The 72,089-nt window shown below is 38.7% G+C and overlaps 3 protein-coding genes across 3 annotated transcripts; 2 read left to right on the top strand and 1 right to left on the bottom strand.

The window, feature by feature from the left end:
* Positions 1-27,392: 27,392 nt before the first annotated feature.
* Positions 27,393-39,310, top strand: pou1f1 (POU class 1 homeobox 1). The gene is made up of 7 exons (XM_085136104.1): positions 27,393-28,506; positions 30,270-30,431; positions 31,290-31,388; positions 35,779-36,039; positions 36,185-36,349; positions 36,984-37,044; positions 37,161-39,310. Exons 1-7 carry the CDS (start codon positions 28,371-28,373, stop codon positions 37,399-37,401), a joined length of 1,125 nt encoding a protein of 374 aa, XP_084992230.1. The 5' UTR covers positions 27,393-28,370; the 3' UTR covers positions 37,402-39,310.
* A 291-nt stretch (positions 39,311-39,601) lies between these two features.
* Positions 39,602-48,822, bottom strand: chmp2ba (charged multivesicular body protein 2Ba). Its single transcript, XM_085136102.1, has 6 exons — positions 48,650-48,822; positions 46,027-46,118; positions 43,727-43,921; positions 42,708-42,810; positions 42,355-42,461; positions 39,602-41,329 (listed from the first exon to the last, which is right to left on the bottom strand). Exons 1-6 carry the CDS (start codon positions 48,681-48,683, stop codon positions 41,216-41,218), a joined length of 645 nt encoding a protein of 214 aa, XP_084992228.1. The 5' UTR covers positions 48,684-48,822; the 3' UTR covers positions 39,602-41,215.
* An 11,934-nt stretch (positions 48,823-60,756) lies between these two features.
* Positions 60,757-64,416, top strand: vgll3 (vestigial-like family member 3). The gene is made up of 4 exons (XM_085134918.1): positions 60,757-61,220; positions 62,100-62,454; positions 62,602-63,141; positions 63,245-64,416. Exons 1-4 carry the CDS (start codon positions 61,116-61,118, stop codon positions 63,283-63,285), a joined length of 1,041 nt encoding a protein of 346 aa, XP_084991044.1. The 5' UTR covers positions 60,757-61,115; the 3' UTR covers positions 63,286-64,416.
* The last annotated feature ends 7,673 nt before the right edge of the window (positions 64,417-72,089 follow it).

The following is a 72,089-nucleotide window of genomic DNA, read 5'->3' as shown; positions in this document are numbered from 1 at the left end:
CTGCAGTTCAGAAAATTACAGGAATATTGTAACTCATTTTGTTCGAGCACAAGTAAGTCTGATTGAGGCTTCAGTATACATGTAGGTGTATGCGTTTGGGCTGTTAATCCCTTAAACTAGTGCTATTGTATAACATGTCCTGGTGTCAAAAACCCCCACAAAACCCTAACTTTAATTACGAACAGATGCAAACATGTCAGACTGAAATGTAATACTTGTTTTACGGTCAATTGAGAATGAAAAATTTAAAATAAGTCCCCATTATTCTTCTCAGCGACATAAAAAAGTATTCACAGCAAGTATTCACAGTTTTAGTTTCTTACTTTGCTGCCTAGAGCTGTGAATATGAAAGCAAATACTACCTTTGTAACAGTGAGCCATTAAACAATGATGTTCTTGAACCTGTCCCAATTTGATGTGACAGACCTGAAAGCAACCCATCCACTCATCCATCCATCAATTCATCCATGAGGAACATATAGATATATATATGTGAGGGAGCTCCTATGAGATGCCCAGAAGGCATCCTAGTCACATGCCTTGTCAGTGAAAAATTTCCATGGTGCCAGATTCAGCCACCATGTACCACCATCTAACACTAGCATTAGAGAAAGCCGAACCCTAAATCCTTAAACTTTGACCAAGCAAAGTACTGAGAACCTTATTACTTCTAAAAGACTCCGTTCTTATAGCCAATCACTGTCAGCTCTGTGAACGACTTACATGGTATCCCAACTTTTCAGAAATAGACAGTCATGCTAGCTTAACCAGTATTATAATCTCCTTGCGAGCATGTGTTTGTTGCTAAGACAGAAAAAGAGTAATTCTGCAAGTCAGATTGAATAGTTTTGAATAAAATTTAATTTAGACCTATCAAACAGATAAATCACTTTACTGGTTTTCAGAGGTGGGAAGTAACAAAGTACAAATACTTCAGAAAAACTGTGTTATTTAAAGGTTGCATGAGCATAGTTTGCTGTACTGTGACAGATATAAAGTAAATAACAGTGTGTGGCTGTGGTTTCATGGTCAGAGTTTGGTTACAGAGCCTCATAGCAGAGATTCATGGGCATTTTAACCGATGCTGCTTAGCTCCATTGACTGAACTCGGCTTTATGCCATCTAGAAAAAAGACAGCTAAACAGGGTACTGTCAGTGTGGAGGATGGAAATCAGCCAGGACAACTCATGAAACATCTGCTGACATCTGCTTGAATTCGGTTGTGTAAATCCACAGAGAGTAGCACGTCAGCTGATCACAGCCTGTACACGAAGAAAATCTACTGAAGCACTCAGTGGAAATGACTGCGAGTTGTGATTTTTTTTCCCCCACACGTAGCCATTACAGCTGATTTTAGGGTTCCCCTACCTGCTGAATTGAAGACCCGACTGTATACATTTTTCCATTTAGAGGCACGATATAGGCAACAGAAAATAGAGACAAATCTTTTATTTTCTTTCTTTTTCCTCAGATTCAACACAGAGTTGCTGGCGAGTATAACTAGAATTTAAAAAAGTCAGACTAAAATTTGTGTTAATATAGCACAAGGTTCACTTTTACTTTTTCACCTTGAGTACATTTCAGAGCCTGTACTTTTTTACTTTTACTTGAGTAAAGAAGTTGATTTAGAACTTCAACTTTTCCTCGAGTATTTTTTAACAATAGTATTTGTACTTCTACTTACGTATAGAATGCCTGTACTTTTGCCAACTCTGCTGGTGTTGAAATGCTTAAATAAAAATCAAAGCAAGTACTGTCACAATAAGATGTTGCTTCCAGTGTGTACTAATGATTAAAAAAAAAAACTCACAAAAATCCATCCAAGTTGAAATATTTCAATTTGAACACCAAATGTCAAAAATGCGGTTGCACATGATAAAAAGTCAACGGATCTCCAAATACTCTAGAGCATTAGTGTACGGGCATTTGTAGTTTGAAGGTTTCCATTTTTCATCATCTTTAAAGGGAAAGTGTCTACTGGAGTTCTGAGTGAGCAGCTGCACATGAAAGAGGTGTCTTGCCAGAAAAATGAGTCTGTAGATCCTGTTAAATCAGCCAAGGGTGTGAAAGAGTACCTGAAGATGTGATAATAAAAAAAAAAAGTCCCACATTCTCCCACAAAACATGTCACCAAGTGACAGCATGAACAAGTGAAATTATCCATTGTGGATAAATTAGTCATTAAGATGATAATGATGGCATAAAGACGAGAAAAACATATATTTTCTACTGTAATTCACTTAACTGATCTCTCACTCTGTGTGAATTGTGGCAATTTGTCCTTGTACTTGATTTATTCTTTTCTCATCCATGATTAATTCATCAAGCACTCGGGTTGTTGTGTATGCAGGGTTGTGTGGAGTCAGAATTTATGGCCATGTTGGACAGTGTCTGTCCTTCCTCAGTGGACTATGACTGTGAGCCAAAAACATACTGCCAGATTAACCTCCTCGAAAGAAACAGAAAAGACAGCCTCTTTATGGAAGAGCAGACAAATGCTTTTGTAGAGGATTTTACAGTGGAAAAGCAGCAAATGCACACAGGTGAAACACTAGGATAAAAGACAACTTGCTGCCTTGGATATCGACATAACACTCTTTTATTGTTGGAGGGTTAGGTAACCAGAAGGGGCAGGTGATGAAAACAATGATCATCCTATACTATGAGATGTCTGGGGATATAGCGAGCCCTGATTATCTGCACACAGAGTGTGTATTTTGTCATTTCCACCAGTGCAGGATTATGTCTGCCTGAGTGACTTTCTGCTCCAGTCTCATTCCAAAAGAACCTGTATTAATTTCCACATTGCCTATTACCCAGAGAAAGGGAATGACACAACCTAGCAATTACAGAAAAAAATCTTCAAAGCCCAGAGGAGTAACTTTCTGAAACTGAACATTTCTTTTAAATTTAATTTATCCATGGCAATCCAGCCCTGCATCATTACTGTTTTTCATCACAAGTGGTTACAGCCTTTCCCTGTGCATTTTTAGTTTTTACAGTGCAACGTTCTGCCCAAAACATTGCCCTATTACCTCAGTACTGATAGTAGTAGTTGTTACAAGGCACTGCTTCTCGCAGAAAGCTAGATGTTGAGAAGAGCTGAGAAAAAGGATGTGTGCTTTTGTTTGCTTGTTTGTATGTGAGCCTGTGGGCCAGAGGGAGTTATTAGAGTCAGGCCATCCTTTTTACAATCAGATGCTATCAGCTCTCCAACAACAAAAGCAGACTCACATGTACACTTTCCCCACCTTCAGTTGGTCTAAATGTCAACTAAGGGCGCAGACGTAGAATGGTATTTCATGATGTCAGGAAGAGGCTGGAAGGAAATGAGGTGCACATACAAATGCCTTTGCTGGATTAGTGGAACTACTTTTCCATGCACAGTACAAAAAAACCCCAAAAAACCACCAAACAGTTTATTGCATTATGGCTTTAAAAATTGCATTATCTTTAAGTATCTTTAATGTTCAATAATAGGGCAAACTGAAAATATTTGTCTCTCGCTCCCTGTTTTTTCTCAGAGCAGCAACAAGAAACAAAAAGCAGAAAGCATTTCATTTCTACACAGAAAACACTCTAATTGGCCAAACATGCTGTGTGTTGTAACATAACAGGGAGCATGAGCTAGAGCTGTGGTAACTCGTTGTTAGCTGCACTGGTCTGGTGTGCTCATTAGAAAGCCCACAGTGAAGAATATGCCAGACAACCTAAACCATATACCAAGAGTTTCCTCACGGCTGAACATGTCTAGATTCAGTCACCCAAAACTGGCTTCTTTAATCTAAACCTGGCAACGAAAGCAACAACATGAACTGCAACTAAAAGTATTTGATTTTTAATTGGTAAAATTTAAATAAAGCAGACTTCAATGCATGAACTGACAAACTGCCTGTAGCAGATTCCTGCTTGTAGTTAAAAAGTCTAAATTCCTGCTGTGCACTGCCTGCTCAGCACCAGGCGGTCTTCAGGGGACAATCTTGTGAACATAGCGGAACATTTAACAGCTTAATAGCTAGAGTGAACACAGACAGGTGCTTTAAGGAGCAGAATAAATTCATCGCATCTCCTTCTGTTTGAATTTACTTGAAAAGAAGTTTGTGATGGACACAAAGTCTTTGTAAGTGAGTCCTGACTTCCAGTGGATGACAACATCTCTTGGAAATCACTGTCCCCTTCACAGAATCAAACGAGGCTTAGCAATCTTATTTAACTTTAAAAGTAGCCCCTTCCTCACTGATGCTTACTCTCTCTTTGAGAAAGAAAAACATTTTAAAGAGTAATGTCACAAACCCTGTCCAATGTGCATCGGGGTATAGACCTCCAAAACCAAACTATAAAATTATTCTCGACCGCCTCTCAGTCCAAAAAACTGTCCAGCGGGTGTTAATTGATCTCAATATTAAACCTTGTGTCTTTATCATTTAATAAATATGTTCATCCACAGAAATATTTGAAACATTTCAGTGTGGTTTACAATCATTGAAGATATACAACAATCTCCTCCGTGTTGATTCATGGTCTGGTGGCGTTTTAGTCATGCCCCATGTTAGCACAAAGTTTGATAGTGTTGACAATATTTTGTGACTCTGCTTTGTTGGTTGGCAGAGACCAATTTCACACTGGTTTCCTTCCTGTCAGAGATAGAAGCATCTTTGTCAGAATACAAAACTGTTCTTCATCCCCTGCTTTCATTAAAGGTGGTATCCCTCACGCTTTAATTTTAGCCCCTCTTATTTCCTATATAAATTTTTCCTCTTTGATTCGTTCAGAAACAATGTTCACTGTTGCAGAAGATGCTTAACTTAATCAACTCAATTCACCTAAAGTCTGGACTTACAGTACTTAACAAATTCATTAGACAACCCATCATACAAACAAGAAAACAGAAATGTTTAGAAATCTGACAAATATAGTTTTAATGCAAATATAAGATTTTCTGTTGGAAATGCCAGTTTCTAAATATAAAATGTGCTTTATTTTGTCTGTTTTCTGTAAAACTTACTACTTGAATAACCACAATAATTAGTTTTTAGCATTAAAAATATTTGATTAAAGGGTTTGCACATGCTGGTGTAATAACCTTTACAGAAATATAAAAATGGATTTTGGTAATATCCAGTACTGTTAATTTAGTGCAGCTGTGGCATAAACCTGAGATTAGGTGCTAGTCAGATGCAGATGTTAAGTACTGTATTTCGACAAAATGAAAACAAAAGCTAACCAAATTACTCCGCCTCCATTCTATCATTAAGCTAAAAAAAAATGGTCCTCGGTCCCCTGTCCACATATTCACAAATACAGTCATTAAAAATCTTGGAGTTTGCCTGACATTCAGTGAGCTATGTTTTTAAAGAGCAGCTTTTCACCAAGCTGTAAAAAGGAGACAAATTATAGATATTTTCATCTAATAAGTACTCAGAGACAGTTACCCATATGTTTATCACCTCTCAGCTGGACTCCCACAGTTTCCTCACTGAAAGGTTACTCGATTCCACACTTTCTAGAGCCTGGTTCACAATGAAGCCATCAGATTTTTAATCACTCCATGCTTTAGAGCCTGCTGATCTGAGTCAAGGTGTTATTTGCTATAGAAACAGCATGTTCCCAGCAAGCTTTATAATCATGGCACATTGACTAAAGAATCATTACACTATTATGACAAAAACAGATGTGGCATTATTAAGCATCATTTCTGCTGCATCAAATCTGGTGCAGTTTAGAACTTAGCCAACACCAAATTGATTAAAAATTTTTTAGACCTTTTAAAAGGTCTTAAAGTGTACAAAATAGAGCACCACTCAGTCTTAGTCATAATTCAAAGGCAGAAATGACTTAAAAATGTTTCCATGCCCTAGCTGCCAGGTCACTTAGGTCATCCTGTTACCTGGGTTAATAAGTCTCTGTTTACTATTGTAACACTTACATGATTTCCTTTTAAAGGGTGTGGTCTAATAATCGCCTCTGAACTCTGAAGCAAACAAGCCTAATGAAACTGCTGAAATTTGTCAAAATAAACAAACAAATATAAAATGACAAAATTAAAACTTAAGAATGGATGCTAAAAAAGAAATATAAAGCATGGGAAAAAATACTTACCCCTTGCAGTAGAACAACAGACAACTCTTGTGCATCCTTTTTACATCCCACTCAGTCTATACTCTGAATTACCTTCACCCAGGTCACCACTAAGATTCCCCTCTGCATACAAGAAAAACAACTGACTGAAACAAACCGTACTAGCAGGTGTAAAAATGTAAATGCAGTATATCTCAAATGGCTGCTTCATTCACAGCCCAGTACACTGGAATAATTAAGGAATAACAGCTAGAGGGAATGTCAGCGTCAATCAGTTTCAGCTGCCTCCTTCCTCCACCCATTAGCCTCAAGGTAAAATAGCCTTTAAGGTGAGACACCTCACCAAACTCATCTCAGTCTTCCACTCTTGCCTTCAAGCCAGAGACTCCAGACTCCAGATTATCTGAGTCTCCCCTTGTCCTTGGTCATGTCATCCTTCATCCCTCATAGTTGTGTGTCCCCTTGCCAGACTTCTGTTAGTAAAATAATCAATTCTCTGCAGTGAGAAGTCCCACCATAAATACAACCTGGTGTAAACACTAAATCCAATTAAACACTGAATGTGGTTAAAATCCAACAACGAAACAAAAATCTGCCATAACTTTTGCTTTAGTTTCTTATTTTTTCACAACTGTTGGAGAAGTGTTCGGCAGAGAGCGTCACCGGCACTCTCGCTAGCACTCTGACCTGATGTGGCGTTCTGATCCAATACTCAGTGAACTGATTACTATTTCTAACTGCACCAAGGGAAGATGCAGTAGATGACATCTGGACAAAAGAAGCACTAAGCAAGCAGTTGTGAACCCTGTGGAAGCTTGTTGCCATGGATTTGTAGCCTCACGCACCATCAGTTTACTCTGTGAGTTTTAGGATTGCAACTTCTAAAGCACCCAGTAAAACTTATTAGTTTAGGATTTAAAGAAAGGACACACAGGTTGGAAAACTTGCAAATATACCTAATATTAAAAAAGTCCTAAAGTCAGACATTGTGAAACACAAGGGGGAAGTTATCCTATTTACTGTGTATACACAACTGTGCTTTTCACAACTCGAGTTACCACCTGCCATCTGTTGCAGACTCTGTGAAAGTGTCAAATAAACAGAGTCTCCCAGTAGATGAGTGAAGACTCTATTTTAAATCTTGGGTAGTTTCCCAACCTTTCCAGGCTCATGACCTATTTTGTGTTCCCCAAATTCTCTTTGCCCCAGCAATGAGAGTTTCCAAGCTGTCATGTGAACTAAAAGTATGACCAAAATAGATCAAGAGCAGATTGCATGGATACATTTCATCTGATTTATTCATTTTATAATAAACATAAATCAATTCTATATCAAATGCCTGTGATAGAACAGATTTGCAGCTAACCACAATTATAAATAGATACCATGTGGGCCCTGACTCTGAGTAAGAGTATATAAATATATGCATCGCATATGACAAACACAATTCCTAATGCAATAAATACATTTGATGGTCCATATGTTATAAGAGCATGTGTTAAAGACAGCCCAGATGCCAGTTATTGCATTTTATATATAAATAATATTTGACTCAAGTGAAAAATTGGCTGTATAATATTTACAATACAACTCCAATAGGAACAAAATATCAGACATTATCCCACTTAAATCACTAATCACACTTTATTAGAAACATTAACTTGATATGGCAAAAGCAGGCAATCACTTTAAAAACATGATTCATTTTTTTCCATAGCTGTTGTGGGAGGTTTCTGTTTAGGTGGACCAAAAAAACCCCAAAAAAACCCTTGTTCTAAGACTGGTTAAATAAGGCACCAATAGGACAGTCACCAGGCAGATGGTTATGTAATTAGCTTTACAAGTGTGTGATGTTCATTTTCTAAAAAAAACGAAAGCCCTCACTGTCACATTAAAGGGGTCATTTTAAAAGGTTCATAAAGCAAGTATTAAAAAGAAATACTGTTAGTGTTACAACAAGAAGATTAAGCTTATGTCTGAGATGCTGTCACGTAGTTTGAAAAGATTAGGTTTTTTTCCAAGTTAAAATAAAGTTGAGACATATTAGATTGAACTCTGTGGGGCGGAATATGTGCTTTGTTACCCCTGTGTGATTGAGATATATGGCCTTTCTTACATAGACTGATTCATGCTGATGGTGGAAGCTTTCAGTCGTGTGAAATAATGAGAAACGGTTACATGAAACGATCCCACAAGGAGCTGCATTTGAAATTTGTCAGTCATGGTGGAGGAGAGCATAGACGTACTGGAGCGTTCTCGTGCTCATTTTCACATTGTGTTTTCTGACAAAGCAGCAAACACAGTAACTGTGTGTTTGTGCATGTGTGAGTGACTGTGCATCATCCAGCTGAGCTGGGAATGGAGGCGATTTGCCTAACACTGTACCTGCACTGTTGGAGCTCAGCCCCAATTGACTTTATTTCTAACACTGACTGTGATCATTTTCTGTGTGTGACACTTGCAGGAGGTTGAACAACCAGGAAAAGAGATTTTGCTTCTTTTTTTTTTCAGTTTCATCCCAATTACCTAATTTGTGGAATTAAAAGTTCCCTGCTGAGTTTTTTTGACCACTAGTAGCACAAATGAGCAATACTTTTCTAATTTTGTTTGAATTAAGGATATAAACGGGAACTCCTGCTGCTATTTCACTGCTTTTTTCAAATTGACAGCTGTCTGATGTGACAACAGTGTTAAAGAAGAAAACTTCAAGCTAAAAAGCACAGGAAAAGAAGAACAAACTTTATAAATACTTGTGGGTAAATTATCAAGAACCAGTAATTGGCCCTAAGTATGCTCTTCTGTTGCTATAGCACATCTGCTTCAGTGTTTGATGTCTTGTGCATTCAGATATGTTCTTCTGCACACCTTGGTTGTAATAAGGGGTTATTTGAATAACTGTTGCATTCCTATTGGCTAAAAGAAGTCAACAATCATCAACACAGCATTTTCACTCAGAGAACTACCACTGGCTGAATGTTATCTCTTTTTCAGACCATTTTCTGTCTGAGAGTTTGTTTTAATGTCACTATTAGGCTGTAGACAAGGGTTTCTTTGAGCTTACTGCTAAAGTCTGACATCATCATACTAATCTTTACCAGGTACCAGCTATGGCCAACATATATTTAATGAGTAAGCACCCTATTTCTTAACAGTGAACTATTTGAAGTAAATGTTTATCTGCCAGTGGTGTCAGTTAAACAGGGGGAAATAACTTGTTTCAACAAAATACACAAGATCAGTTTATCAGTTAAATGGATTCATCAGTTTGTGATTTTCTCTCAAGTCCCACAAACCCAGTGAGAACTCTGGAAATTTGAACGGAAAAGGACAAAGGACAAGCATTGTGCATCGGTCTGAGTCTGTTCACAAAGCGCAAGGTGTGAAATCAAGCCGGATGAAATAATGAGTAAGAAATTCTCAGGGAGGAGTGTTTGGTATTGCCAGAGGAAAAGGAAAGAAGAACATCTTTCAGTATATTTCTGTTTTTAACTAAAGGCATTTTGCTCCACCACCAGATAAAGGAAAGTGCTGATTCATCTCAATCCCTGTCAGTCCACCCCCATGCATCCTTTTTACTTCTTTTTCACCATTGTACCAGGAACACCCCAGGAAATATAACAGTTGTCATGCACATTACTGCAGAGGCTGCTGTGGTGTGAGTCCTAAAGTACTTGATGATTCTCAAGCTTGGCTGTGTTTAAATGTTTTCTTCGAGCTGTTAAATATACTTTCTTGAGGCAGTTATAATGGCTTTGCTTTTTTCCCCGTTTGTTTTACAAAGCTACTTCCAGCATGTTACCTACAGTACCATGCATTACAATATTTCAGTAAGTATATTAAAGTTACAGGTAATACATTAAATGATTCCCATTACCTCAACCAGCCCGTTCTCACTCCCGAGGCGTAACATGCCGATGTTTTGTCACGTCCCGCTGCGTTCCTGTGGAACGCAAAAGGAGACCTTCGGCGTTCTTATGGTACGCGGCGGGTTATGGCTGAAATCCAGTGCAATGATGCTCCCGCGGTAATAGACGTTCCAGCCCTGTATTCCAGCCCTAACCCTAACCTTATTCGTGACCTTAACCAGGACTTTAATGACGTTAAATAGCGTGTTTCTAAGCGATTTGAAGAAAAAGAGCGCACGTGTAGATTGAGTCCAGACGGTTCTCATATTTCCTCATTTTTCCGAGGTCGTCATTTAGGAACGTGGTGGGTAGCCGAAAACGTAATATGTTGACGATTTGTCATCTAGCCTAAAATGTTACGCTTTGGGAGTGAGAACGTGTTGCCTCAACACGGATGCAAGTTGTCCTTTCACACATGTATGCTTCTAATCCAAAAACATCCAGTTTCTGATATTTTCTCACTACTAGGATTCTCTTTTGGTTTAGTTGATGGTGTCTCCTGGGTAGAGCATACTCTCTGACTACAGATCACCTTGACAATTACCTCCTCTATTCTTACATGCCTGCAACTGGGCATCATACAGACTTGGTACAAGAAACTTGGGAGCAGCTGGTGGAGACCAAGGACACTGATAATAAGGTGAAAATTAGACTTACATTCACCACACCACCACTATATTGCCAAAAGTATTCAGTCCACTCCAAATCACTGCATTCAGGTGTTCCAATCACTTCCATGGCCACAGGTGTATATAATCAAGCACCCTAGGCATGAAGACTGCTTCAAACATTCGCGAAAGAATGGGTTGCTCTCAGGAGCTCTGTGAATTCCAGCGCGGTACCTGTGCAACAACTCCAGCTGTGAAATGTCCTCTCCGCTAAATATCCATCAGTCCATCGATTCTTTCATGGGGGCAGCAGCCTAACCATAGGAGCCCAGACCTCCCTCTCCCCAGCCAACTCCTCTACCTTTTCTGGGATACTAACAAAGGCATTATTTCACAGTTATTGGGATTATAACAAAATGGAAGTGATTGGCTCCCATTTTTGTGGAACACTGATGATGGCCCCTTCCAGGGCGCACCAGTTCCCAAAGCAAGGTCCATAGTGACAAGGATGAGTAAATTTGGGGTAGAAGCACTAGACTGGCCTGCACAGAGTCCTAATCTCAACCTGATAAAACACTTTTGGGATGAATTAGAGTGAAGACTGCAAGCCAGGTTTTCTTGCCCAAGATCAGTCTTATCTCAGAAATGTGCTTTTGGAAGCATGATCAAAAATTCCCATAAGCACACTCCTAAACTGTGTGGAAAGCCTTCCCCCATATCAAACCCTGTGGATTAAGAATGTGATGTCACTCAAGTTTTAATGTTCAAAAGTTCAAAAGTCTCAATGGGACTAGCTGTATAAATAAAGGTTAAATAAAAATAAAATATGAGTTTGAAGACAGACGAGCAAATACTTTTGGCAATAGCGTGTCTAGAAACCAAATTACAATTAGCATTAAGGAGATAACATTATATGTCTGTAGCCATGGTAATATGCAGGCATTTCCTTTATTTCTTTATTTATTTGAAAATTAATTCATTACAATTAAATATCTTGGGTGAATTGTTTATATAGGAATTGATTTAACAAGGCCTGAATTTATATGCACCGAGGCACTTAGAGGGTGTGACATGCAAAATATTGATGAAAATGTTGTGCATTCATCTTTGTCAGAAGCTATCTTATCTCTTTGGTGCATTTTTGATCAGCTCTCTGACGAGGGATGTCCATCTGTTCAACACAGTGTTTGCTGTTATTTTCGTTCTCTAGTTTCTTCAAGTTTTTATTAAAAATACAATCATCACAAAAGAACAGTTCAGCTTGGAAGTTGCCACGTAAAGAATAATTAGAAGCATACATGCTTATATGTTCATGCAATGATGCAGGCCATTTGCTGGAAGGACACAGGCAGAAAGTAATCTTGTTAAATACTTGACATTGCTATATTTTCCTTCCGATTGGTTTATAAAAGGTTTTAGTATCGATCAGTTCAGGTCTGTTTCAATCATGATGTTTACACTGTGTGGAGCATTTTTATCTTTTGGTGCTTTTTAACTGATTACACTGCAAATGCAAACATTTGTTCTGCTCACTCCTCTGTGGGAAAAATATCTGTTATCGATTGTGTAAGTAAAAGAAAGTAAATGCATGCTATAAAAAACATTAATTGCCAGACATTTCGGTCTATTTGACCTTGACTTGTAATAGAGAAACTCTCCGATGTACAGCAACTTAGAGAGAGAAACACAGAGAAGGAGAGAGAGAGAGATTATTTAGGGGGAAAATGCCTCTGTGGTTTATCCCCTTTTTTATAATTGCATATTACAGTGAAAGACAGAAATGCAGCTGAATGAAAGGGAAGCTTTGCAGCTGGCACAGAAACACGATTAAGTTATATTATTGGAAACATGGAGAAGGAAAAATCCAGATTTATTAAATACAGCTGGTATGTAACTACAGAAAATGGTGATCAATGAGTTCCTTGAACTGTTTGGTCTGCACTGAGTCTGAATGTGCCATGTTCACCACCTCCATTAGGCTGTAACTGCAGTGGCAACTGCTTAGTCGCATTAGTCGCAGTCACCAGACATTCAGAGTTCTCTCAGGCTTGTTAGATTGTGGGTCTCTGACAGGCAGCTGACAAATAATGATGAACCAAGTGAAGCTGGTGGAAACTGCAACCAAGCAGTTGCTGAAGCACATACGCGCACGCACAAAAAACGTTGAACCTCTGAAGCAGGTGGTCTTGAAAAGATTCTTGAATGCTGTCAAATGATCGAGGGAAACTTCGCTCTGCCCAGACTCTATACATTGAGGAAAATAAGAGACTTACTGACCTCAAATGCAGAAAAAAAGTTGTACACCAAAACGAATACTTTGAGGATGTCCTGAAATCCAGTGACAGTCTGTTTGTAGATGAAGCAGTGTATGGGTAGGAAAGGGGCGACTGGATTAAAAACTCCAGAGTTCTTTTATTTGTCATTCTGTGTTTCGCTGGGTGCTTCATTACAGTTCTTTTTCCTGCCACTAAAATATTCTGAAATATAAGAAAGTTCGTCTGTGAAGGTTCTCAGTCATCCAGGTCATTATAGTCAAAGGAGCTTGCAAAGAAAAGCGTCTGGACTTCTTTAAGTTGAAAGAAAGTTCCTTTTTCTTTCATCCAAAATATATCAACATCAGTTGCAGTCTTCTTGTGACATTTCTTCTTCCACTTTCATCAGTGCATTGTTCTCATTATTTGCTCCTAGATTTGTTTTTTGGCGCATTTCCTCTCGGCGTTACATTTCCAATTTTCCTTCCCACTTCAAAATATGTCTTCCACTCCTCTCCTATTCCTCTCACAGTCCTCTTTTAGACTTCAAAGTCTCCTGCGCTCTTAACTATTCTCATTTTGTAAATCAAGTGCTCTAACAATTTCCTTCGTTGTCAAAGCTGCAGATATGCGAGAAACAATGATGCCTCGACAGGGACCTGTGTCACTTCACATGAAAGGACAGGCTAGTCAAAGAGACATTTTTTTATTTAGAGAGTTTTATTTTAATGCAAATTGTTTTCCTTGTTGCACTTCCTTAGATGTTTGGTGATCTTACTCCCTCTCTGTTCTTTTTCTCTCAGATTCCCTTCTAATTTATTCCATTTTCTTCCTGAGCTGAATTACCCATATAATTTAAGTACTCAGTAGAAGCAGATACTTTTACACAAAACTGTTTTTTAAATCTTTTTATATTTTTTCTAACATGTAAAAATTATGTTTGTGAGTGGAAAACAATCAAAATTACATTTATAGAGTGGACAGCCCTATTTTGACAACTTGTAGGCTCTTTCACCACAAAGATGCAGCTTGCTAAGAGAGCAAAGTTGCATGTGGGGGATCATTGTTGGTGATTCGAGCTGTGTCTCTGGCTACAACTGAACAGTTCTCAGCAGTTTCCAGTGGAAAAGCCCATATTTTGCAAGCCTGAAGGAAGCGGATGGGGTTGTGCGCTGTGAAATGGTCCCCCAGGGTGAGACTGTCAATGTGGAGCTCTGCTGTAACATTGTGAGGTGTCTGAGGGAGAACATTGAAAGGATACAATCAGAACTGTGGCACGCGCCAGCTCAGAGAGCATTGAAAATGCAGGAGGTTTTGTGGCCAGACAAACAATATTCCCTTACTTCCTCATTCACAAAATATGTCTCCCTGCAATTTCATCCACAGCCTGAAAGTTAAAGAAAAGTAGAGCGATTGCTGCTGAGAGATTTATAGTTGGAAGAAATATTGCTAAAGCACAACTGACATAAAAGGACTTTCACTGAGATCTAAACACAGCAGCCATTCTGAACACAGTCCAGGGACCAAAGAGACGGTCAACATTTAAATCAGGCCAGTTGTTTTCAGAGCTTTTTGATCATATATATCATTCCATCCACCCATCCATATATCATCTTGATCACTTATCAAACCAGATTCTCACTGGAATGGAGGCAACTCACAGCTGACATTGGATGAGGAGAAGGATAAGCCATGCAAGAGTCTCCAATCAATTACAGGGTTAACAGAGAGAGATACACAACCATTTACATTCATAATCACACCTACACTCAATTTAGGACTTATAATTATCACTACAACCACTAAGGCAAAGGCACTCTAGAAAAGCCAGCCACATAAAGTATGCAAACAACACAGAGAGAGGTCAACACTCAAAGGTAGATTTGACCTAAAACCTTCTTATGAGGGATTTATGGTACCACATTTGTGTCTGTTTGCTCAGGTATTTGCCTACGCAGAGCAAAGGATTGTGGGTATGCAACCTACACAGATGGGCTGCACACAGTCCTTTAAAAGACCAACTGAACTGTGAACTGTCTAATGCTGGCTGGTTGAAAACTGTTGACGAAAAAGCATTTAAAAAAATAGATCAAAGAGCAAAAAAAGTGCATAAGAAGTACAGACAGTGGCCGCAGTGCACAGCTTTAACGGGTTTAACATTCGATTTCACTTCAGCTCTTTGTAATTAATTAGAGCACTAGCTGGTTGCTTGTGACACTGCCCCCTAGTGACAGTAAACAGCTACATGTACATGTGAGTCTGCAAAGGTGTGGCAGTCCCTGTGTGGGACCAACACACAGCCATTTTTAAGCCTTTACTGTGAAGTGGCAGAACTAACAACTGCAGTACTGCCCACAGTAATGTAATGAGCACAATGCTACACATATATTGTATACAAGTATGAATTAGTTTATGTTCATACTTTTGTTCTCTGGAAAAAAAGAAAAATGAAGAAAAAGAAAAATTTCCCCACAAAAATGGCTCAAATAGTGGATTAGTGGTTCCCATTTTGGGGCGGATTTAGCCCATATGCAGTAACTTACACTCTCACATGAAAAACAAGAAAATATGACTTCTGCATATGTAAAGTGAAACAGTAATTCAGTCGGCAGTCTTATCAAGCTACCAGGACCATTAGGATTTCTGCATTTCTTAAAGAGAAGAATTACTTTTGGCAACATTTTGCAATGTCAACAATTCCATCTATTTATTTAATTTATTTCCCACAATGTTTTCCAGCTCTTTGATGGAATAGTTTAATACAATTTACCTACTTATTGATTACATCAATAGATAGCTAAATAATGGGTTATCTGTGGAATATTAACTCATAACCCATCCAAATACTAAGAAGCAATATTAATCTAATTTGAAAACAAATGTTTTATTATGTTTGTTTTTTTGTTTTTAAAAATTGCCTGTTGCTTACAGTTCTTGTTTTCAGAGGACCTGCTGTATTATGCTAGACTGTTCTCTGTCCCCACGCCAGCAGAGTGCAGCTCACACCACACACTGATCTTTGCAGTCCTGGGTCAGGTCTTGACTGCACTGTAACATAATACAGTTCCTAAGCCCATTGCTTCAATATTCAACAGGCCATGGCCATAGGTTTGGGAGTATTAAAAGCACTGTGAACTGATAGTAAAGGGTCATAACCATGTTTGAGTTTCTCATTCATCTTGCCCCTTTTCGCAGTTTTTATCATACACACTCTTACAGCTTTCTCCTAGATCGATAAGCTCTTTCTTCATGAGATGGTTTGATTGACAAGCATTCTGCTACTGCGCTATCTGCTGTTGCCATGGTGACGCCAGCATAGTCCATCGAATCCGTGGTTTTGGTTGCTTCCTTATTTCTCAAGGCCAGCAAGTCGTATTTCACCCTCTTAAAGCATTTCATTTGTAAATCAGGAGATGTTATGAAACTTCATGGGCGTGTGCACAAAGGTGATAGCACAACAGCAGCTGCAACCCCATAGCAACTGGTCAAACTCACATTTTAAACATGGTTTAGCCACGAAAACCACGCAATGTTTCACACACAGTGCAGGTGACTGCTATTCATAAGCAAAGCTAAAGATTGCCCTGACCAGAAAATCTATAAAAGTGTTATTGCTCAAAGGCTTAAAACAGCTTATGGTTATGTTTCCCTGATTACTGACCTTTCACTGGAAAACCTTTTAAAGAAGGGGTCTAGATGTGTTGAGAGTGTGACCATGGCATGTGGCACTGCTTGCCTCTCTCCTCCTACACACATTTTCTCATTGGTTTCTTTTAAACATGATCACAACCTCTAAATCGGTGGTTTCAGTTTTCTAACATCGCACATTTGAACACTTATTGCAGGTCAGAACATAACTGTATTCACAATAGTGGCATAATGTCAACTTAAAAAATGATACTATGTATTCGAAAACGGATTTCCACTTCCAGCCTCCAAAGAGCAAACAACTGCAAAACAAGCATTTAACATAGTCAAACTGCATTTAATTAATAGTATTTTTTTTAATTCCAAAGATTCCAGAATAAATAATAATATGAAGAAGAAGAATAAAATAAATAATGTTTATTTTATATAAAAAAACATTTTTTATATGGTCCTGTGCAAAAAATATTTAGCCTCATCTCATGTATTTATATTTTGTCTCCAAGAACATTATTATATTTTTTAAGTGATCTTTAGAAATAGTTCTTCAGGCTTTGGATGATTTTCTTTTCTTTTTCTTTGGCTACTTTTTGTTTACCAAGAACATAAATTGTACTTTTTAAGGGCTTTAATGCTAGCAGCCTTGTCACAGAAACACATAATTCGTTCCAGTTGATTTAGTTGAATCAATGAAAAAAAGGCCAAAGATAACACAGGTTAAAAGCTTAAAATATTATTTTTGCACTGTAAGAAGTTTCCCAAGAACCATTAACCAAAAACCTAACATATCTCAGAAACAGGACCTAAAAGATGCATCTCCCCCCACAGTTGATCAATTTAAGCATCAGAAATGGTCTCAGTGGAAGGGAAACAGGGAGAAGAGCAAGAGGTATGATAATTACATAGAAAATGGACTGAAAATCATTGGCCACAGGTCTCATGGAGTGATAAATACAAATTTAAACTTTATGGTTCAGATCAACTGAACCATAAAGTCTGAACCATGTACAGAAATATCAGGAGAAAGGTACTAAAGTGAGTGTTTGAAACCATCTGCATAACACGGCGAAGGCTCTGTCATGGTTTTGGGCTGCTTTCCAACCAGTGGTGTGGAGATCTTGTCAAAACTGATGGAAGTATGAATGCAGAAAATCTACAATGCAGTACCATCTGGAATGTGTCTGACAGGCTTTTCAGCATGACAGTGATCCTAGACACACTGTCAGTACAGTGAATGCATACCTGAATAGAAAAACACACAATGTGGCCACTCCACAGCCTGGACCACATTATAAAGCATTATTATTGAAGCAAGGTGGGATCATCTCAAAAGAGAAAGCAATGAAAGGCAGCCAACATCCAAAGAAGAGCTCTGAAATTCTTCCAGGAAACTACTACATGAAAACTACTGAAAGAAGAAAGCTTGCCCTAGAGAGTTCAGGTTGTGTTGGTCTTACTAACAATTGACTTTCAAGCTCATTGGAATTGTACAAACCTCTTTCTTCTTTATATACTGTTCCATGTATGTTTGTAAATGTTTCAATAAATTGCTGCATTTATTTCCTATTTTGTATTAACAAAAAAAGACAAAACCATCAATAACATTCTTATGAAAACAAATTCGTTGAAAACAGTTTTTTAAAACAATAAACAAACTGCCCCTTTCACCGTCAGTACAAAGCAATTCAACTGTGAAAACAACCAAAAAACTTCTTGTCATGTTTGTAAAATACCATAACTGGAAAATACAATGGGATTTGTTTGAAAATAAATATGCAAATTATTCCCATATTTCTTTTGTGCCTGGAAAAACAAAGAAAAAGAAAGAAAATCCTGAACAGTTCTGTATTTACTGGTATGCAGTGCACAAATGTGCGTAGGAGGAGCCGTGTTTGCTGTTAGCTGCTGTGATAAAAAGAGAAAAAAAAGCAGTTAATAGGTTCTAAATTCGTCGTTTTATATATTTCTTTCACATGCTGGTTAAAACATACTACAGCAGATGGGTGTAGTCTGTGCTGCATTGATTCTCTGAGCTCACACTGATGCAAGAGCTCAGATAGATTCGCTGTGTGTGTTCTTTACAAATCACAACCAAATACTGGATGTCTGGAAATATTCTCCAAGCAGAGGATGCTTGACCAAATCTATCAGTGCCTGTGCAGTAACATTGCAGTCGTATTCTAAAGTTCTCGGGTTATCCAACACTTTGCAGTCAACAGCTTTAGTGCATTCCAGCCATTCAAATCAGTTACGTTGAAACACAGTTTTGCAGAGGCGGCCTTCAAGCTGACAGCAGCAATGAAAAGTAACTGACCTGGAATATGTAAGTCTGTGACTAATATGAAAATATCTTCAAAGGCAAAGATGCAGTTTATTGTCCAGGCCCTTCTGTGGAGCACCCAGATTATCTGTGTACAATCACACAATCTGACCAATGATCTCAAGTTCACGTTGCCACTCTTTGAAGCTTTTTAGGTACGGTCTAGATCATCAGTGCAAATTAGCCTTTATTTGTTCCTTCTCTCTGATCTTGGTGGCTCGTCCTTTCCTCTCCGTGTCAGCCCTCAGAGACCTGCTCTTTTCATCACTACGACCGTTTGATCTGCGCTGCTGAGATCTGGTCTTTACAATACAGAAAGAGAGTGGAGGGAGGGGGGAGGAAAGGGAGGATGAGAAAGAGCATAGTTTTTTTGTTGTTTTTTTTATGCTGCCCATTTATCTACAGATATTTGTGTTGTCATGGGCGCAATTATCACACCTTTCAATTTACTTGTTGTGCTGCTTTAATCATATCAGCTCTTTGAATTGTGGTGAGAGAAAAAACAAAGCATAATACTTTGTTATTCATTCCTGTCCCCTTTGTCACTACAGACAAGAGCAGGCCTGGATAGCAAACGCAGAAAAGTCCTACTACTCTGTCTTGTCTGGTGCTTATCAGCGTACCAGTGACAGACCCAGTGCTTATCAGTGTCGTCCTTTCGTCTTTGATCTGCTCCCTTGGCACCATCAAAGACAGCCAGGAGCATAAATGGCCTATAGGCCCACTGGCTTAATTAATGCTGGTTTCCCTTAAATCCTCTGCTGGTTCTTTTATTGATGCTGTCAGTTAAAAGAAAAAAAAAACCTTTATTTTTAGAAAGGTCAGCTTTTCAGGTTTTAACAAATTTTCTTGGGTTGTTCCGCTTAGTGAGGATTAACTTCTGAATTGGAGAATCTGAAGGGATTTAAAAAGATTAAAAAGGTTTCTGTAAGGGCCTAGACATTATTAAGGTGTTTTAAAGACCTTAATAATATCATTTAATTTATAAATGAACTGGAAAAGAATTAGGTTCAAAATGCCAGCTCCCCTTGATGGTACTAAAATCATCCCTACTTGGTAGGAAGATGATTGAATAAAGATTTATAAATGTTTTTGACCACTCCTGAGTCGGGGTTTCTCTGTGCTATCATGGGGATCAAAGAATCGGGTTTATTACCATCTTGGTAATGCCTCTGGGTACTTATTTAAGGAGTCCCTATCCTAATGAATAAGGGCTCTTGTTAAATTCCAGAGGGAGACACAAACCCAGCATCAGGGGTCACAAGCTAGTGTACTCTCAGTGTTGATCCCAAGATAAATGTGTAAAAATCTGTGCCAAATCAAATATGCAGATCCAGTCACTGGGGGAGAAATATACGTGCAAATAAATGCATCTGCCTATTTAAAAGCATAAGGAGAGAGCCATAGCTTTCATTTTAGCAGTCACTGGGACAAAAATAACACCCACCTTATCACCAGTGAAATACTCATAAAATGCAACTTAAAAACATTTGTATTTTTACCACAAAATATGGTTCAAAATACTTTTTACCTACAAGCTATACTTCTTAGCATGTGTAAAGGTACAGCTTCATTAACAATCTATCTAATCTCAATCTAAAGTACTGACCCAGTCATTTCTAGCATATCCCACTAGAGGACACGCCCATGCTAATTTACACTATGGACACAGTAACCAATACTCTTTTATGAAATTATTATGGTTAGCATTTGACATGCAGTCGCCATGATCTGCTTTTTCCCATTGCCTTCCCTCACAAATTGCTTGTGGTACATTTATTTTGAAGTACTTTATACAAGTGCATTAATAGTTTTCCACTAATACAAAGTTTGTAGTGGGATAATTTAGTGTTTAGTTTTTTAAAAAATTTTGAAAATAAGTTTACGGCTCAGCTGGTGTATAAAGAAAAGGAGCCTTCCCATTTTCTGCCTGCGGTCTATTCACTCCAAAGCCAAAAATGTTCAAACAGCTCATAACAATTGAGATGTTGGGGGAGGGGGGGGGTGTTTTTTTAAAGGTGCTGAAAATGCAGGGTAGCACTTTTAGCACTGCTGAACTGTCTTTTTCACACATGCACTTGTTTCTTTGTAGCTCAGCAGAATGACAGCAGGTAATTCAGGTAATCAGCTCTTACAGCTGTGTCAGACTCTGTTGTGGGAGTCTAACAGGGATGGATAGGCATGGCTGGGAAGCTGTTAAGCCTTGTTATGCTTAACTTTAATGCTCCTACCTGTACCTATTGCATTGTCTTTTATTGCATGTGAACAGCTGCCAGGTAAGTTACAAGCCTGAGTGAATCCACATAAATAAATAACCCAATATGACGCTAACCAGCTCATCTGCCAGACTGTCAGGAGCCTGTCATCAGCTGAAATTAATTCAGCTTCAGCCTGGCAACAATGAATGCCTTGATCCCATGTAACGATTCCCCCCCCCAACACCAGCTTTAATTTATCTGTGTAATGCAGATGAGGCTGCACTCAAGAGGGGAAGAGTGTCTCTGCTAAATTTGCAGCTGGGGCTGTGAACATATTGAACAGAATATGGCGTAAAGGACTCTGGGGCTAGACCTGCATGTGGGGTGGGGTCAGAGCATCTCTCTCAGTGTTGTGATTGCCCCTGTGCTTGTTGTGGCCTCCTGGTGGTCAGGTAAAGCAAAATCACAAGGAAGCAGACGGTGATATGCAATTTTAAGTCTTGCTGCAGATGCTTCATCTGATGGGTTGTGAGTAGACCTTAGGTTTAAGTAGACGATATGTCTCAAAAAAAAAAGATATACATAAAGTCAAATAAACTTCAATGTCTGCAAGGTTTAATTTGGCCTACAAGCAGTGATCCAAACATTAAGAAGACAGACAGGTAACAGTACAGCAGATGTGGCAACCCTTAGAGTCCATAGATCGTCATATTGAAGTTATCCTCTCAGTTTGTCAATCTATTGAAATTAGTGTCAAAGTGGTACAACTTATGGCAGTGGAGACATTTATTCCACCTCATAGGTTTACTAATAACAGTAACTGAGCATGACATGCAGAAAAAATGGGTTTCTCTCCCTAGCAGCTTTCATTTGTGGACACCTACGGGGCACAGCCTTTTCCAGCAAATGAAGAAATAAATGGAAACTCATAAAGCCTGTAGAATTGCGGGACAGAAGAGTAAACTGCCCTGCCTCGATGCCTGTTGCCTAGCTACTGCCTATCCATCCTGTGTAAAAAAAAAAAAAATTCTAGTTTGTTTCTTTTTCTCATTTTTCCTTCCACGTGCAGAGCCTTGGCTTGAATAAGGCTGATTGCGCTGCAAGCAAGTGTACACATACGCCTCAGGTACTGCACATCTCCTTATGTTATTTTTCCTCCCTCCTCTTTTGTTCCCCTCTTAATGCTCCCATTTACTACAGATCTATAAGAAAGTTTTTAGATCACGGCCTCAAAACAAGATAACATGAGGCATCAGAGACAGGCTAAGTTTCAAAGTACTGCTGATGCAGAGCACATAAAGGCAAATGTTGACCTTTATGTGATGAGACAGTTTTTATTTTTCACGCTGTAAAACAAGGCGAGCACACTGCAGCCTGAACAGATTTCATAGGCATTAAAATGACACCTCACCACTAGATAAGTGTTACTTTCACATATTTCTTGAATGTAAAGCAGTGTCAACCCCACATACAGCTGTCAGTTTTATTATTATTCTATAATCTGCTCTGTCAAACTCTGCTTCTGTTCTCTCTTCTTTATTCCTGTCTGAGTTATCTCTGTTAGTTTTACTTATCCCTCTGCGGCATTCAGTTGATTTGTCCTTCAAACTGTGAGCATTGCAAAGAGCAGAGGAGAAGAATGACAAGAACAGAGCCACAAAGAGCAGTGTGTAGCAGCAGCAGCACTGTTAGTCGTGTTTACTATGTAAAGACTGAGGGCGAAACTCGTCCGGTGCCACAATTGTATATGGATTGTAAAATAAAAGTCTCTTTAAACATTCAGCATGCTGTGCAATAAATATATTTAGCAAGTCCAATAATGTTTGTGTATTTTTCAGAAGGAATACAGGGACAGTGTGTGCTCACAGCAGAGGCTCAGCAGCTGAAATGTGGCTTTTGGGTTCAAGGGATGTAGACAGCTGGAGTTTCACAGGAGGTTTGTGCCATAATCTTGCTTCTTTCTTTACAGTATTGCAGTGCCTACCGAGTCTTTGCAGAGCATTATTGTTACCAGATGCCAGTACGCACTCGTTTGGTGCTGTTTTCAAGGACAATTTTTAAACTTTTGATTAATTCTGTTACAGCATATGGAGCCTTTCATTTACTGAGGAGATAAGACTTGAAGAACTTAATGTGACTTAAAGGTTAACTGCCAATTTAAAATGCTTGCCATTTTGCTTATTTTAATCAGGCTAAAGTTTAGGTTAATGAGGATGCGGTACGGCTGAAAGCTCATACTTCTTCTTGGATTGCATTAACAAATAAACTCGTTTGCAGAAGGCTTTAAAAACGTCCTCTGCTCTACTCAATTTTCTTTTTAATAGACCTGTCATTTCACTTTGTATTCATCCACCTGGTTTTAAATAAGAAACAAAATCAGACACATGCAGAGAAAAACAGTCTGAAGATGATGAGAGAAACCACAGTGAAGTGATCCTTTTTTTTTTTTTACTAAAGCAGAGAGCTGTAAAAAGAAGTTGGGAGTACTGTCGTTGAACTAGCACATTTTTGAAGCTGACATTTACTTAATGAAGAGAGATAGTAATCTGGGAGAGACTAGGAGAGCAGATTCATGACCCGCTCTAGTTTCCTCAAATACACAGTTAACCTTTGCTGTTTGAATAGAGGGTTTTTTGAATATGTTGATGAAATTAGCCTTCCTGAATGCGTTTGACCGGTGTTTGTGCAGCGGTTTGTGAGTCAGGCCCAGCTCTGGGCAGATGGTGGTCGGAGTGGTGCATAAGGTTTGCTTGATATTCATCAGCGGACCTGACCTCCGCCATAATGTATTCAAGCAACCGACAAACCTCACTCAGTGTTCATCCCTGCATAATTAATGAAAACAGAAATTAAAAAACAAGAAGAAAGTTGGGGTTTTTTCTATCCAAGCTCCTCACCTCACCCTCCTCACCTCTCTCATGGTTGACTGGACAACGGTGGGCATGTTCTGACAAAATGCAGTTTTATATTTATGTGGTTCTGGAAAATGAGAACACTGGTGCTGATGATTGTTTGAACAATGAGGGGCAGGGTCGGTGTGCAAAGTTCAGAATGTATTATTAAAAGAAAATTTATGCACCGACACTCAACCGTCACATTTTTTGTGAACTATAAACCTTAGAAAGTTAGACCATAGCACAGAATTGCAGTAATAATTAAAAATGAATAATTGAATTGTTAAATTGCAGTTAATTACATTTTGAGATTATTGAAATGGGGGTGTCACAATGATAATGTGGTTAGAATTGTCAACTTACACCAAGAAGGGTTCCATAGGTTATTTCCATAGTGCAGAGACATGGATGTTAGGTTAAGTGGCAATTCTAAATTAGCCACAGTAAATGTCTTTCTGTGTTGACGAAAAACGCTGTCAACCTGTTCCAGTTGGAGCCCTGGCATCGGCGTATGTTGTGCTGAACATTGGGGGAGTCAAGATCTCTGTCTAAATAAATAAATAAATCTGGGTAAATTCCCAGATAATTAAACATGCAACTATTTTGCTGGTAATACCTGAAATGAGTAAAGAAAATTAACAGCCTATTTATGGGGGACTTATATTGGTTGGGTCTGATTACTGGGGGGGGAGTCATAACCCCCCTAACCTCCCCTGGAAATTACGCCCCTGGGCCCTGGCCTGATTAGGTTCAAACAATCAAACGACCCTCTTTGAGCAAGCACTTGGTGACAGTGGGAAGGAAAAACTCCCTGTTAACAGGAAAAAACCTCCAGCAGAATCAGGCTCAAGGAGGAGCAGCCATCCACCACAGTTGGGGGTGAGGGAAGGAAAGAAAGTGGAAGTGTAAGAAAATGGATGGAGAATTAAAATATTATACATTTGAAAACCAAATGTATTTTTTTATATTAGTGTTGCTGAGTGACTTTCTCAGCAATGTCCTCTGTATTCACCTTTCAGAGGAAGGACATTATAAATAGTACTGTATGTACTGTACTTCATTTTCTATTCTTCTGCACATGATGTATTTGTGGTCACCACGAGTACTTGCCTCGTAGCATATTATTCTCATGCTAACATTATTTAATGTAATTTACTACACGGAGATGCACAGACTCAAACACAAAAAGCTGCTAATGAGCAGGCAATTAAGTTTTATACAAAATGCCATGCTGTACTTTGTTTATGTGGTGAGAAGGGTCGTGTCATTTTGCCGAAGCTTGCACATGCACATCCGCACACGCACAAAGGCAAGTATATTACACGTCAGAATAAACCACCCGAAATGTGCCAGCTCATTTGCAGCACGCTCTGTTGTTCCCGCGCACACAGACACTGGCGAACACACCTGGTACACGGCGTGTATATGGATGTGATACCTGTGAGAATGTGTCACCTTGCACTGTTCCCACTGCATCCACGGGTGGATCAGTGGTCTTTGCTGTGTGCGTGTGTGTGTCTGTGTGTATGTGTGCATGTCTGTGTGTGTTTGCATGTGTGTGGTGGAAGAATAATTGTATTTAAACTTGTTATTGCTTACATTTTTTGCCATCTGTTAAGAGGTTAGGGTGATAGTCTGCCTGTGAACATTTAAAATTTAATTTCTGTGGTGTGTGTGTGTGTGTGTGTGTGTGTGCATGAAGGGGGATGAGGAGGGGGATCCAGAACAGGTGCTTTAAGAGTACCCATTTGACTCAGGGTCTTTTCACTAATTAAGTTTAGGTTCTTTATGTGCATATGTATGTGTGCTTGCGTGTGTCTGTCGGTGTGTGTATGTGTGGGAAAGCTTTCCTTTTTTCGCTCCCTCATCCTTTGATTTTTTTTGTATTTGTCTAAAACCACATTCAGACTGCCCAGGTTTGATCAAAGCCCTTTGAAGCTGGCATTTACCTTTATTTTAAAACATGCAAATCCATTCAATTATGGCATTTACGATATTTCCAATATGCTGAGAGTTGGGGTATATTAGTAATTTTCAACAATGCGTTCTTATACGTGCTTATCAAATGTCAATTGCCATTTACAGTCACAATGTACCATATGCATATCAAAGGCAAACACCTTGTCTACACCATGTCTGATCAATAACTTAAATCTAGAAATCAAAGGTATTATTTTAAACATATAAACCTTCACTGATTATGATTGTATGACTGCATTTACCGTCTACCCACACAGATGCTGAGCAGGTTAGGCACAGCTCACAAGTCAAACATAAAATTACTTCTATTTCTACATTGCCATTCATTATTATTGAGCATTATTTACTATTTAGCAGTTACTAAGACTTATTGGACTGATTTTTATCAGGGCAGTCTGAATTGTTGGAGACTTGTTTTTCACACTAACACAGAGATTGCTTTAAAACAGAGGTGGTTGAGTGTCTCTGTGTGAAAATAGGCCTGCTTTCACCAGCTGGGAAGATGGTCTTCTGCCTGAGTGGGAGTTGTTGGCAGGAATGAAAGACTATGAAAAGTATTTTGAGAATAATATTGTTGCTGGTGAGACTTTTTTTTTTCTGTTGTCACACACCATTACATTCAGTTGTCTTAGTAATTTTGTAGACTTGTTTTCTGTTTCAAATCTGAAACTTGTAGAATGAGATTTGCCAAAGTCCATTTTCATTTGCATAGCTATTTGTCACAAAGACTTTCATTTTTCCAGTGCTCAGTCTTGTTGCGTTTTGCTTAATCAGTCTTTGAAAGATTGCATATTGAAGGGAGGATGGCTAAAGTAACTTCATGCTATCAGAGTTTGGGCTTAGACTATGATTTTATTGCCTTTGAGATAATTACTTTTAAGACCTATTTAGTACTCTTACGAGAAAATGGAGCCACCAAACCATCAGAAGGCAAAAACAATTTTCATTCCTTTTTTCTCTATTGTAATGACACTGAATAAACAAGCTCACAAACTTAGGTTTAAAATCCACGTCAAGCTAAGACATTGTCTGATGTGCTCAGTGCATCCAGTCCAAATTTACACTGTGCTTAGGCAAGCTGAATCCTGCCTGCCACCCACAAGCTATTTTCCACCTGCTGCCCACCTCTATCAACAATAGTGAAGCAGAGCTGAGGATAAACACAAGTACAGACACAACAAAGTGCACATGGTGGCCACACTCTTCAGATTAACTTCTGTCCATCCTGTTGAGTCCTATTGTCTTTACCTGGAGCTCTCTGCATCCAACACAATATAGACACCATCCTGACACAATAGCAGCCCTTTCTTTCACTAATGCTGAGATGATGGTACATGAGAGTTTTTGTTTCTGAGAGATCAGCAGTAAATAGAGTGGAAGCAGCATTGCTGACCTCCGTGATAACCTGGGTGAACCTTAAAAAAAACAAAAAACAATTTACAGCTGAAAGATGCTGCAGCACAGTTCATAGTTCTAGGGTTTATTTCTTGGTGCTCCATGTGAATCTTTTGTATTTATTATTTTTTTTCTCTTTTTTATTTTAATGAGCATTTTATGTTTTCACTTTATTTTCTCTTTGCTTCGTCACAATCCCGTAATCAGAAAGAGACACAGGGAGTAGGCAAGCGAGGAAGAGGAGAGGAGAGGAGAGGATCGGGTTTCTCCGCTGCTCTGTACCCTAATCCTGGATTTGAAAACAGGATGAGAAGAACACAGGTAAGTACAAACACAAGCAATTACAGCACTGACATGGAATTGGAAGGTGGGGGTGAGGAGCTCGATGGGAAATAGGGAATCTCATAGGTTGAGAGTGGGCGGTTAGTTGTAGGTTGGATATAAATACCTGCAGTAGACAAGGACAGAAAAATGCCGAGGGTATGACATACGCCGGCTTACCTGCAACTATAACAGCAAGAAAAGACAAGGAGAAGCCTTAATGAGGGAAATCTGTGTAGCTGAGAAACACATTTCAGAAAATGTACCAGTAATTTATCTTGAGCTTGAAGCTCCTGAATATTCATCTTCAAGAGTCTTGGCTGAGGATAGAGTTGTGACTAAAACTGTGAAGTGTTCTGGATGAAGTGCTGACATCCACTTCTCTAAGAAAAAAAGGAAACCTATCACAGTTTTCTACCTGAATATTCCCAAGGGACTCAGGGAAGAAATATGCTTGAATGAGCCCGAGTGAAAGAGGAAAAAACAAGGAGGCGATACATGAGGTGAAAGAAGACTAGAACGCAGCTAGAAAAAGACAAAGCAGAACTACAGAAGGCCAAACAAGACAAGACGAAAGGCAGAAGGCAAGACAAAGTATCCATAACAAGTCACGCGAGAGGAAGGTAAGGAAACAAATAGAGAAGGCAAAGGGCAAGCAAAGCAACATGGGCAATAAGGCAAAATAGGCAAGAGACAGAGAAGCGAAGACAGGGAACCAATCGATGAGCTGTGTTGAACTTCAGCAAATCGCCATTAAAGAGAGGGCAGGAAAAAATGGCCTGTCAGGCATTTGGTAGTGACTCCTTCGCCTCACTGACGGGAGATTCACCCCTGCCTATCATTATGCACCATGGCTCTACCACCGACTGCCTGCCAACCACGTCCCATGCTCAAAGCATGGTTGCTGCAGGTAAAGCAAACGTATTCAGTTATCTTGTAAAACTTGTTAAAATTGTTTTCTTTGTTTGTTTTGCAAAGTGGAAAATTGTTTTGTTTTTTTGTGTGTCTCATTGATTTAAACTATCGTCATCATGTCATAAAACTTAATCTGTGCTTTAGGAAGATGGGCCACCAGAGAGGCCTGTTAGAGACTTTTAAGGGAAGATTCAGTATTGTGGCATTCTCCACTGCGATGGAACTGTACATAAACGCATCCTGGAAGGGTTCATTTGTGACAGATTATGTATGCATAGAAATGTAGAGATGACCTAACTGTGTGCAGTCGCAGCATAGATCACCCATATCAAGGCGCAGAACACAACTGTGCCGCGATAAGGCTGCGTCTAGGCGACAGGCAAAATGGATTGAATTAAAAAATACATTTATTCAAATCTAATCCAAATTATGTAAATATATCTAATCAGCTACATAGTTTGCCCCAGCTATCTCTACTCAGTGGATAATTGCTTTGAGGATATGTTATCAGTATGATAAACTCCCCAAGGTCTTCTTTTTTTTTCCACAATGAAGTGTTGTGGAGAAAACTTCCAGGGGTCTTAAAGCCTCCTGATGGTTATAGCTAAGAATAGACAAGATTAGATCATGCAAGACATGATTCAACCATTTATACAACAGCAGAGTAAACATTTTTGAAAAAATATTTATTTATTTTTTCTGCCAAGTACTTGTGAGATTTTGAGGCCATTGCTCCAAAACACATTGACCTGCCTTGTCTTCTAGTGTGTCTATGAATGACTTGAAATATGGTCACAGAATGCTAATAAAACCCAGTCATAACAGGAGGAGGAAAACTCATAAACAAGGCTTTGATTCTTCTCAGTTGTACAGTGTTATTGTTTATGTGCGAGACCGACTTCAAGAGCGCATCCTAATAATACCACTAAGCATTCATTAAAGCTTGGAGTGAACTCCAAACTGCATAAGAAGCAGAACACATGAATAATTATTTAATTAGAAGGCAATACTATTTTTGATTCTTTTAAATACACTTCATTTAATTCGGTTTTATTTATGGAGTGCAGGTTCACAATAAAAGTCATTTCAGGGTGCTCCGTATTGTAAAATAATCACTTCACAACAATACAGAGAGAAACCCAACAAATCCCTTTGAGTGAATACTTGGCTACAGTGGGAAGGAAAAAGAAAAGAAAAAGTCCGCAACAGGAACAACAAGAAGCCCCGGGCAGCACCAGACTCGAGGAGGGGAGCCATCTGCTACAACAAGTGGCAAGGACAGACAAGAAAAGCAGCTAGAGAAGACAAACAACAAGCTCCCTCACACTTAGATTCACAGCGGCACGTAAAGCAGTAGTTTTAAAGAAAAGTTATCACTGATGTGTGTTCTTTGTTCTGCCACTCTTCCTAACAGACTAATTTAAGTTTGTGCTTTAGAAAGTTATGCAAGGTTATTTTGTCAGCATCTAATAGTAACTGATTTCCTTTTAGTGTCTAATTAAAGTAAAGAAAGGAAAGAAAAGAACTCACTGAAAACTAACCAAAGCTACTGACTCCATATGTGATGTGATGAGAAAAGGGTTGTCAGTGCACATCTACATCCTGCAGTAGGCAAGTCATTAAAATGCTTCCACTTGATATGAAATCAAACTTAAAGATGTTAAAGAAAAATGCTTTACGTGTCTGGGAATGCTTTAAAATTGAACTGCACACGGATCAGTTCCTGACTTAAAAAATGTCTTTGTTTGTCTCTGTCAGTGTCATCTGGGCTGTCCCTGGGTCCGCCCTCCAAGCGTTCCCACATGCACCTCCCGACTTCCTCCCTGGGCAATGCTCTCAGCAACACCCCCGCAAGCTTACATTATCCAGTCACCCCCTGTCACTACACAAACCAGCAGGCCACCTATGGCATGATGGCAGGTAAGCAGAGATGATGCTAGGGAAGAAGAATTTGTGAAAACTAAAAAGGCAAACCACAAGTTGAGTTGGTCAATAAAATCTATCAATGTGTTTTGTATGTATTAAGCATCAGCTTGATCAAATAGTGGATGGCCTGTGTTTAATATATGATATTTAATATAACCTTGACTTTTACTCTTCATCTCTCCGTTTTATACTGTGTGGGTTTGAGGTTGAAGATAAATTGTAGCATTCTCTTTAATGATATCTCATAATTTTTACAGCACAAGATTCACATTTGTTTCTGGTGGAAATGTTATTTTGCAGCATTTCCAAAGCCAACATTAGAAACAAAAAAACTGAAGCTGATGAAGACTCATGGGGGAGGGAGCAGTATTGATCTGTGCTGTTGGTTATGATGATGAGGACAATGACAATCGATTCTAACTATGCCAGGTTTTGGAAGCACTGAATTCGAGCCTCAAATTTGCAAAATGACTCCGTTTCAGTCATGTGTGGGCATTATGTAGTCTGTAGTCAATCTGCAAACTGAAAGTGCTGCCATGCATTTAGCATTTAGGAACGACAGGTGTGGCTAACTGAAGTTCACAAAGTGTCAGGTGCGGATAAATCGGCAGAGTCGAGACTTTTAGGCAAGTTTCTGAAGGAAAAAGTCAGCTGTCGTACTGAAGGGTGACACTGAAAAGCAGGACTCGTGCTGATTATAGCAAGGCTGAAATTACAATGTCACACTAACAGCGATGGCTATCATAGAGGTTTAGATGATGATGAGTATAGTGCAGGCAGTGACAATTACACTATACAGTAATGGCAATGGTGGTGTCGATAATAAAGGCCTCTGTCTCTCTCTCTCTGCAGCACAGGAGATGCTCTCTGCCAGTATTTCTCAGACTCGTATCTTGCAGACCTGTGGTGTCCCTCACCCTAACATGGTGAGCGGTGCAAATGCATTGCAAGGTAAAGATCAGACACACACACACACACACACACACACACACTTGCTCCTTCCCTCTACTTGCCTGTAGTTAAACACAATAAATTGAGCAGAAAATGTGTTTATGTTCCATTTAATTTTAAATCTGCTGCCAGTTAAAATCAATTTCAACCTTGATTACCTCGCGTGGACCCTTTAGCGCACTTACTTGAGCTTTTTAGAGCACTTGTTAAGTGCAACTGTCAAAGATGACTCGCCAATTCCCTGTCCTGCTGTCAGGAGTGGGAGTTACACACTGTCACGATTGTTGCTACAATTGTGGTGGATGGGAATCTAATTAGTCGTGATTAAATCTCAGAAAAACTGCCATTTTCCATTAATAACTGTAGTTAATAGCAGTTATCTTTAACAAAAAAAAAAACACTATTTCCCTTAATGCATACTGTTCTTATAGCCTTTATTAGTTTGTAGCATTTTATCATATAAAACATGCCAAACTGATATTGTAAACCAACCAAATTTTAAAGAGTTCTGCCGTTTCTGTATTCCAGACATGAGCACAGACCTCAAGAAACATGACACCTTATCAAAGTTTCACACTTTCAGACTTTAGGTCCTGCATGCTGATTCTTTTGAATAATATGAAATAATGAAAAAGGACACAGAAAGAAAAAGAACATAAACAACCCTTCAAAGTCTTAAGCCGATAAAAAGAGAAAAGCATATCAGCTTTGATGCATTTTTTTAGTTAGACAAAGTATAACTGAATTATTCTATATCACATAACCATATGAGAGTACAAAAAAAAGAACTCGACCCTAAATGAACCCAAAAGTTTTGCTGAAGAAATAAAGAAGTTTCTTTTTACAGACTTCTCTGCTTGGATTTTAACCACCTGGGCAGAGACCCGGTGACATCGGCCCACTTCTGCAAGCGGCCTCACAAAAATTATATGAACTATGGTGTCAAAGACTGCACTGATGTACATTAGGATTAATTAAACAGCAGGTGCCCACACTTATTACCACCAGGAGGTAATTTGTCACCTTAATGATGTCGATTCCGCGACTGCTAAATGATCAAATGTCTGACTGACAGCTTAAAAAGTACAGCTGTAAGCTTGTCTGAGACTGGTGTCAAGCTTCTGACAGCAATGTTTGACAAGACTGACATGAGGTGACATAAATTATGTGGGATGATAAAAAAGGGAGGCTGTATCACTTGAAAAGAGCAATGCAATGCCAGGCAGAAACAGGAAAAAAAAATCTCATGTGTGCGGTAAAATTGATGGTAAAAAATTCGTCTGAATCATAAAATGAGACTAGCTGAAAGCGTTCGACAGCAGAAGGACACGTTTAAGTTAAGAAGAGAGAGATAAAAGTTAATGTCATTAAACAGGAGTCCCGAATTATGATAGCTGAGGTCAGAGGAAAGGAAAAAAAAACCTCTTTCATTTTTTAAAGCTGCATTCATCCATTTTTATATTAACAGTGGATCAAATAAGTATGATGTGAAAGGTGCTGCCCTACAAACCCACAGTGATTTATCAACTCTGCAGTTCCCCTCAGTTGGTCTCTTTCGTCTCATCAACCTCGTGTTCAGCTGCAAATGGTGACATTTTTCAGCAACAGCACTCTGGTACACCCACAGTACACCCCCTGCCCAGCAGCAAATAGCACATTTAAAAACTAAAGTCCCAGAATTCCCTCACTGCGGCTGGTTTTAAATCAAAAGAGAGATGAAATAAAAGCGAATAGAGCACTAAAATAGAGCTTCAGAAGGTAAGGTTGATCACTATACGCTAGATGTGTAAACAGTTAACTGTTTTCCAAGACATAACTTTATTAAATTGCGTTTGACTAAAAGGCAACTCTGGGATTCCAGCTTGTTCAGACTACAAAACATTGTCGAAGCAGCTTTTAATACAGCATCAAATCAGTGTTTGTTTGCTTTCTGTCCTCATTTAGCGTAAATCTGTTGAAGCTTTTTGGATGGTGCACATGTATAGCTGCTGGAAGGTCCAAGGCCATGTACACAAAGGCTTGTGAGGTGCTTTCACAAAGTCAGTAAGCCCACATGTGCTAGGACCAGGACTTGCTGCCCAGTCTGCCTCCCTGCCACACAAACAACGGCTGTGTTCACTGCAGCATAGCTGCACATAAGCTCCCCAGAGAACATCAGTGCATACATCAGGGCGAGACAACGAAGATTCCTCTCCCTTTTGCCAGCTCAGTGGGGAAAACAGGATGCCTCCAGCTGAATAATCCAAAAACTGTTGTTGTTCTCAGGGATATCGTATTAGCCCCAAACGCCCTCTTACCAATGCTAAACAACGTACACGGAGCACTCACTTTTGGGATGCTGATTTTAAGAGGCGTCTGCAGTTAGAAAAAGCTCTGAAATCTAAAGGCTACAGCTACAAATGCAGATGCATACTGTACATGCAGCCTAAAGAAGCAATTTCAACAGAGAGAGGAACTCCAACCTCTGCCTGACACCTTCGGTACAAGAGAAGATCACTGATGCATACAGTTTTGGGGAAGAATCTGCCATACTGCTTTCCAGCTGATATATAAATCCAGCTGAACAATGCAACGGGTCGATGGTGCTGTTATTTTCGCCACCACTTCATGCACAGGGCTCGGACAGCTGAAACTGTTGTCAGCATTTCGGTTAGTGAATTCTATCTAGTCCAAAATGGCTCAACCACTGCTGTTGTCAGGCAACATTTTAGCTGAGCTAAAATCTGTAGAAGCTTTTGTTTCAGTGTGTCATATCAGGCTGAAAAGAAAAGATGTTGCTATTTGCTGCTTTGGAAAGTAGTGGCAGCTCATCCTTACTGGATGAGCAGAAAAAGAGAAAAAGGGTTGCTCAAAGTTGACAAAAAGTTTAGCCAAAGGATCACAAATATGTTTATTGACTGGGATTCAATTTCACATTAATATCACATTAATAAATCATTTTAGCCTACCTTGGGTAATATTAATGGAGTAGGTAAAAATACTGAAAATACCATGCTTACCTAGCTTCCGCAACAAAATATATTTGGCATGCAATAACACCAAAAAGACCAAAAATTTAAATCAGCACCTCTGAAACAGTTTAAACCAAAGTGAAACGGTACTCTTCACAAAGCCGAGGATTTGACTCACAATAAGTGTACCCAAAAAATCGTCAGCCGAGTGAATGTTCACTGTCAATAAATATTTTACCATTTAGTTTATGTGAAAAGAAAAAGGATACTAAGATATTATAAACTAACTAACTGAGACTTACCAACTGACCTTTATTATATTAGATCCTATTATTGTCTAAAAAATAGTTACATATAGTTTGCACTACAACTGCAGTAACACAAGAGGGGAGTGTTGCATTACTCACTTACATTACCAGCAATATGAATAGCAGTTAAGGAAAACAGTGTCCCTCATGAGCGAAGACTGTCCTGTTTTGCGCATGCCTAACTCGCTTAACGTCTCCTCTTGTATGATAAATGCGACACGCAGACTGACATATTTTTAGTGCTGTTAATTAGTGGTTGTTTTCTTTTCTCTGCAGCTGTGCAGATTTGTGACGCAAAGGACAGAATCACATTAGAAATTACAATTAGTCATCCACCCATGTGGTACCGTGGCAGTCAACTGTCATTAATCTGTCATTAGTGATTAGCAGCAAGAGCTCCACTCCAGCTTACCACTTAACACTAACAGCCACCTGTAGCAATAATGAATCATCTTGAAAATTGTAACACAAGTAAATACAAACCTCTTGTCAGATGGTTGTGAGATGTTTGCTCACAGCTGAGCAGTGAGCCTTTAAAATAGGTATATGAAGGAAAGCCGGCTTCGTGCTGCAACACCAAAGCCAAGGACGAGGGGACTGCGGAAAGACGAGTTCATTAAATTATGGCTACACTGCAATTTATTGTTTTAAGTGGCAGTTAAAAGAATATCTATTCACCACGCCCCTGAAAACTCATTCACTTATTTAAGCACTCGTGTCACATAGGAGGGTTTTTTCCTTCTTTTTTTTTTAAATCTTACAGCTTTTATCAGTAAATGGAACTGGCTCAGGTGTCATCATGCCAACCAAGTGTGGGACTTCAAAAAGAAACCTTTACTTTTATTCCATACACCACAAATATGCACTGACATAAAACTGTTTGTGCCTGAAAGTCTGCAGATGTACTAATAAGGGCAACTTCAATGATGTTTCACTGGAGAGGTAAAGTTATACATGATCTACACGGTGCTTCACACTATGAAGACTGTTACTGTTATCCAATATTGTCTATCGTAGCAAAAAGAAAAAACTCACATTAAAATATTAATTTCCACATCCCAGCTGCTCAGTTGTTCCCTACCAACAAATTTCCCCTCTCTTCCTGCTCTCTGCCACTCTCTGTTTTGCTAGGATCTCTTACTTCTTGCTTGTACAAGTTTCCGGATCATGGCCTAAGCGGCGGCTCTTGTGCATTAAGCCACGGTTTCTCTTCACTGCCCTCGGCCCTTCTTTCAACTGATGAGGCCCCAGGGGGCCCAAGCGGAGAGATAAAAAGTGACGGCCAAAGGAAGAGTATGCGGGACCCAGAGGATGCACCTGCCATGGATTCACCGCAGATACGAGAGTTGGAGATGTTTGCAAATGACTTCAAAATACGGAGGATCAAACTCGGTATGATTAATACAAATTTATCTCACTGTTCAGCTGCAGCGATGAGACGCTTCACCACAGATGGTTTTGTCTTTTTTTCCCACTCCTCTACTCCTCTGTGCTGCGTGTATTTTATAAAGTATTTCTGTTTCATTTTGACCCACAGGGTACACTCAGACTAATGTAGGGGAGGCGCTCGCTGCCGTGCATGGTTCAGAGTTCAGCCAGACCACGATCTGCCGTTTTGAAAATTTGCAGCTGAGCTTTAAGAACGCCTGCAAACTCAAGGCCATTCTGGCTAAATGGCTTGATGAAGCTGAGCTGGCGGGTGGTGAGTCACACGTATCCACTCAACTCACAACCCTTTGAGAGTATTTATTTGAGGGTAACGTTTATCTATTCAGCAAGGTAAAATTTATCCTTCTGATTCAGTCTCTTTTAATGTCTCTTGAAAAAATATATTTGAAAGTAATGCTTTCTTGGGTGATTACTAAGATCTAATTAGTTGTGCCTCATCTTGGACAGTGTTTGCCAACACTTTTAGTCTTACATCCTTTTCAATGCTCATCACATGATGCATACATCAGATTGATTTTTTAGTCTCACATTTTTTCTGATTACTTAGGTGTAAAGAGCTACGACTTTCCAGATGACAACAAAGAAAAAGAATTTCAAATAAACAGATGCACCGTGTGTGTCAAAGAAGTGTTTTTCTGTCATATCAGTGGCCTCCTCAACATCAGATTTATTTTATGATCACCCAAACCCCAGGCTGGGGGTGAGAACGGTCTGAGAAATTGTTGATTAGTCTTAAACATACAGCCATGACATGATTCCCAAGGTCGTATAATAATATTTGATGTGGTGACACACTAAATCAGTCTAGGGAAAGTTATGGGTTACACTAGCAATCAGCCAGAAACATGTATCCTTATGTCCTTACAGAACCTATTCATTTCTTGCAGCTTTGTACAATGACAAAATAGGAATGAATGAGCGGAAGAGAAAAAGGAGAACAACTATCAGGTGTGTACTGTAAAGATCAAAATACAAATACAAAAAATACAAAATATGCCATTTACCAAGTGAACTCATAATCTTTTTTTTTTTTTATTCCCCCTCTCCCTTGTTTCACTCTGTAGCCTTGGAGCTAAAGAGGCCCTTGAGCGCAGCTTTGTGGAGAAAAGTAAGCCATCCTCTCAGGAAATAGCCCGGATAGCCAAAGGCCTCCATCTGGAGAAGGAAGTGGTCAGAGTTTGGTTCTGCAACCGACGCCAAAGGGAAAAACGTGTTAAAACCAGCCTTAACCTCAGCTCGTGTTTGACCAAAATCAGTCCGAACTGCATAGCACAGATGAGTAAAACGCAAAGAGCAATGACATAATTCGAGGTTCGATGAGCGTGTCTGTGAGGGAGGCTCGTTTGTGACCGTGGTTAAAAATGTGCTCTTTTCAAATCTGACATGTCCAATAGCAATTATTCCAAATGCCACAGGAGAATTTTAACCTGCTGAAAACAGATAAAGCTTCTTTTGCCCAGCTGCTTCACTGACTTAATACTGACAAGAGAATTTATATAAGACCAAGTTTGCCATTAAAATTTTTGTCTGTTGTCTTTGCACAGATATGTCTCTCTGTTAGATTTTCCGAATGTAATATATAAATGTCTGTTTTTATTTAAAATTGCAATTTTAAAGAAGAGACATAAATGTCAAAGAGCAGCCCGGCCATTATTTCCTTGTTGTTTGAAGTTAAAACTGTGAAGATAAAAGGTTTTCAATAACTGCATATGAACTGCTGGCTTGATGCTGCACCTGCCAGTCTTGACATTTAAATGTACTGAATATTGGCTGTGCCTTGTTTGCTATACAACTGCTGAAAATATATTAACCACACAAACCAAATCTCATTTAATACATCAGCATCAGAGTACAGACAAGTGCTCATAAAGATCAGCTCTGTACCTTTCTGAAAGAAAGCAATACCATTATTGATTTTGTCCTTTTTTTCCTACAAAAAGAAGTTTTATTGTTGATGAAATGAAGTGTTCTACATTTACATCTATATTTAACCACAGAACTCCCTGTTGTAGTTGTGTTTGTGTATTTTTTGTAAAAGCTGGTGCCTTTATGTCCCTGTTTTTTATTAGCTGTCAGTCTTAAGAAAAATGCTTTAGCCAAATGAATGTAGTTGCAGTCAAAACAGTAATATATTTTAAAACTTTACAACAACCTATTTATTTGAGAGCTAATTTATTATGTCAGGCTACTTTACTGTGCACAAGCTCTGTGATTTATGGGATGAAGGACATGGGAAACTTTTTGACAGCAAATGGATATGCGGTCTTCTGTTTCCCTGATGTAAGATAGATGTTGATGTTTTTGCTTTTGTCGTTGCTGCCTTGATAAAGTGTCATACAAAGAAGAACACCAGCCAGTCACAACTCTGACCTGGTTGAGGTGACTGATGGGAAAGAAACGGAAACGCCACGCCTTTCTTAAGAAGAAGAAAGCACCTAAAAGTATCAGGATGTTTTTATTATTTTAAATTTACATCAGAAGCCAGTAATTATTGTCAAAAAAAAACCCTAGAAAATGTGATATAGGACTGGCAACAGACTGATTTAAAGGGTGTTTATTATACTAAAAATATAAAAATATGGCAAATATCTGCCCTTTTCTTTATCAAATTGCTCCTTTCAGTTCCCAGGCGCTCATTGATCAGTCAGTTCACTGCATACGTAGCAAGCAGTAACCCGCACTTCATAACTACAGTACGAGTGCCGTCTCTCATTTTTACTGTAGTACTACATATATTACGTTGTGAATGTCTCACTGGAGATTCATAAATAAACATACAAGACACTTAAATTCAGAAATGAGTGGTTTTCACTATGACTAATGTAAGGCTGTATAACGGGAGCGCTGCCAGGGGAAATAAATGCTGCAGGGTCACACCGACTGCTGTCACTCCTCTGAGTGTCTACACAGCAAAGTTACAGGCACGGCATGCTTACTATAAAACTACTAAGAAGCTTCTAAAGGCAGTCGTCCAGATGCATTTAGCCTTAAAGTTTTTCTCATATCTACTCCTTTTCCCCCCACAGTTCATGTATTCAGAGAGCTGAATGGGTACCACGTAATTTTTGTATAAGTAAATCTATAAACGTGGCTAAAATATATGCACGTGTTATGTGTCGGTGTGTTTGCTCTTCTGTTTGATATTCTATTCAACTCTTCATCAGATGGATCATTTAACAGACTCAAAATTTATTTGGCTCCAAAATAAGTTACTTTTCACGCACTTATATTGCATTACCATGTACTTTTTTCTTTTCTTTTTTTTTTTTTAACTGTTCTGCAGTTTGGGGGGGAGGGGGGGTTAAAAAAAAGAATTTCTGCAAACTATTGTCTGAGTCTGTCATTTATATGGAAATGAATGGAAACTGATGTCTGTCTTTAAAGACAGTATAAAAGATATATACCTCTTTGTGTCGCTTGTGTGAAGCCTTAAAAAACCTTGAATACAACTTTAATGAAAAAGAAGGGGGGGGGGGATAAAGTGGAGACTGAAAATGAAAAAAGATCCGATCATACCTGAGGAAACTTTATTCCTTATAAAAGCCACACACCCTTTACACTTTACAATAAGAAGGAAACAAAAATGAGTATACATACACCTTTAAAAATGCATGGTAATATCCTATTGTAGAACTGCACTCAAAAAATGTCTGTTAACTGATTCTGTTCTCAATCACAACAGATTGGTGTAAGGTTGAGGAACAAATTTTTTTGCAAAAATTCAAAGAATTATGACTTGTAGATTTCAGACATAGGCAAGGATGAATCTTATTCGGTTTATTTTGGCAAAGGGAGTCTAAACGAGGGGGCACAAACAAAGAAAACGTTGAGCAGATATGGCTGTTACTGTCACGAAGCCTGGAACGGCTGACGCTGACAAATCACTGTAAAGAAAAACCTGCTTCAGCTGGAGAAGAGAAGAAATCTCCTCAATCACAGTGTTATATTAGCAAACGTTTCCATCATTTCGTTCCTTTAGTGTGTGTGTTTCTGTGAGTGAGGCAGCTTAAAAAAAAAAAAAAACACATGACAGCAACTGCACAGCAGCTGAAAGAGTAGAGGGACTGCAGGATCAGTACCACCTTACAATCTCTGTGTAAATCAAACGTCAACCCAGTAGCCTCTGGCTTTAACTATGGATTTAAATCTCTTTGACATGCCAGTCTTTCATTAGCCCTAAATTGTGTTTTTAATCTCAACTTTATTTAATTTTATAATCTGTACAGTATCACAAAAATGCAAGCCAGTTTGCTCTCGGATCAATTTGTCTTTTCATTTCATGCACGTAAATTGAAAGCCTGACCCCAGCCCGAAGATATTAGTTACATGTTTCACATGCATATGTCTGTCTGCAGTACCTATGGTGGCAAACCTAAAAAAATCATGGTAATGATTTAGCTAGTTAGCATGATTAAGTGGCTGTCTTATCTCTAATATCTCAGGATGAGAAAGAAATCAAACAGAGGCATTTTATCCATAAAACATTGCAAATTTGACAAAAGAATGCCTTAAAATGGAAAGTTTGCCTCAGAGAAAGGGGATTAAATTGGTTTTAATTTTACCAATGGCAACAAAGATAGCACATAAATAGTCTGAGTTGGAAAAAATACAAGTACCATCTGCTTATTGACATCCCCAAAGCTGCTTTTTAATTACCATGTTTTATTCATTAATACTTCCTGAAGAAAGACCATCCTTCTTCAATCGTATAAAAGCAGACAGAGATTATAGGACTAATTCAAGATTGACCAAAACACCAATTCAGAGATCTTGGAAGCCAATTCCAAGATCTCACACACTTGTAGCCCTTATAAAGACAGATGGGTGGTAAACAACAGTGTAATTAGTTATTCAGGTGAAACATCAACTGCTGGTCCACCTTTGAGATGTGGCGTCTCCGATGTTGTAATAAATATTATTTTCACATAAATAGATCACATGTTCTGCCATAATGATTTCTAAGGCAAATGTGACAATATGTATGTGTTAATAAACGCGTGTGTGTGTGTGTGTGTGTGTGTGTGTGTGTGTGTGTGTAAGTAAGTGTGTGAGTGTGTGCGCTTGAACCATGACAAAACCAGTGTTTCTAACAATTGGAACATTAATACGAAGACGAAACCTAGTCGACTCCCAGAGCTCGGAGCTGTCTTTCAATCTCATCGTCAGAGATGGTGGCTTTGGAGGAGGCAGCAGCACCGGGGACACTTTTTCCTGCAGCTGGAGCTTTCACCATCTGGAATCACACATGGGTAGAAAACCCCATTAGCAGCCACATCAACTTCAAAATACACACGTTCAATCGCAGAGCTGCTACTTGTTCCGAGACTGTCTACAATGTACAGCTGCTTGCTGACACTCAAAAACAAAAAAAAAAAAACAACCCAAACTGTTCAAACTGAGTCACAATTTTGTCAATCAACTAAAAAGTGCAGTTGTTTGGGTTTGTTAATGATCAATTACTGCATCCTATAAAAGGTGCTGAAACAATCTGGTACTCGACACCAAAAGGCATGATTCATTTTATGCCGGTTACTTTTTATTTGCAGAAAAAAACTGAAACTATTTACAGCCTTTGTTAGCTTCCCAGCTGACTACTTACTGTCAGTAGACACAGAATTATCCCAGTAACAATAGAAGTAACATATGGATGATTATTTTATTATGCTACATTTTCCAAACTACCGTAGTTTGTGAATCTTGTTATTTTGTTGGATTACCTTTACTTTTTAAAGGAGTATCCTGTGTGTCTCTTCCCCTCCCAAAAAAACCCACAAAAAGAAAACAAAACAAAAACCCGACCCAAAAAACCCTGAGACAGTCTGATGAGCTTTTTTTTAAAGAAACTGCCTCTCCTGCTGGGGGCTTTTTTGGGAGATTTGTCAGTTTGTGCATTGTTTTGTGTGAGGTAATAACTCATGCAGCACCCCAGGGGGAGCCAGACACACGGCAGACGGACAGCCTGGCAGTTACATAGAAGGGAAAAAAAGGAACAGAGCTAGAAGAGCTGAGGGCTAGCCCCACCATGTGGCAGCTGGAATACATTTTAAAAGCAGAGTAAAAGCCATGTGGACCATTTATTGTTCATCTTGCTAGGGGCTGTGTGCTCCATTAAGTGCATCTACATCTGAAAATGTGCAGTTAAATCTGAGACTAAACGGTAAAATGTTAAGATTGTTTTTTCTACTTGGGCATTATACACTATTGTGATGTCTATAAAGTTGAGGTATGTAGGAGAGATGTGGTTTCTGAATTTCTTACCTTCCCTGAGATCTCAATGCCAATCTCATCCAGAACCTGGTTGACAATGTCCTGAGATTCCTCTTCATCTCCAGATTCTTCAAAGATCTCATCCAAAGTGTCGTTGACTGAACAGATAGTGAGACAGGAAGGAAGAAGATAAGGACAGAAAAGTCAGTCAAATTGATTTCCAGTCACAAGTTTGGACTTTAGAGCAAGACGGCTGCTGCATACAAAAAAAACAAAAACAAACGTCAGTGTTTCTTCTGAAAAACATCCCACAAACATATTTTGCCTTTGCAGCACACATCACTTCTCACACTATTCCCATATATCTTCCCAAACTTGTTTTGCCAAGTGCATTGTGTTCTTACTCATATCCTCTGTCATGCCCATCTTCATGTTCTCCTTCTGGAAGTCCTGCATGGTTTTCAGTGTTTTCTGTGGATCCATCTTTTTATTCACTGCTTGCATTGTCTGCAAACATTTAAGAAACGTATGAGAATCTATCTTTTTAGGTGCTACTGCCAAGAAATAACACTCTTCACGATGTAGAAACCTCTAATTATGCTCAACATGATAGGATGAACTTTAGTTGCACAAACTATTCGAGATAATTTACCTTTTAAACTTTGGACATTACACAAAATATTCGATCCTCAACCTCAAGTAAATTTGCTTTGAATTCATTTATCATCGCAGAATTATGCAAGTCCTAAAGACAGACCAACTTCCTGTGAAAGATCAGCACAAACATGGCCTACTTTCAGACCTGAGTCTGACACAATACCTGATACATCAACGTCTCGACTGACAAGCTTCTCAAAATCATGCAAATCTAAAACTCAGGAGAAAGGTGATGGAGAATGCTTCACTTTCTACTGAAGACACATCAAAGCTGCAACTTTCCTGTGTGCGTCTGTGTCTAAACAAAATGTGTATCTGACAAAATATAATTAACACATTCTTTGTGACATAGCCACAGCCTCACGTAAACTTGAACACACGCCATTAATTTAAAGCCTAATTATATTTGACCTGTCTATGTTTGCTCAGTGTGACTCTGTACAGTACATCGCTCCTGGCCAATTAGTACCTCTCATACTTCATTAACAACAGTGCTACAAGGCTCGGGTTTTAAACATGAACAGACCCCACATTAATACTTTAATTGCCACACTAGAATATTAATGTGTGTACACACTGAACTGTGTGTGGAAAACAAATTTAACTTTTCCATTAGATAGCAACACCTTGTTCATACAGACTGTCTAACAGCAATGGCACATAAAGTATGTTGAAGTAGGGACTTGTTCACTTTGTATATGCTGCATGGTATCCATATTTCTAATTCAAAATGAGCTGTACTGATTGACAGGGTCTAGCATTTTACCTTGGCTGAGGTAGACATGGCACTGGCCATCTTCATTTGGGAGTTCATGAGCTTTGTCTGCGTAGACATGGAGGTGACCTTGGAGCTGACAGCGTACGTCCGGGTCTTCTGCTTCCTCAGCTGAACTAATTGCTTGGCAAGAATCTTACAAGCCTCCCTGTTACCGCTCTTTGCCATTTTCTTGATCTCTGCTTCCTGGAGAAGGAAAGAAGAATACGATATGACTCCTCACCTCTGTCTTTTTTTTGGCATTATGAGTGTGTGTATGCATGGTCGATGTGCAAATTTACCAATTCTCATTAAGATATACTGTCCACATCTGGAACCAATTGATTGAGGCTGCTGAAATGTACCATTGTCTCCTGGTTATCTGCCTAATATTGTAAATAAGCATTATATTTAGAGTTGATGTGCTTGTGTTTGCCCATATAAATTGAGTAAAATTGAGCGTTCGGGGATGGCCTTTCTAAAACAACATGCTGCAGATTAGCTGAAGCCAGGAAACTACTTTGTTTTGAGAAATGTCAATTAATGCCACTGATTTCCCGACACCTTCAACACCACAGCCAGCCCGAGGTTCAGGAAAATGAAAATACGGGGAAGATGGCGCTTTTAGGCACCTGTAATTTCTCACAGAAGCTTTTATTTTTAATATAGAACACATTGATAATACACTAAATAAAACATTTTATTGGACTTTAGGGATACTCTTTATATTAAAAATATATATTTATGCATAAAACAAATACATCCACCGAGTCCCAGAGAAACCATTGTGTTTGTAAACACAAATTTGTAAACACAATCATCCAGATCAGTTGTTACTCATATACACTTTTAGCTTCAGTACACAGCCAAAAATACTCCGAGCCCCACAGGGATCCTGTGTGTGGGCACGATTCCCGAGAGACAACGGAGAAGCTCCAGGTTACGATGAGCCAGCCAATATGTCTTTTATTTATCGTACATGTGCTGAAAGCCTTCTCTTCAGGAAATTACAATCAATTATTAATGTTTGATAAAGCTAAAGGCTTTCCTCGCTCAGCTCTATGCATCTGTGCCTTTCTCTAATGCAGACACACATTCAGCAGGTCATTTGAGTTCAACCTGTATCTCCCTGCTTGTAAACAATTCAAATAACGCCATGGGGGAAAAGAGCAGACCTAGTTCAAAAAAAGGCAATAATATTGTCAGCTGCAGTGTTATCTGAAAGAAAAAAGAAAGACTAAGAATGCATTAACGGGGGAAAGAGAGACGAGTACGACGAACTGATGCTGACGGGAAGCTTATAATGTCTTATTTACTGGCCTGTCAGGGTAGGGTGGAGGAGGTGGGGCTGTGATGGATAGATAGTGCAGGAACAACTGTGAGGCTGTTGGGCTTTGCATGCTAGCAAATGGGAACCTTAATGCATTAACAAGGCCAGTGCTGAAGATTTTTCTGAACAACAGATGCACAGTGTGCTGCTAAAGGAGCCTCAATCCAGCTGTTAGTAACATTTCAGGCAGCCAAATGCTGTGCAGCACAAATATTTTAAAAATTAAAAAGATTCTATATTATTTAGACTTTTGAATTCTTTTACAAACTCCCAAATAATTTATTGAGAAAATGAAACACTTAACTTTTATAAGTATTTTGATCTTTGAGGGATAATCTCTGCCCTGTGCCATCTGCATCCAGTGAGCACATACATGGATGTGTGTGCATGCACTGGTACTGAGAGCCAGCACACTGGGAGGCAGCCATGATCATGCTAAAAAAAATTTTTTTTTTTTAAAAATGCAGATATAGGTCATTTCCATTTTTGTGTCTTAATCTTTTATTCAGAATCTGCAACAAAGCTTTTAAAACGAGACTAATTAACGGAAGACATTAATGTAGAATAAGAATGTTCGTTCCCCAGGGAGGTAATTATGTCCTGTATGATATTTACTTAACACAAGTGAGGAGCGGACACAGTCAGCTTCTTTCATCTTCTAGATTATGTGCGACGATGAATGTAGCCTAATTGTTTAACTCTGTGAGAGTGTATGAGAGATAGGCTCACATGCCTGAGGCAGAGCCACCTCACCAAATCGCTTGTCTATTCATTTAGCCCCATTAGCCAATCAGGCACAATCATAGATTGTAGAAAGACAATCTAATATGCATCTGGGGCTGGGATTGTGTCTGTTGGGGAATCAGAGGGTCCTAAAAGGGCTTTGATGCAATATGTAGAAATCTAAAAAAAAAAAATGCTATGAATGCACATACTTTTGTTCCTCATAGCTTTTATATTTAATTGTCTGCATGCTTCCTACCAGTTGTTTTTCTTGTTTCTCCAGCGCTGTTCTGTCTCTGGTGATCTGCCTCTGTGTGCCGCGCAGCTCCTTGTTCTGCTCCTTGATTATATCTTCAGAAAAGAATTAGAAAGGTTTGAGAGAGCGAGAATTTTGGTGATGGTACAACACCCCACAAGCCTTTGACTTACCAAAATGAAAAGAAAAAAAATGTCTGATAAATTGAATGAAACATATACAGTATATAGTGTTTTTCTACTCTTATTAGGCACTCATTTTATGCCTTTTCTATGCAATTGGGTGCTTTTTACTCATAACCTACACACTTTTGATGCACTCGTAGCAATTTGGGGTTCAGTATCTTGCCCTAAGGATGCAAGATATGCAAACTAGAGCAGCTGTGGCTCAAACCACTGAACTTCCAATGTAAACGTACCCTCTCTGACTGACTATCATTAGAAAGGATGGTTCCCGAGCAGCTGTCAAATATTGGAAGAAATCTCAAACATCCAGCCACTGCCTCAATAGTAATCATGTTTGACTCTGCACCCAGATTCACGTGAAATATCTCAGAGCAGTCAGTAACACACTGAGAGCATGCTGACACTGCCAACTGTGGAAATGCTTGGACAGCTCATGCCAATGCAGTGTCAGCTCTATACCACCCACACAAACACAAAGTGGCATCATTTATGACTATGAAGTCAGGCAGTAATCTGTGTGACTGAGGGATGACCCAGTTAATCAGTGTAACAATAACCTTACTTCAAGACTTAAATATAGTTTTGAGATTTATTCCAAAATCTGGCATTTTTTCTATTATTAAAACGCAGGAACTTTTTATTAATTCTAAAACTAAATAAATCCTTAAGAACAGAAAAATGAGAATCAAGAATAAATAGAGGAATGAATAAATGAATCAAAGAATTCTCATTCAGTCATATTCATATAGCTCAAAATTACAAACTTGCCTCAAAGGGCTTTGAACTGGTTTCTATTTTTAGAGTTCAAGCCTCAATGAGGCTTCAATGAGGAAAAACTAAAAGAAAACAAAAACACAAAAAACTCTGAAAAAACAGCAAAGGGTGGATCCCTCATCCAGGAAAGACAGATGTGCACCGGATTCATTTATTCATTAAATAAATGAATGAATGAATTATAAAAAACTCGACAAAAAAAAGAAGAAAACTTCTAAATAGCTAACTCCGGTCTATATTCATGAGCTACTATATAATAGGAAATGTCCTACTTTGGAAAGAAAAAAAATTGACCACTTTCAGAAAAACAAAAAAACAAAAACCTTATTCTTGCTGAAAAGTTCAACACCCACAAACTTGATCGAGATACGTCAATATGCTGGACCACTTAAGAGAACGATGCTTGTATACGTATAAGGTGACGTGCCGCCAACGTCTCAAAGAGGGAGGGATATCGTCCTACAAATATGGGTGATCAACCCACCCCCCCTTTACTAAATTTTCCAAATAACCAGAAACTACGACCCACACCCAAACCCAAGGCATCAACGAGAAACCTGTGTCCAGAGCGCAAGAGATGTCAAACAAAAAGAAAAGGAAGAAATGTACTGGATGGGGGACGGCTGAGAAGACCTGACAGCGCCTTGAAATGGAGTGGAGGCAGGAGAGCACTGTGAGTACAGTATGCAGATGATCGGTATGGGTGAAACTAGAATGACAACGATGGGAGGAGTAAACAGGGAGTGCTCTGAAAAGATTTGCCTTAACTGGTAGAGTCTATTTTTAAACCCAAAGATACAAAGTTGATAATTTTTTTCTTTGTAATTCACCACAAGAATAAGTTTCAGGTCCAAAGAGCTGAGGCACGGTCCGCCTTTTCTCTTGAAATCCAGCCCTAGGAGTTAATATAATTAGTATCTGAGAGTGAATAATTGATTCATTAATTTTGATGTAAGTTTGACTGATTTTCCATTCTGACCTTCTGAGGTGGTTACCTAGCCTGGGGGGGAAATACTCACTTTTCTAGACTGAAAGGCTATTCAGAATTTTTTTTTGTAACTGAATATAGCCCACTTTAAATGACTTAACTTCATATGGTAACAGCCTCACTTTCCATTGTACAATTTTATTGCACTCTGTCACAAAACTGACGTCATTTAGTCACAGCACAATGAGGCATTAGTTTCAGTCTGTGTGTAGGATACAAACTGACAGTAAGTTAACCAAATTAAAGTTTATAGGCGTAAATACGACACACGCAAAGTAATCATACAGGGAAAAATATCATGTACACTTAATGACAACTAAGGCTTATGTTTGCCGTTTCTAAGTCATTGGAAACCATGGTGTAACGGAGTGTATACGCAGACCTTTCCACAGCCTGTAACTCTAGCGATTACAGGTGAAGTTCAAAGGAAAGAAGCCAAGAGGATACTTGTAACAATTAACACCGCATTTTTTTCTTTAAAGGTTACATTGTAAAACAGCTACATATATACATTAAGTTTAGCAGCGCGTCTAGGGCAGCAGTGTGACTCAGCTCGACTCAGAACAGGTAAAACAAGTTAAATTGGGACGTATCATCTAACACGGGAACAACAGAACAAGCTGTACGGCCAACCGGGCTAAAAACAAGTTAGCTAGCTTTTCACCCTGAGCAAACTTACCGTCGACAGTCTTCTTCTTGAACAGGGAAGCCATGTTGCTGCTGTGTATCAAACCTAATTACAAAATATAAATCCTGTACTAATGTGTTGTGTGATGCCTGTTGTTAACGCCGCCGTTTATCCGTCAGACCGAGACGGTGGATCAGTTTGGCAGCCTCTGTTTCCTGGTTGATTTTCTGCTGTCGAAGTTCCTCCCTCAGCTGACATGACTCAAAGGCTCCGCGTGACGTCACGGCGGGACTCTCGCGTTGCATTCACTTGTGCTCCGTAAAATAGCCTTTCGTAACCTTGAATAAAAACTAGTAAATTAAAATTGAGTCTGGAACTCAAATATTAGAAATATGGGCGCCTCGGTGTAATAGGAATAGTATCGCGGATGTGCACAGCAGGTCCATTACTGTCGGACTCTCACTGCACTCTGCACTGTCAGCTTAAAAAAAATCCACACTGTTTTTGTTGCATAACGTCTCTGGTTGTAGGATTTTAAACACAGTGAATGCTGTGTTTTATCCTAGCCCTCAATCTGTCCTATTAAAACTAAAAAATGGTGAGTAAAGTTTAAATAAAATGACATTTATTTCTGTGCAATTATAAGCCTAATCTAGCAAATCAGGGGACTGCATCCTCAAATGCAGCGCCCTGAAATTTTATCTGATTTTATTTTTTGCACTTCCTTTCATGCTTTTCAGTTATACATATACACTAAATATAAACTACTCAAAAAACAAAAACATACAAATGTGTAAACTACTACAGGGAAACAATCCTCAGAGTTGATTTCTGTATATAACATCAACCCCACTGCTTAAAACACTGCATCATAAATTCTGTTCTCAATTTCATTCCTCTCCTCTTTATCCCCAGAAGACTCGTATCACATACTCTCCTGTTTGTATTCATATATTCGTATTGTCTTATATCATATTAATGTTGAGACCAACTTTATGTAGGGTGGCGGGACTCTTGAACCATAACCAACTCAATTTTGTTCATAGTGTCAGTACATAGGAGGGCAGCGATACGGAGTGGAGGAGAAGACATAAGGTGGGAGGGGGTCTCATCCCAGAAATAGCAAGGGATGCCAAATGATGGCTGGAGCAGAGGAGAGACCGGTGACTTTGAGGAAAAGAAGAGGAGGATGGGTAACCCTTAGCTCTTTTTTTTTTTTAATCTCAGTGGAGGTGTGGATGTGTATCTGTGCATGTGCACAGTTGCCTGTGTGCATCGGCATGTGGTCCTGAGGCGTTGTTCTTGTTAGGTTATTAGGGAAGATGTTTGGCGCTAATCAGCAGAGGACTACAGGGACCCCACTAAACGGCCTCATCATCAGAGGGCCCCAGTGGTGATAAATCTAGCTCCAAGCACCCAGAGGGCCAACTTTTACTAAGTCTGCATCTGTCTCCAGCTTTGTAGCTACAAACGAGTTGAATGCACCATAACTCAATATTTAGGGATCAAATTTGCAATTTTTTTCTACTTCTGATGTTGCTGTTTTGGCAATTAATTTCAAGGTAATTGTAACTAATTACCATCACTAGTCTAATTACCATCATTAGTTACAATAAACTTGAAATCGAGCTTATTGTGATGAGACTGGATTGCATAGAAATATGGCTTAATATAGCTGCAAAGCAAAGATTTTCAGTACTAATAATTAAAAATCACACTAAATTAACAAAAAAAGTCAAAAGATTTCTGTCCACAAGTAGTTCATGCTTGTGCAACATATTCTACATACAGAAGTGCATTTAATTATGATTTAAAATAGAATTAAGCATGAAAAAAGTGTGGGGAAAAAGGCCTCTCTCTTCTTTTTCATTTTCAGTGGTTTCCTGTACCACTTTCTTCCCTACATTTTCATTTATCTGTCTATCCCATTCCCTTCCTTCACTGTGTGATGTAGCCCAGGGCGAGCAGAAGTGTAATGTTAAGGCACTAACTACGGAGTGTATGGACACACACACAGCAGAGAGAGACGTTCATGTGTGAAATGAGATCTCAGCACAATCAGTGGGAGTCGCAGCCATAAAGCACATCAAGCCTTACAGCTTTAAGGTAGCAACATGGAAAAAATCGCACAAATCCCTTCATGGGGTGATTGTGAAGCTGTTGCAGTCTAGTAACAACTGTGTGTGGTTTTTTATGTCTTCTCTTCACAGATAAACCCAAGAAGTCATGAAGCCGAGCATGCCTCAACAAACCCCAAATGTTGCCGCGATTCAATTGACCTTTTTAGTCTTGCAGCCTGTGATTTAGCCACACGTTACAAAATCTTTAAACAGTTATTAATTACAACTTTATTTTAGCTTAGAAAAATTACACAGTGACTTATTAGTAATCATAGTCACCAGCTGTATATCCTGCACAACAAGGCAGATAGTTCTGGCTCAGAAATATCTCATTTTTACAATAGAGCACTATAATCTATCAAATACACCAGCAGAACAATGATTTTTTTTTTAATGCTGTGTCATTTGCAATAGATTGTCACCAAATCTCCCAAAGGACTCCAGAATCTATGCATCTCATTCTCCTATTTGCCAAGCATAAATCTTGAATCACTGTAGGATATAAGACGTGATTATACTCTGTATTCTTCTATAAACCCCTGACATCTAACTAGAAGCTGAGATATGTTTGTATGCAAATAAAGAAAGTCAAGGGGCTATGATGGGTGAGGTGGGATTTCCACAGCTCTTCTTCACTCTGGTGGATGGATCAGTGATACCCAGATGGATGGAGAGAACGACCGACAGAGAAAGAGAGAAAAGGGCACAGACACAGGAGGAGAATGTGTGGAAAAATCAAGGGATTAGCACAGCAGGTGATCAGTGATGATGTTTGAACTGCCATTCTGAAACATTTTATCTTAAACCCCTAAAACAAAAGTGTACAAATCTGGGTCAAATCTCAATACATACAACAAATACACACATATATGTATAAATATGTGTCTTTAAGCTACACACGAACAATTTCTCTCTAAAAAACTAATAAATAACTAATGACATAATTCATGCAGCCCAAGCTTCAGATACACTAGCTATGCACAGAGGATTTTATTTTTTAAAGAACCTTCTTAGGGAAATAGCAATGCAATTGAAGCTGTATCCTTTGGTCATAGAAACACTGATTAGCATCACCACTTGAGTAGAGTGTGTAACCACCACTGGTACAATAAAAATCTGATTTTATGAATCAGCAACTTGAAAAATGAAGATAACAATGAGTTGTTGTTTTTTTAAAAAAAAACTGTTCCTCTAATGTCCACTTGAGGCTATATGGTCCCATTTTAAAATACCAGACTTTATAAATAAACATGTTTATTCTGTGATAGATAAATGGTTTTGGCTGTCTTTTTCTCACAACTTTACAGGCAGAGACTTTTCAATAACTCACCCTGTTATAATAAGGGTTAAAGTTGCATTGGGCAAGGTGACTTTCTGTAATGTGTGTATCGACAAGGCCACAAGTTGATGACATACCCTAAGCTAATTTCATTCACTGAACTAGATATTGTGTCTTTAGCGTTGGTTCCTTGTGGAGCATTTTTATCAATTATCTTACAAAAAAATCTGTCTTACTTTGTAAATTGTACCAGAAGGCTGCCCAGATATGGGGAGTGAGTTTCTGTATGCATTTGTATGCTAACACTGATTTGCAGGTAGCATCAGAATGCACACTGATAGTCACGCTTACTAAAACTGCCTCATAACTTTCTAATTGAAATATTATAGTTCTAGCTCAATAAAAACAAAGGTACCAACGTTAATGCTAAATTCAGGGTTTTAAGATGGGAGTTAACAAATGAACGGAGGATATCATAAATGTGTAGACCCTTTCTTGGGTTTGAGTTTGGATGTGAGTGTGCAGACAAAAGATCTTCCATAACCCTTCATAAAATAAAGTGTTGTTCATTTTCTGTAGTTTTTTAAAATTAAAAGAAAATTTATAAACCTATTAGTAAGTTTAAAGGTGCTTCTATAGGCTTATTCCATCACCGTGAGAGCCACACTAGATGTCTAGAAGTTTCATGTTTCCAGCTTTTATGCTGTACTCAGCAAGACTGCCTGTTCGAGTTGAGCACATGTAAGAGAGGCATTGATTTTCTTATCTAACTCTGCAAGAACACAAATGAATGCTAAAGTTAAAACTGTCAAACTCTTCAAAGTAAGAGTTCCAGATGACACACTTTAAAGACAAACTTTTAAGATAAGTATTTAATAAGATGTTTCCATCCAGTTCCCAAAAAAAGTGCAAAGCCGGCGAGGGACTAAGAACATATGGAAGACAGTAGGTGACTGAGAGAGTGCGAGACAGAGTGATGATAGGAAGGAGTGGAACAGGGTGGTAACAGCAGGGGAGGCAGAGGGCAGGGGAGTTTGGAATGGTCTAATAAATCGAGTGAGTGACTCCACTCGTTTTTGCCTGTGGGACAAATCTAGTCGCGCTCACCAGCGCATCGTAGCATCAGGGAATTCTGGGTAATGAGAGATTATTTTCCCCTGTAGTGTGTGCTCATCATCATTGCCTGCTCCGACCTCCCCAGCCTCCCAGGAAGCACACCTACACATACGCACACATACACCACATCATACAAGCTGGAAGAAACAACACTAAGATGCAGGTGTGGAGCTGCATGATGTACATGATTTATGATGTATAAAAATCAATGAAAGGGATACATGCATATACACACAAACAGACACACACACACACACGAAGACATCTCACAGGCTGCTGGTTTTGTGAGTAAGGTCAAACAGTGAGGTGTTATTGTTTAAATCTGCTGCTGGCACCAATTTTAGATGTCACACTTAGTGAGACACACACATACACACAATTCAGTCAAACCCTCTTTTATCCACAGGTCCTTTTTGCCTGGGGATGCCAATCTGTCTGAGGGTACGCTCTACATGCATCAAACCAGAACCATCTTTTGCCCTTCCTCTCTTTTTCTCTCTGTCTCTCTCGTCTGTCTCTCCAGTCCACGGGCCTTCTTGCCTTAGGGCCAAGCTGTGACCACAAGAAGTGGGCTGGTGGTCCCAGCAGGAGCTGAGGCTCAGACACACCATTAGCATGAGGGAATTAGAGTCATTACAGCTGGAAGGGCAATGGAGGACAAGTCCTTCGCTCTGCAAAAGGAGGGAGGAAATTTGTAAAGTTATGCAAAGGCGGTATCAGACAAAATGAGAGAGTTTATGGAACATGGAGAAAGGTGTTGTATGTATTGATGCAGTTTACATGTATTTGCATCTTGGGGATGGGTTTGATTTTTGTCCCCGTATCCTACAACCCTTTTGTGTGTTTCATTAAAGATTAAAAAGGAGACATATTTTGCTGATATGTGCAAAACAGGCAACGAACCGGGCATATTCTTCTGTTTTTTTCAGGGTGCCAGCACAGTAAAAGAGGTTTCTCTTCCCTTGTGTTTTTTTTAATTTTATGGAGAGCATTTTGTTACTGTCAAATATAATATGAATGTATTCTGTGTAATTCCCCATGTAATTTGTTAAACTAGGAAACAAAATTTAGCTTTGAAAGGTAACAGTGCAAAAATAGTGTTATTTAAACACATTTCTTAACCTTAAGTGCTTAATTTCACACATATCTACTGTATAGTCCAAATATTATACATAAACAATGTTATATTACTACCCTGCTTTCCAATTTGGTGTGGATTCTCTCATTCAGCTTTGAAATCCTTGTCCATTTAGCTTGAAAGGAACATATTTCCCAGCGTGATCCTCTAAAGGAGAGCCACATCTCTCATGTGCATTGCCCTCCATCCACCTGACCCTGCTTTTGAGTCTCTGTCATCTCATTAACTTCTGCAGGGATGCCTGGGCAGTTCCCATTATCTTCATACATGCAGAATATGAGCTAAAACTTGAGGATTGGGCAATTATCTGCTTTTTAAGCAAGGTCAGCATGCTTACTGCGAACCTAAAATCCACCGGTCACTTTGTAACAGACAAACTATTTGTGGACACTGTTACTCTAACACACACAGTGGAGAAAGTGCTTTTCTTTGTCTAGACTTTGTAATTAAAAAGTCTCATTTCCATTTATAAAATGTGCAAAAATGGCAAGAACAATAGAAATAGATAATGAAGAAGCACAAGTGTGGGCTTTTAGAAGAAAAAGCAGTTCTAACAGTTTCTTTTTCTTTGGATTAACATGTAAATTACATTTCCATTAACTCACAAATGAATGGCTGCTCCTCATTAGCAGGGCGCTACAGTGCAAATGATTCCACTGTGTTGCTTTGGGTCTCACTTAAACCGAATTATGCATCTATGTTCACAATCTCACGTTAAAAAAGAGGAAAAATACGTGTTCAAGTACAGTAAGTAGTTACTTTTTAAGTCTGAAAATGGCTAATAATGAACAGGAATCCACTCATATACATGTGCTTGGAGAAGCACTAATGGATCTTTAATTAGACTTAGTCTCCACTCCTCCCCCACCTCTTACACGCACTCTATGAAGAGTGGTTTACAGCATTTTACAGCATTACTACAGCAACATAGAGTGCAATATCCATCTTGAGTATACAGGCACATACACATACCATATAGAATGTTTTTAACTGAAGAATTCCAACATCTACCACCAAACTAAATATCCTGTTGAAACCGCATCAAATGTGTGAAAGAAGAAGTGTGTGATGGAAGAAATTTAACAGATGCAATTTAGGTTTCTTGGCCTTAAATGGACAATTGAGCTTCTCTTTATGCTTTTTGTGGAAAAGGAAAGCCTATTGCTCATCTTCATCTAAAGTGAAGTGAGCAGCTATTAGCTATTATAATAACACAACATGGCTGAATATGAACTGTGTGGTTGGCATGCCTGCTCTATTTTATTTTTTCATTTATTTTAACTGCCTGTCCAACATAAGGTCACAACAAGGCATGTTACACCTTCAACCGGTCACCAGTTAGAGATGGAGCAGGAGTTCATCCATCTCCATCATAATAGTCAGCGGGTAATGCTTGCAATTGTACAAGTAGTTCTTTTAGTAATTAAATTAGTTGTATGACAATGAGATGCTAAATGGTGATGTGATCTATTTAATTTTGTCATATTTACACAGGTTTACCACTAAGAATAAAAAATTGAATTATAATATTAACAAACTTTTACACTGTAAAATAAATATGAACCTCAGGTCAAGTGTGTCTTGAGGATATTTGTTCTAAAAGAGAATTTACACTCTAAAGAACCAGCATTTATTTGCAGCCTGCAGGTTATTTGCATTTATTACAGTCAATGTTATCACCTAATCAGCTTCATCATCATCATCGCTCTATAAGGTCATCTATATGCCCAGCTTAGGCAGGTGTGTGTTTCCATAGGATCTCTGGGGGAAAAGAAGGATGGCAACCTCACTTCAAAACTCATGATGTTGCAGTCTGCTTAATGTGACATATCATCAACAGCACTCAGCATTATGTCACACCTGCTTCATAAGGCTCGCGGGGTGAAGCTAACAAAAAAGCCAAACCTTTTGTTAAAATCCTGCAAAAGTAGACTGGTGCAAAACCATGTTCTAAAATCACTTCTAAAAATGCTTTTCATATTGTGGGGGCCTTAATAACTATGTGTCAGACTCTAATGTAGGACATTACACTTGTGACTTCTTTTTTTCTTTTGATTTCTTGGGATGTACCCCCTCAAACCCTGTTCATGTTTCTCTGAAGGTGAAGTTTTAATAGGGATGTGGAATGTCTTTAGATCTAAAGCACTGGAGGTTCCGCTCATTTTTTCTTTTTTTTCTTTTTTTTTGAGTAAAAAGCAAACAGTTATCCAATTTCACTTTAATTTCTCTCCCTTCCCCTCTCCTCCCTCAATTTCCCCCACTAAACAGCCACTAATAATTATCTCTGTGCCTCATTAAGGAGCAGAGCAGCGGAGGCACGGGCTTCTCCAGATGTTTGGCAGAAAGCCCCTGAGGTCCACTGCCTGTGTCAGAGAGCTTGTGTGTATGTGTCTGTTGTAATATGCTCTGAACTGTGCAGCATGTGTGCATGAATGTGTATGGAATACCATCATAAAGTTTGAACACTTGCACTGTCTCCCGGCATCCGCGTGTTCCACTGCCCCACTTCCAAAGCCAGTCTGTGAGTTTTCCTAGCTGGAGATATGGATAAACTCTGCCATCTCTGCACAATTGTATAATCAGTCTTTGGCTGCTAGTGTTGTCACACTGAGTAATGTGTCAAACTGTCCCAGTTACCGATCACTATCTTTGTTGTACTGAATAAGACTGAGCGATATTGTTTTATCCACTGTATAACTGATTAGATAATTGTCGTTTCAGTGGTTCTAATTAAATGTTATTAATTCAGGGGACGGAAATTAGTATATACACATTTGGCAATTAAGTTATTAGAACTTAATTAAAATATTCATTTAAAAAAAAGCTCAAAATATACTCCCCATGATAATTTGGCTTTCCACCCTTTGGCAATGTCTGTGAAGGTTCTCAGTCATCCAGGTCATCGTAGTCAAAGGAGCTGGGTGTGGGTCACCCGAAACCCTGGCTGATTGGGACCCACATCCATTTTCACACCTTGGTTCAGGTGATTAGAGGATCATCAGGGGGTCCTTTTGTCCCTCTTTGGGGGGAAACTTCCACTGGGTTTAAATCTGGGACTCTCCGCCATTTGACCTTAGAACTGAAGAAGCTTCTCGGATGAGAGGTGAAACGTGTTCAAGCAACTTAAAGAAGTCCAGACGCTTTTCTTTGCAAGCTCCTTTGACTACCCTTTGGCAATGTTAATAAAAAGTTGAGTTGTTCTGAAATAATATAAAGTCCTGAAAATGTTCCTGTATATTGTATTGTTTTTCTCAACAGCTCTGCCCCACTTTAGCACCTTCTGCTTATGAGGGAATAAGTCACACTCTCATTGTGACATCAAAGTGAATGAAAAACGAGTGAAAATAATGACACTTACTCTCATGCCACAGTCCCCGAAGTGCCATCATATCTGGTAACAACATGCAGTGAGGCAGGATGAGAAAAATTAATAATAAATTTTCCTGTTGTGTTTCTCAGACATTCGTTTTTCATGCGCTCATGTTTGTGGGTGAGAGAGTTGCACACTGATTAAAGGTGTGCATAAAGTGAGCAAGATGAATGGTACATGCATTTGTTATGTGCACTTTCAAAGGGATATTTGGGCTAAACACGTGCTTTCTTTACATGAAATATATATATATATATATATATATATATATATATATATATATATATATATATAACCTTTTTACACCAAATATATATATATATATATATATATATAACCTTTTTACACCAAATATATATATTTGGTGTAAAAAGGTTAAGTATGAAGAAGCCTATGATATCCTTGAGTTAGCCAAAATAATCAGGCAATTGATTATATAATGTTGCGAAAAAGTATTTGCACCCTTCCTGATTTATTAGTTTGTTGCATATTTGTCAGACTTACATGTTTTAGATCATCCATAACTTTTAATATTAAACAAGAAAGCTGAGATCAGTTTGACAAGCCACATGAATCAAGATGTAACTTAAATGAAAACTTTCTGACAAAGTAGGCTAAAAGATCTCAAGAAGCAACACATCATGCCACAATTTAAAGAAACGAAAAATGCTGGAAGCAGCCATAAGCCATACACTGTTGGCATAAAGGGATGGACATGGTCAGCAGCAATGCATTTAAATGATGTTCAGTTGGTATTAAAAGGCACAAAGTGTGCCCAGAAAATATATCCCAAACCATTACACCACCATCAGCCAGAGCCTTTGATATAAAGGAGGATGGATCCATACTTTCATGTTGTTTGCACCAATTTCTTGCCCTACCACCTGCCATAAAATCAAGACTCATAAGACCAGAAATTAATTTTACATTTGAGCAGGTGTACCTAATGAAATGGCCTGTGATAGTACCCCTTTTCACATTTTGACGCGTGCAGTAGGGAAGTAGGAAAAGTTCTTTGTGAAGAACATTTGCTGGAATCCATTTTGCAGTTTCAACACCCTGGTGTTGTGCCTGTTGGCTTGTTTTACTGGGAAAATGAACAGGACACCTACTGTAAATCCATACTATACATGCATACATACACTGTGGGTGTATATATGCATGTGCCAAGCTTTTAAACAACATCCACAGTGCTCCAAAGCTGTTCAGCATTCAGGTCAGCAGTACTGGATTCATGTATGTTATAAATATTTTTTCATTAGACATGTCTGCAAAGAAATATGCTGGCAGTAACAAAGCTCTCAGACCTCATCGTCATATTTTAAATTTACTGAACCACAGGGAAGAACAGGGAAGCTACATATAAGCCAGATACTTGAAGGGGAGGAGGAGTTAGGTGTCATTAGCCCAAATACAGCCTGTTTTTAAGCAGCAGCATTTTTGCAGAAAAAAACTGCAGAATAAGGAAGTGCTTTAGTTACAATATAGTGTTAACTCAGCAGGAATTAGAAAAGGCTAATTAGTGTAATAAGATATAAGCTCTCGGGTTTTTAGACCAATTGTTTTAGTGTCATGGCCACCCTTTCTACTTTTTAAAATTACATGTAACCATTATTTCTGACACAGTCTAACTGATTTTCTTTTTTAATAGAAACTTAGATTTTGAGGGACTGTCTGTTTGTTTGTTTTTGTTTCTCATCTCCTTTGCTGTGGACTGTGGGCCAGTTGCTTTCTTTAAAATCACAACACCTGGCTTACCACCTGGTTAGCACTCTATGCACTCAATGAGATCAGAAGCAATTTTATGTAAGTGTTCATTTGGAACTGGGACAAAACACACTTTTTTTTGTTTCAGTTCACAATGAATGTACTTACACATTCTTGTGTTTCCTGTTGTTGTTAATGAACTGCATTAAATATATGTAAACATTTTCAAATTTCAAAGTTTGCTTTTGGACTGACTCAATCAGACAAAACAGATATGGAATACTACGATACCATAAGAAAAGATGCAAGAGTGACACAGCCTGATTGTAAATAAAAATCAATGTAATGATGGGTTAGGAGCAGTCACGTGTTCACTGGAAAAAAAGTGATGAGAATTTTTTTTAATGTTTTTTTAATGTTTTGAACAACTAGTGAAGCAAGTTTCGTCATGTATATATGGGATTTCTGGAGCTTTTTTTCTTGCCTCAATAACATTAATATATAATCACATGTTTGGCTTCATAACCATGGTGGCAAAATGTCTTTAGCTGGCTGCTTCACTATGGGACAAACTGATAACCATGTGATGTTATTATCCTTGTCAATAGATGGCAGCAAACAGCTCAGATCTCCCAATCAAAGCGCTGAGGGGGGAACGGTGATTAGTAGGCAATGTTTGTAATGAAGAGCGAGGCCCTACTGAGTTTTAGTTGCCACGATTTTTTTAAAAATATTTTGCTGCTGTTTTGAGATTCTGAGGTCTTCATCTCGATGCTAAAAAAAAACGTTCATTACTTATCCTTCACATTATTTTAGTCATTGTAACGCACCAGCCATTGAGAGGCACCTGTTGCTCACAGACGACTTACAGACGAGGCTGTTTGACCACAAAAAGGGTCTCGTACATTTTTTTTTAAATTAAAGTCCCTCCTCTCATGGCAAATTTCAAAGCAGCCTTTCCTATAATGACTAACCTGACAGTGTTCATTTTATATTAGAAGTTTTAAATGAGCCTGCTGCAGTATATTTTAGACTAATCTGACTGTGATTCAATTTCTACAATTATTAATGGTTAACAATGTTTGACACTGTGGAGAATATTTTGATAGACCCGTACTTAGAAAATAAAGACATTTGTAATTAGACCAATGAAAACGGCTGAAAATAAGAAATGACACGTAATAAATCAAACTTCTTTGTCGATAATGTTGATTTAAGTTTAGGATTTGTAGTCTCTGTCTAATCTAATCTTTGTTCAGATATTAATAGTGGCATGCCACACAAGCGCTCAGTGTTAAACTTTAGTGTAGGGAAACCTCGACAAACCCTCAGACTTTCGGCAATAATACTACATTACTAAACTCTGCGCCATAGAGGCCCTTCCCCGGTGGGCGTGCGTAACGGCCCCAGCCCTCTCTAAATATATAACTCCCCTCTAAAACAGAAAGAGGGGGAAAACAAGAGAAGATGATGCTTGTCCAATCAAGAACTTTCTGAAAACTTGTCAGGGGATAGGTTTTTTTTTCCCGGATACTGTGTGCGTCTCATACCGTTTTGAACTATTTTGTGGCCCCGGGTGGTGCTGGTGGAGCGCGCAACGGGAGGCGCATTGTTTCTATGCAAACTGGGCGACATGGCTATTGTATGCGTTTGGGCATATATGGAGACACTGATGGCTCAGAAGACACAGCCCGTCTGAAGTTTCAAGGAGAGTACCCCTCGGCTGTGTTTCGCCAGTTTCTCTCCTTCGGCTTCCCTCTTCTCCTTATCCGTTTCGCTCCGTCGCGATGAGTTGCCTGGATGTGATGTACCACCAAAGCTATGGAGCGCACTACCTCCCAGCAGCGGCGTACAAGGCAACTTACTATAACCACCATCACCAACAACAACAGGTGAGGCATTTATCGCAAAACTTTTGAAGGCACTAAGAGGGGCAGACACCGAGATCTCAGCTCGAGGCTTTCCTTTTTGCTTGAAAATAAGCTTATTTTTTCCCATTTGAGGGCTCGTGTGCCCTACAGGGGGACGCGTGACTTTTCTATTTTCACAAGATAATCGAAATTAGTATTCAATTTTCAAGCATACTACAAGCAAAATATTTATAAAACTAAATGTATAATAATTAAGTACCCGGCAGAAGACAAAAAAATAACTAAAACTGAGTTTGGAATTTAAATATTATAGCAGAAAAAAGTTGTTAAATATCATCAACGGAGGAAAGTTTTAAGATGATTTATAAAATGTCCTTGGTGAACAATCGATTTCAATTTGTTTCTGTTCCAAAGTCTTTATCCTTCAATTGCTTTAATAACTTTTACCTTAAATTTCCTTTTTGTGTGATTAAATTCCAGTCTGGGGATTGGTATTCAACACAGGTCAGGCGTAATGACACGGAACTATTAATCCTGCGGTCAAACGGTGATGTAATGACAGTCAGTCAGTCACTGAGGAATGTGGATCAGGCACACTGAGCTTTACAAATAGTTTGAATGCAAAATGGAGGCTAAAAGAATCTTAGTTTCACACGATTCCCAATCAGCTTCCACATCAAACAATTACTGGTACAGTGTGACTCCATGTCATTTATTTATGACATTTAGAACTCTGTGTAACTGTTAGCATCACCAACATGTGAGAAATTATTGTCTTCTGTATTATATCTATTCAAAACCAACACAAAGATGGTCATTATTTTAAAATTTAAATTCTAATAAACTTGAGCTACTGTTCTTTTAAACTTTCATTTAATCTCTATTTGTATCTCATTCCAGAGAAAGCTGAGTGTTTACAGTAAGATGCAGGAGTGTATGGACCAACACCAAGGAGGAGGAAGAGGGATACTGCCCAGAGAAGAGGTCCTACAGCAGGGTCCTGCAGGTGCAGCAGGTGCTGAATCAGGCAGCAGATCTTCATCTGATTCCGAGTTAAAGGATGGTACTCAGCCAGCAGAGACGGAGTACTTGAGTTCCCGGTGTGTATTGTTTACCTACTTCCAAGGAAACATTGGTGATGTGGTAGATGAGCACTTCTCTCGTGCTCTCAGTCAGTCCAGCACCTTCAGTGGCGATACCAAGCCCATTAGAGTGACTCAGCCTTTGGCTTCAACCACCGCTGGCCTATGGAAAGGTGAGTAGGCAACACTTGCCTATGTAGTTGATGCACTGACTTGGTTTAACAATCTAAATAGTTACAAAACCCCTAAAAATTAAATCTAAAAATCGTGAAAAATAGCTTGTGTCAGTCTTTTAAGTCTTTGTGATGTGATTGTTTCAGATGGTGGCTCTCTCCCTGAAGGTCAGGGAAGCTCAGCTTGGAACAACACTTATCCATCCCAGAGCAGCTCCTGTATCCCCGCTGTTTCTGTTTCAGTCCACCCAGGCTTTTCCTCCAGCCCTGTTTCATTCAACCACCAGGATGGAGCTCTGTGGGCTGGCCACATGCTTTCCCAGTCCAGCCTCTCACCTGCAGCTACCCTTCCTGATAGCTGGACCTACAGCCTGAACCACCAGAGCACAAGTGGTTACCCAAATGTTCATGACGTCTACCATTCCCACCCCCACATCCACACTCGGCACCATCACCCCATGCTTCATACATACCCAGCTCACAGCACGGCATTGGATCCCAGATTCAATTCACTCGTGCTGCCTGGTGTTAGGAGCCAAAGTCAGACATCCACCAACACAGGGGGTTCCCCACACGGCAAAGGGGTGAAGGCAGAGATCGAGCCCAGCAGCAACAACAATGTCACGGCTACCTCTGCCACTTGGACTCCTTCTGGTCTCCATGGATCTTTAGAGGCATATGACACAGGTAGATATAACGGCTCAGTAACTCTGACAAGCCTTGGTCAAAGTTCACATGTATTATCTTAAACTCACAATAACATTTTAACCCTGTTTGTTTCTCTTTGCAGCTCTTGATCAAACCAAAGCAAAGACATCAGTTTGGTTCTAACTGATGGACTGGAAAAAAGCTCAACTCATGCCAAAAAGGACTTACTATGTGGCTTATCAATGTATGGCTGCAACACCAGCACTGTAATTCAAAATGTAGCTATAGAATGCTAACTGTAGCTTAATCTACGAGTCCTGCACTGTCCACACAATTACTGATATGAACTCAGGATTGGACTTAAATGACAGTGATCAGTATGCTTTGGCTGCACGTCAAGGCCCTCGAAGAACAATAATAAAAAAAAAAGACTACTAGCTTTAAGAATGGAAGGTCTCTTCTCTGTCAGCACAAAACACCAATTTACTTTCCATGTGATGCGTGACTAAGTGGTTCTGTTTCAAGAGCTTGATTTTGACCCCCATTTTGTTTTGTACAGTAAAATGTTTGATGATGACTATAAATTGCTTATGTGTCTGTGTTCATTTAAGCCATGCTATATTGTCATTTGCTGGATGACCTCTGCTAAAACTGTTGTTTGGAAGCTGCCTTTCAATTTTGCCTTTCGGGGAATTTGTAGTGTAAATATTGATACTGTATGTTTAAGGAATAAATTCAACAACTGAAAAGCAAAACCTTTGCAGGTGCTTTGTTTTCTCTGACAGAAACTTGCAGATATGTAGAAATCAAGACCTTGATGCACTAATCCAAAGCAAAGTTTAGAAAAGGATCAGTTTATTTTAGGCGGCACTTTGAAAGAAATTGCTGTTCCCATTATGTGTTAGTTTGTTGTTTGTTGTTTCCAAATGTAGGAAATGTCTTTGAGAATAAAGAAAAGCCTCCATGTTGATTTGATGCTGGCATTTTGTTTATTTTTAAAAGGACTGGTACATATACAGCATCTTTCAAATCAAAGCATAGTCCACTACAAGTCTCATTCACTCAGTCACACAAACATTCATGCAGCTTTTACAGATGTCTGACTGTTTTCTAACATTTACAAACACATACAGATAGATGCATCAAGGACAACCCTTGGTCACTAATTCAGTATGCAGACTGGAGGAGCCTAGCCTATTCCCCAACCTTCCAATTGATAGACAAGCCACTCTACCACCTGAGCCACAGAAGCCTTGTATTTTAACAGTACATCTCATGTACAAGAACTTCTTTCACATATGTCATAAAGGTAGAATAACTTCTGAAATCTACACATTTTAACAGAGAAATGACTTCAATAACTATTGAAGTAATTAATAAAACAGAAGTTTATCATGTTAATATACTGACTCAGTATCTTTAAAGATAAGACTTACTCAAGTAGAAGCTGCACATATATACTATAAAATTCAAACACAACCACATAAGAATGGAAAAAACTTGAGCGCTTCAGCTGTGAGCATATATGTTATGTTATTCAGCCAACAGGATCTGTGCTGCAGTACCAAGGGAAGTGGTTTACATTCCACAGACCGTTATTGTTTGATACCATGAAATGTCTGTTGTCTGTTTCCACACAAACGCACATTTAAAAACAGACACCGCCAGACTGACAAATACACACCGAGGAATGCATTTCCGTCTGGACAGGAAGTTTGTCGGACGGGGGCAGGCACACACACAGAAATTCTGACCTTACGTACCACAGTTAAGTTTGATATGTTTATATCAGATTCATCAATCACTTGAATGGAAGTCTTGGTTGATTTAAGCTTGTAGAATGAACTGACTGACCAAATGCAGACATGTTTATAATATGACTAATATCTAAATTTTACAATCAAGAACTGATTACACAAATAGTGTGTGTATGTTTATGTGTGCGAGTGTACTTGTATTACACATAATGTGACAGAACAAATATATTCATGTGTCACATTGTAGGGTCATATCCTATATTCCCCTAATGCATATGCTTCATTTTTAAAAGTAAAGGCTTGGTTTAAAGGTTGAGCTCATAGGAAATAATCGCAAGTCAATGTAATGTCCTCTGAACTAATAGAAACACACTTGTCTGTGTGTGTGTGTGTGTGTGTGTGTGTGTGTGTGTGTGTGTGTGTGTGTGTGTGTGTGTGTGTGTGTGTGTGTGTGTCTGTGTGTGTGGTGAGTGGTCTGACCAGGTGGTATGATCAGCAGTACCAGCCCACTAACATTCCTGCTCCGCTCCCACGTATCTCACTCTCCATCTCGACTAAACAGCAGGACTTTAAATCTGGAGCACAGCAGCTGCGTTTCCATCCAAACTATCAACAAATCATGACGCATAGAAAAGAAAAGCCCAACAGAGAAACACTTATTTAATCAGAACTAAATGTTTGTTTCACTATCATTTCATTGACTTGTCTGTTTACGTTAGCTGGTCTATGGTTTATTGAAAGACGTAACACATGAGTTCCTGCAACCTGAAAAAAATGTAAATGAGGCAAAATAAATTGTTACTTTGTATTATTTTTATCTTTGTTTTGTGTTGTGTTGTTTTTCTTTTTGTTTGTTTTTTACAGATAGGCCTTTAGAAAGCTAACGAGGCTAATGAGGGGAAAGAGAAGTACAAAAAAAGGAAAGCCCAAGAAGACAAAACACAGCGTATCAAAAAGAGAAGACAAAATTTTAAAGTGTGCAGTAGTAAAGCAGATGATGAGTGAAAAGAGTGGAGAAGAAACACTCAGAGCATCATGGGAAATTCTCTAGCTGCCTAATCCTATGGTAGCATAATTAAAGAGTGGTTCAGGGTCACGTGACTCAATCCTAATTATAAAAATTATTTAAAAAAAGAACAATTTAGGCTTCATCTTAAAACTAGAGAGGGTTATTGAGCTTATTCCCATTCAACTTTTAAAAACTCTAGGAACCACAAGGAGCCTGCAGTCTAAGCAACGTTAAGCCAATAGCCGCCAATGTGGATCAACTGAAGTCTTAAGGGAGCTTTCAGAACAGCCTGATCATCAAGATTTGCAATTGTCCAGCCTAGCAGTAACAAATAATTGTAAGAAAATGACTTCAAAAGATCTCTTACAATGCAAAATGTAAAAAAAAATGTAATTATATATTACTTTTTATCCAAGAAATTACATTTATTACGCATACATGCAATTAACGCTAGCTACTTAAACAACATGATCACATTTATCTATGTTTTTAGCTCTTCTTTTGTTTTGCACAACACAGCTTTTTCACCAAGCACTGCACCACTTTGGAGCAGTCAACGACTGGAGTTCTGGTTGTGTCTCCCATGCTTGCTGAAGATATTGATGTTTGGGTTCATTTTAAGGTGGAAAATGAAAGGCCACAATTTGCAAATAAGCTCTTCATTTGCATTAGCATACAGCCTCCACATCAGCATGTAGTGTAGTTACATGCAAACAGGCATCCCGCTGGCAGCCTTGGAGAATCACTGCAGGCACTTCCACTGCAGGAAGGAGAAAAAATACAGATACACAGAAATGGAAGTTAAATGAAAGTGAATTAATTTGTCTGTTATAAAATTAGCATGGGGTTAAACAGTTTCAGGAAATGTAGCATTAGATTTTTTATTAAAAGTTTAAAGCTTATGCTTTGTGCTGATGTTACAATAAATATATCCCAAACAGTAAAGGATTACATTACCACTTTTTTTGCTGCTTAACATAGCTGATTAGATTACATATGTAAGTTAATAAAGCAATTTTTATTTCATGTGGATTTCCTGTTCTAAATTTTTCTTTCCAAAAATCAATTTTATCCTTGAATCTTATTTGCGCTCAAGTTCAAAGTTGCACTTACATTCATCCGAAGAACTTATTGCAAGCCCAGCTACACACACACACACAAAAAATACACACACATATGCATGCACACACAGAACTGTGCTTCACTGGACAAAAGATATCAAATGAGAAAAGGATAAGTGCTGAGCCAATCTAGGGCTATAGCTCTTCATCTCCTCATTGCCATGATTGCCTCTTCCATGACCAATCTCCTCATCCTTTCTGTGGCAGACAAATGCATTTATTTTAAGAAAAGAAAGTAAATTGTTTTATTTTCTCTTTTATTTTCTCAGCATTCACATTTTCCTCCAAACTGGGGTGCACCTTTTGGATCTTCTGCAATATCACCTCATAATGAACTCATACTCAATTCTATCATTGCTATCCTCTAAACCTCAGCCTGTTTGTTATTCATTTAATTTGTTAAGCTGTATGTTGCTCAGACATCACTATATCATCATCCAACACATCCCATACTGTGTGCACTTTTATTATCACTGGTAATGCAAAAACGTTGTACTCTGTTATAAGCATATTAACCAGTGTCTTTACTGGTAAAATAAAGCTTTTGCAAGCCCATCTATTTGTTACTGAAAAGGTTCTGAGTCAAACTTTTGTAGTAGTGTCGTATAACTAGTAAATACAGGGCAAATTTTGCCAGTGCCGATGCCGACACCAATACCGAAACAAATTCTTAACAAATTTAATGATCACTAAATCACTTTCCACAATAATTTTTTAACATAACAAAACACACCTCTCAGCTTTTCCACGGCTTTTCAAAGCTTGAAAAGCAATTTGGGGGATTTTTTTAATGTTCATATCTCTAAAGGTTCCAAAATTTTGCATAGTGCATTTTTGAGGTTTATTTTTTTCATTACCAAGAAAGTAATCAATACCCTATCAAAATGCTAGTATTGATCCAATACTAATACCAGCATTGGTATTGATACTATTGATGTTTGGATCAATGCTCCCATCTCTAGCAGGTTGTCTTCTTTTGAAACACAGCTAAGTCTCAACCATAATCTGTCTTTAAGCTTGAAACCTCTTTAAAAAAAAAAGCAAATTAACCTTATTGCCGCACATGATATATTAATAACATTAAAAGATAGATGATTGTGGACTTAATCGAATTTGCCATTTTCTTTATTTGCTTTGCTTTTTGTTCAGATTGTGCCGTAAAAGTGAATTTGGACTGAACTGAATTAATTCAGCCCAAGTGAAGAAGAGGAAGGGGAGATAGAAAACACATGTTTAGACTAGCAGACTGGAGAGCGTCCACAGAAAAGAGATGAAAAAAAAGAGTAGGAGAGGGAAAGTTGATCGGTCATAACACAGCCCAGCTACACATTCCAGAGTAATTGAGCGGATGATTAGTTTTACAATCAGCAACACAACACCAGCTGTCTGAACACAAAACTATATAAATACAGAGATGAGGATGGTTAGGAGAAGAGAGAAGATCTAGCTAGAAAAAGAAATGGAAAGTAAAGCATATGGTAGTCATAATCCCTCATCACATCCTTCTCACTGTTTTTTGCTTCCCTTTTCCATTCAAACATTTTTTCCTCACTTCCACAAGTCAGCTCAGTGTCTACAAATCACTGGGGTAATTAGAGCTAATTTGCCCTCCTTGAACAAGTATTATGGGTGTTAGGGGTATTAGTGAAAGGCTCAGCTTTCACCTTTCTGTTTGTGTCAACAGGGCAGCCTAATGAAGCGTGCTGGGACTGTCGCAGAACACTTGTCCTGCTGATTACACTTGATTTACCAAGTCCTCTGCGTTTCAAGTGATACCTGATTCCTGTTTAACAAATGACAAGGAACACCCAAGGAGCCGGGAACCTCGTGTTCTGCTTCTCAAGCTTTAGTATATTTATTAACATTGGGTTCAGATCAATATTTGCAGTAAAATATTTGCAGTCTTTCCTTCTTAACTACCAATTATTTCCTTAATGCAGCAGGTCAAAGGAACACGCCACGTAATGGAAGTTCGAACACGACTAACATTAAAATTCTATAAGCTTTCTCATCAAATTTAGATTGGATTAGATCATTACAGCTTAATTTAATTTTGTTTAGATTAGATTAAACTCTAATGATACCATGGAGAAGAGTCACAGCAGTACAGAGATGGTAATATGTAAGTGCTGAAGGACAACAGCGCTGCGAATGCCCAAACATGTAACATTTTCTATACACTTTTTTTAGAAAAGGTTGCAATGAGGCGTTTTCACATTATTGCTCAAGAAACTTTGGTTTAATTGGCTGTGTTTTTGAAAAAGAAAACATTTTAAAGCTGTACTAATTAATTGTTTGTCCACATGCTGGAAGGATAATGGTGAAGTTGCTAATTGAAAAAAAAATGGATTTGGCCGCTACGAGTACTCATCTGTTTCATAACATCATTGATCAACATTTGAACACATACCTAATAATTAATGCATTTCCATATGAAATGTAAATAATGCTGCAAACACTGGTGTTTTTTACCGAAAGCGGGAAGTGTTATCATGTCAACCAGGAAGTCAAAGTTTGAAAAGTTGGGTAAGTCCTGTATTTTATCCTAACCATGATTCAAATCCTAAAACAGCAGTTTGTTAAAGATTGAATCTAACAAACTTATTTGAAAATTATAGCAATGATGTGTGAAAAACTGTGACGTGTACGACTTGAATTTGGGTCTTTTGCGTGCATTTCAAGTTGACTTATTCGTCCACAAGACAACCTCAAACCTCCAAATGCACACAAGCGCAGACTTTAAAAAGAAAATTCAACAAGAATCAGCAGATTAAAGGTTGTGACTCTATGATGGACTGTTGTGAGAGTGGGTTGTGTACATTGGGTTTAGTACCTTTTTTTCCTGGATTCGTGAAAAAAAAAACCATTGTTGGCTGCTCATCCAAGATGATTTGCTCCAGTTCTTGTAAGCAAAATTAAAATGTTCATTAGTCTGTTCATTATTCTGATATCCTCTAATCACCTGAGCCAAGGTGTGGAACTGGGTGTGGGTCCCAATCAGCCCAGTTTCACACCTTGGTTCAGGCGATTAGAGGATCATCAGGGGGTCCTTTTGTCCCTCTGTGGGGGGATACTCCCACTAGGTTTATATCTGGGACTCTCCAGCATTTGACCTTAGAACTGAAGAAGCTTCTCGGATGAGAGGTGAAACGTCTTCAAGTAACTTAAAGAAGTCCAGACGCTTTTCTTTGCAAGCTCCTTTGACTAAACAAGCTAGTACAACTAGAAGTGGACACGGGGGGCACCCCAGAGTGTTTTGTTTTATGGTTTGTCTTTTAGGATTATTTTAAAATGTATAAAGAACCAAGGTTCTAATTTTGGTTTGGTAACTTATAAACTTTTTCTAAGCAGGTAGCAATTTATTTGGGTTTGTTTGTTTGTTTGTTTGTTTGTTTGTTTGTTTGTTTGTTTGTTTGTTTGTTTGTTTGTTTGTTTGTTTGTTTGTTTGTTTGTTTGTTTGTTTGTTTAGCATTTTAACAGCTGGTACTAGAAAACAGTGGTAATTAGAAAAGCTGTGGGCATGTGTTTTTAACTATGAGCAAGCCTTTTTATTTTATTTTTTATTTTAAAAAAGAACAATTTAGGCTTCATCTTAAAACTAGAGAGGGTTATTGAGCTTATTCCCATTCAACTTTTAAAAACTCTAGGAACCACAAGGAGCCTGCAGTCTAAGCAACGTTAAGCCAATAGCCACCAATGTGGATCAACTGAAGTCTTAAGGGAGCTTTCAGAACAGCCTGATCATCAAGATTTGCAATTGTCCAGCCTAGCAGTAACAAATAATTGTAAGTTTTATTACACAGTCGTTTTATTAGGTGATTTAAAAAATGTTTATTATAGCTTACTACAGTTAATTAAAATGCATTTTGGTTCCTTGCCTTCCTTTTATTTTCTTGACTTTCTTTTGTTATTGATTTTGGAGCAGGTAGGAGGAGGTAGATGATTTTGAAAACCATTGGACTCCTATACATATTGGTTTTAATGACCTTTTGGACACTTTAAAGGCATAAGAGCTACCAATGTGATGTGATTTTACAGAAAATGGAAAAAAGTGAGCAATTCCTTAACTATTGCTGACTATTGCTTATAATCTATCACTTTAGATTATAAAACGGATCAATTGCAAAAAAGAAAAAGAAAAGAAAAAAGACAAGAAAAGAGGCATTCATAACAGTTTGAGCAGAACTAGTGGGATGATATGTGGTGCAACTACATGGCATCAGGGAGCGAACATTTGCCCATGTCTATGCAGCATGGCATCAGCCAAGGGAAGGCCGTTAAATGAAAATCAATAAATGTATCACAGGGCAAGATCAACATTTATGGCTGTTTATAGTGTACAACAAGAACGTCCACCCATAACACTGGCCAGCAGCATTCCTGTGTTTGCCCACACACAGGGAAGCCAATATTCGGAAATCTGATAATAGTTCTCTCAAATTTCTTTTCAATATTAAAAAAGTAGAATGAAAAAACAAACATTGACATATAAAGTAAAAATAAATATATATTTAAGTATGCTACCAGTAGAGTTTCAAGGGGCTATGACACCAACTGTTGCCATTAGTGACACTTGATGTGGCAGTAAACTAGTAAAATAATAACTTTAACTGCTATATTTAAAAAAAAAATAAAAATAAAGGTTGGTACAATGTTTGCAAAATGATAAAAAAAAAAAATAATAATAATAATCAGAGGCAAAGGCACTCCATTCATAAAGACCAAAGTAGGAGCAGCAATAGCCTGTGTCTGTAAGCTCCAGTGTGGATAATGTGCCAGCAACCACAGAGGCCAGTACATAGCTGTCATTCCTGTGTTCACTGGAAGCACATTTAGCAACCAACACCTGTTTCCCCTGCTTAGTCTCCACTGTAAGCTGCTCCAATACAGCCCCGCCTGCATCTAGAGGAGTGAGGATTCAGCTCATACTCAACAATTCTGCTATTTGTGGAATGCAGCTATGATACTATTTTTATTGCCATCGCTTACAGTTAGACAAGCATTGGCAGCAAATTATTCAATAACAGTTCAACACTTTGCTCTGGAACCTGTATAACATTCTATAAAAAGCAAATACTGAGGATTGATTGCTCTGTAAAA

This window comes from Neolamprologus multifasciatus, chromosome 16 (genome assembly GCF_963576455.1).
Source record: "Neolamprologus multifasciatus chromosome 16, fNeoMul1.2, whole genome shotgun sequence".
NCBI lineage: Eukaryota > Metazoa > Chordata > Actinopteri > Cichliformes > Cichlidae > Neolamprologus > Neolamprologus multifasciatus.
This window is presented reverse-complemented; position numbering and strand designations above follow the sequence as displayed.

Excerpts from the sequence above, each read along its gene's own strand:
- pou1f1 (XM_085136104.1), top strand. The coding sequence starts at position 28,371 with ATGGCCTGTCAGGCATTTGGTAGTGACTCCTTCGCCTCACTGACGGGA. Across the intron at positions 36,040-36,184 it reads AATACGGAGGATCAAACTCG|GGTACACTCAGACTAATGTA; the intron begins GTATGATTAATA and ends TTTGACCCACAG. Across the intron at positions 37,045-37,160 it reads AAAAGGAGAACAACTATCAG|CCTTGGAGCTAAAGAGGCCC; the intron begins GTGTGTACTGTA and ends TTCACTCTGTAG.
- vgll3 (XM_085134918.1), top strand. The coding sequence starts at position 61,116 with ATGAGTTGCCTGGATGTGATGTACCACCAAAGCTATGGAGCGCACTAC. Across the intron at positions 61,221-62,099 it reads ACCATCACCAACAACAACAG|AGAAAGCTGAGTGTTTACAG; the intron begins GTGAGGCATTTA and ends ATCTCATTCCAG. Across the intron at positions 63,142-63,244 it reads TTTAGAGGCATATGACACAG|CTCTTGATCAAACCAAAGCA; the intron begins GTAGATATAACG and ends TTCTCTTTGCAG.
- chmp2ba (XM_085136102.1), bottom strand. The coding sequence starts at position 48,683 with ATGGCTTCCCTGTTCAAGAAGAAGACTGTCGACG. Across the intron at positions 46,119-48,649 it reads CAAGAAGAAGACTGTCGACG|ATATAATCAAGGAGCAGAAC; the intron begins GTAAGTTTGCTC and ends TCTTTTCTGAAG. Across the intron at positions 42,811-43,726 it reads CCATGTCTACCTCAGCCAAG|ACAATGCAAGCAGTGAATAA; the intron begins GTAAAATGCTAG and ends AAATGTTTGCAG.